The 71,791-nt window shown below is 32.6% G+C and overlaps 2 protein-coding genes and 2 pseudogenes across 3 annotated transcripts; 3 read left to right on the top strand and 1 right to left on the bottom strand.

Moving 5' to 3' along the window:
• The first annotated feature begins 130 nt into the window (after positions 1–130).
• Positions 131–994, top strand: LOC120091964 (dehydration-responsive element-binding protein 1B pseudogene; annotated as a pseudogene). The gene has a single exon (XR_016524769.1). The product of XR_016524769.1 is annotated as a dehydration-responsive element-binding protein 1B pseudogene (transcript).
• Positions 995–6,098: 5,104 nt separating this feature from the next.
• On the top strand, positions 6,099–6,803 carry LOC150032814 (uncharacterized). The gene is made up of 2 exons (XM_090307031.1): positions 6,099–6,380; positions 6,483–6,803. Exons 1-2 carry the CDS (start codon positions 6,099–6,101, stop codon positions 6,801–6,803), a joined length of 603 nt encoding a protein of 200 aa, XP_090163157.1.
• A 27,269-nt stretch (positions 6,804–34,072) lies between these two features.
• Positions 34,073–35,425, bottom strand: HRD (Integrase-type DNA-binding superfamily protein). Its single transcript, XM_039050346.2, has one exon. The coding sequence runs from the start codon at positions 35,249–35,251 to the stop codon at positions 34,703–34,705; it is 549 nt and encodes a 182-aa protein (XP_038906274.1). The 5' UTR covers positions 35,252–35,425; the 3' UTR covers positions 34,073–34,702.
• Positions 35,426–52,972: 17,547 nt separating this feature from the next.
• LOC150032815 (uncharacterized) lies at positions 52,973–60,292 on the top strand (annotated as a pseudogene).
• The last annotated feature ends 11,499 nt before the right edge of the window (positions 60,293–71,791 follow it).

Below are 71,791 nucleotides of genomic sequence, written 5' to 3' on the forward strand. Positions count from 1 at the left end.
AAGATTTTGACCACGTGTTTAACATTATATCTTTCTTTTCCCCTTTAGGAAATAAAATAAAATAATTAAAAGATTGTGTCTAACAATCATGCATATAATATCATACAGCTCCGTTGTTGCAAATGTCATTTAGGGCATCCACATTTATTCTCTATCTAATGTCTTCTTCATCTTCTAGTTCAACCAATGATCATCTTTCGCCACCTGCGGTGGTGAAGCGGAGGGCTGGTCGGCAAAAATTTCAAGAGACCCGCCACCCGATTTTCAAAGGCGTTCGCCAAAGAAATGGTAAATGGGTTAGTGAGCTCCGACGACCTAACAAAAAATCCAGCCTTTGGGTCGGAACTTTTTGCAACCCGAAAACGGCGGCGGTGGCGTATGATGTCGTTGCCTTAGCCATTAAAGGTGAGTCCGCATCACTCAATTTTCCCAATTTGGCTTACTCCTTTCCACGAGTTATGTCGTCGTCAACCATACATGATATTCGGACGATGGCAATTGAGACGGCGAAGGCTTTTACGTCAAGTGATATATTGACATCTTTGTCTCCGTTATCACCTCCATCGTCACAGTCGTTATTGTGTTCTTTAACAGCGGATGAGAAGGTGGTACCAAATTTCTTTTGGGATGAGGATGAGGTGTTTAATATGCCGGCGATAATTGCTGGTATGGCGGAGGGATTGATTCTAACACCACCAAAAATAAAGAGCGAATTTGATTGGGAAGATTGTGAGAACATAATTGAGTTGACATTATGGAGTCATGAGTGAAGATTGTTTGATTTGAAGGATTATTCAACGACTTTAACAAGTTGAACATATGAGCGAATTTTATTACTAGAAATCCAATATATAAGAAGTGGCCCATACTTTAGTAGCCATACTATTCGTATTTCTAGTTTTAGTTCTTATTTTTGGTTTCATTCCGCTCTTGCTTGGCATGTCCAACTTATTGTACTTGATCAAAGGAAAATTGAGTTTTATTGTTTATATAAGTTTTTTTCTTTCTAAAAAACTAGAGAAGAAATAACTATATTTATGACTACTTTAATTAACAAATATTTTATCATTGTTTGGTTCTCTATTGTTGTTAGAAAATTGAACGATAATCATATATGAATAACACGATTCATTTTATATAAACATAATAATATTATATTGAATATATAAAATCTCTCTCGATCTCTTTATATAAACATGAAATATAATAGGTTTAACGTTATAGAATGGAATACTCACTTCACATTAATACATATAAATGAAAATCGTTTCTCATCTTATGCTAAAACATACACAATTGAAGAAAACTCTTTTAGAACATAAATAATAGGGATCAAATGGAGTCCTCTATCTCTCTAATTCCCTACAAATATATTAATTTTGATGTGTGTATTTTACCTTAATTATTTTGTCAAATTAGTTACATCTAATTAATTTAATTAACTTTTGATACAAGTAAATAGATTATGAAGGGTGGGAATTAAACTTATTACACATTTAAAATGACAATTATATAATTTTTTAATATCAAATATTACATTTATCATAATATCAAAATCATGAAAATATCATTAACTCTAAACTTAGAATAAAGATGAATATGAACATAACTCAACTAATTAAGACATTACATATCTTCTATCAAAATATTAAAGAATTCAAATTTCCTTATGTTTTTAACATCTTTCAATTATATGTTCTCTTATTATTAGTGATCGATGTAAAATTTACTGACGAGAAATTTAAATAGTCGATGTTTAGTGAGTTGGTAGAAATTTGTGACCAAAACCTTACTTACTAAAGAAAAATATCAATTTATACTTTTAAATTTACATGTTTCTATCAATTAAAATTTTCAACTAATAATTATGTCAATTTAAACCTCGTTTACCCATTTTTAGGACTTCATTTGGAAAATATCATGTGGAACTTATCATTTGTAACAATTTTACCCTATGTTATAATCACATTTTGAGAATCATCTATGTATCAATTCTCGTATGTTTGTAGATTTCTCTAAATATTAGTTTAAAAAAATAGACAATTAGAATTAATGCATTGTCGGTTTTTAAATAGTTAAATCTTAATTAAGAGGCTAAATTGATAGATTTATGACAGTTCATTGTATTTTTTAAAATAATTTATAAAGATCAAAGTTGGAAGAGAATTGAGTTTTGCTCTCTAAGTGACTAAGAAGATAAACGAGATTAAGCGATCTGTCGAAACTATGAGATGTAAAAATGCGTCAATAGGAGAATGTTCCACTCTAGAGAAAAGCACCTACACGAACAGTGGTAGACGAAGCGAAAGCGAGAATTATTCCGGAAGAATTTTGGTAACTCAGCCCACAACAGTTATGTTGGTGTGGTCGGTATTTTTTTGTTACACCCACTTTCATATTCCCCACTTTTCCAAAAAACCGACACGTCGGTTTCGTTATCTCTTAACGGCAAAAAACAAATCAAGTCATACTCAACGATGTGTCGGCTTCTTGCTGATTATAAACGTGCGCTCTGCATCCTTTTTTTCTCCAACACGTGGAACCGTCTTCGGTCCCCCCGGAGGAGAAAAACAAATAATAATAATTGTTTTGTCTTTCTTATGCACAGCGTTTCTCACATGACCTTCTTTTTTATTGGTATCTCCATTGTTGGATTACTATCTCTTTTCTTTATGTTCTACTCTACAACTCAAAATCTAGCCCGAAAACTTTTTATTGGATTTTCATTTATTTCAATGGTAAATTTATAATTTGAAAAGACAAAATGAACGGTAAAATGAAGAAAAAAAAAAAGACTCTAATACTAAAGTTCAAGAGGGAGAAAATCGTGTAGAATAGAGTGTTATTCCAAATGAAAATTGTTGTATTGTGGATAAACTCACTGCCTTGAAAGTAAGAACAGTGCGACCTTGGTGCTATATCGCAAGAAGTCAGTTGCTACCCAAGGTTCATACAACACTTGGACTCTAACGTCTTCTCGTCGGAGAACGGATTGGAATCAATAGAAATATTAGCTCAGAAACATTAATGGTAGCTGAAAATCGAGAAGATCAGAACATCTGAAAAGCTAGGTTTTTCTGTGTCTCCCCCAAGCTGCTCAAAAAACTTTTTTTAAGAAGAAGAAGAAATGACGTTTTTAAATCTAGAATTAATTTTGATACATTTATTTTGGTAAATAAAAATGTTTATCAGTTATAAACTGTGATCTTTTGATAAAATTAAAAAGAATAGGTAGTAAAAACCTATTTTATTTCGCACAAGTGCAATTACCTGAACCTAAACCACCCATCTAATCGAACAGGTTGCAGCATGTGTGTGGTAACCCAAATAGGGGTCACATGGGTTGAGTTGAGGGTATTTTTTGGACCAACTCAAAATTTTGGGTTGGTTTGATTGGCAACCCAAATAGAGTTTCCAACCCAACCCTTAAAATTCAGGTTGGGTTGGGTTGGGTCATTGGGTTATAACTTTTTTATTTATTTTTTATTTTTAATAAAAATATGTAAATTTATATACAACACATGACTAATAACTAAAATCTCATAAAATTAATATGTTAAATACCAAATATCTATGATATTTATTGTAAACCTTAAATAAAGACAAATATCATAGCAATTTTAAAAGAAAAATATTAAAAATTCACAAATTAATCAATACAAAGTAATCAAACTTTAAACAAGGAGGAATATATATATATATATACATATTCGGGTTGGGTTGGGTCAACCCAATTTTTTTTAACCAACCCACAACCCAACCCGACCCAATAAAAATAGAAAATTCAACCCAACTCAACCCAGGAACAAAACTAACCCAACCCAACCCTTACATGGGTTGGGTAGTCCGGATTGTTCGAGTTGTCGGGTTATTTGAACACCCCTAACCACCACCACACTTTGGAAGCTCCCTTGCAAGCATTTATATATATACCCACTTGCCAAGTCCAAATCTTCAAATGTGAGACAAGTTCTACATTTTTTCTCTTGAAACTACTTTTTCTTTTTGTTATGGGCCAAAAGCCAAAGTCATACCCAACCTAAAGTAGTTAAAACTTAAAGTTTAAGTTCTAGCTACCTCGTGCAGTGTTATTATAACGTATTTAATTTATTGGAAGAATGACCTAGAGTTCTTCTCTTGCACAAGTTAGGGATTAGATATATAATACAAAAATTACTTGGTCCTAAACTTACTTGAGCTTAGCTTCACTTTCATCTTGTACTCTTTTTCTAGTTTTCGACCAATTTCATCATGTCTCCAATTTCACTCACAACATCTATTTCTACTTTCAACTTGTATCTCTCTTGTAGCAAAACAAAATTCACAAAACACTCGAGCAAGATATTAATCGATCTTTCCTTTCTTTAGAGTCTAAGGTATGTTTATGTAAGCATCCTTGATATTTCTTTAAAAGAGCTCTTTCATCAACATATGTTGGATTATTATTAGGCTCATTGCAAAAAGTGCAAAATACATTATAGTAATTAGGCTTATAGCACCAAGTTTTGGTTTTTGCAAAAAAAATGGGGAAAAAATAAGGCTCAAACCACCCCTAATAAAATAAAATTGTCCCAAATGTCCTCATTATTAATATTTGATATATTGTCGACATACTATTGATAAAGTTGAAATTTTTTTGATATATTATATACTGCTAATATAGTGACTGATATATGATATATTGTTGATCATATATTATTAACATCTTGAAAGTGGTTTGATATATGTATAGATATATCATTGATATACTTATAATATTCCAGTGGTTTTATGAGTTCTCTCAACATTTGAAAATTTGAAATGAAGGATAATTTTTTTATTTTATTGACAGTTTTTTTTTTTTTTTTTTTTTTTGGGTGGTACTGTGTGAATCTAGGGCTAATTTGTCAATTTTGAACTAATGAACTTTTTGATGAGTTAAAATATCATATGATTCAATTCGACCATGCTGGGCATATTTGATCAAAAGATTATAAAGAAGTCGTATTATTTGAGCATCAATTTTTGTTTTTTCAAATTCAATATGGACACGTATTTATGTACAATAGATAAAACATGTAATTTTGTCGATAATTTAAAGGGTTATTGCAATTGGTAGCATTTTAAGGATAATAATTAAGTGTACAACATTATTTTTTTAAAAATTGCAAATATAGCAAAGTCTATCAGCAATAGATTTCTACCATTGATACACTCTTACCAGCGGTATAGTCTATCACTGATAAACTTCTACCAACAATATGGTCTATCACCGATAGACTATCTAAATTTTGCCATATTTGTAATTTTTTTACATTATGTTATATTTACTAATACTTTTGATCTTATTGCTATATTTACAACTGTCCCTAATTTAAAAATAATGACAATGGAAGAAAACTTTTGTCCAACAATCTCCTTCAAAGATCATATTTAAAAAATGTAAATTTATAAATATTGCAAATGTGTCTTAAGGATCTTACATATCTATCTACCCATTCAAAGGAAAAGATAGCAAAAAAGAAAGAAATAAATAAACATCGCAATACTAGAAATGGAAGGTGGGTAGAATTAATACAAATTTCATATATACATCTACCCACTTACAAGAAAAATAAATAAATAAAAACGAAAAAAAGTAAAGAAAAGAAAGGAAGACAAATAATGAATGATAACGACAATAATAATAGGAATGGACGGAAGCCAAAAATGCACTTCAATGGAGCAATAAATGGAAATATTCAAAGCCATTCATTCCCAAGTTTAAAATCTCCAATGATAATTGTTGGATATTTTTTAAATATTTGTAAAAATAAAAAGATAAAAGAAGGGCATTTTTATTTTCTTTTTATTGAAAAAAAAACATTGTTGGATATTTTCAAATGATGGTCGTTGGATATTCATAAAGATGCTCGCGATATGCCCAATTTGATTTACCTATGTTACATAAATTTGTGAAAGGAATCTGATAGTATTAGATATATGTGTCAAGGAAGTGACATTGTATCAAGGATGGTCGTTGGAACTTTTTCTCACCTATTTTTTCTAGAGCTACCAGCAGTGGAATCATCACAGGTCCTCCCCTAAATCAACTTCTCAACTAAGTGACATCCATCAAAATGGATAGGTCGAACTTTTTGCTTTGGCAGAATCTTGCATGGCCAATTCTAAGAAGTTACAGATTGGAAGATTATCTAACTGGGAAAACTCCTTGCTCAGATCGTTTTATTCAAGTTCCAACAAGTGGTCAATCCGGTGAAAGCTCTACTGCAGATCCAACCACTGTTTCAGTCCCTGATGTCGAAATGCAATCAAATCCAGCTTATGATGCCTGGATAGCAGTGGATCAGCTCCTTTTGGATTGGCTTTATAACTCAATGAACCAGAAGATAGCAATACAAGTGATGGGTTTTTAAACTTTCAAAGAACTCTGGGAAGCAATCCAAGAGTTGGTTGGAGTCCAATCCAGAGATGAAACAGATTACCTCAAAACAATGTTTCAGCAAACTCGCAAAGGCGCATTGAAAATGAGTGAGTACCTTGCTATGATGAAACGTTTTGCTGATGGTCTTGCCCTTGCAGGTTCCCCCATCTCCTCCTCTGATCTAACTTCACAAGTGCTAGCTGGTCTTGATGAAGAGTATAACCCAGTTGTAGTAGCAATCCAAAGCAAAGGAATAACTCGTTGGTCTGATCTGCAATCTAACCTACTATCATATGAGAAAAAGCTTGAGTATCAACTTACTGTCAAGATAGGAATTACCGGAATAGCTAATGTCTCACTCTCACCCAGCCCACCCTCAGCCAACATTGTGCATAATTAGTCCAATCCTTCAATACACACCCCTCGAAACTCTTCTAGATATACACAACCACTAAATTTTAAGGGCAGAGGAGGTCGCAATAGGGGCCATGGTCGTTGGAATAATGCATCCACAACTAGACCAACCTGCCAAACTTGTGGAAAACTTGGGCATACAACTAATGTTTGCTACTTCAGATACAACAAAGAGTTCAACAACCCCAGATAAACTTACAACCGTATTGAATCTACTCAACTCCCACCAAATCGAAGTTAAGAACAGAACACCTCTGTTCTTCTTACTCATTCAGCTGTAGCTTCACTTGAGTCAGTTGCTGACCCGAACTGGTATGTAGATAGTAGGGCGTCCTCACACATCACCAGCAATCCAAGCTTCCTCCAATCCTCATCTGCCTACACAGGTAATAACAAAGTAGTGGTTAGAAATGGTAAATCCCTTCCTATATCTCGCTATGGACATACAAATATACCTTCTAGTTCTGGTGTTCTGTCATTATTAAATATTCTTTATGTGCCTGCCATAGCTAAAAACCTAGTAAGTGTATCCAAACTTACCAAAGACAACAATATAGTGGTTGAATTTCATTCTGACTTTTGTGTGGTCAAGGACAAGAAGTCGGGAGTACCAATCCTGAAAGGCTAGCTTAAAGATGGGCTATACCAGCTGGAGGATGTCAACCAGTCTATAAATAAAGCACCTCTTACTTCAAGATTGTCAGATGCTCGCTTGGCTACTCCATCCAAAGAGTTCTCACGTCAGTCTGCTTTTCAAACCAGCAGGACAGTAACCACAATGATTCTCCACAGACGACTTGGCCATCCATCCCCTAAAGTTTTGTCAAAAGTAATTAGTGGATGTAACTTACAAATTACTGATAATGAGAAGTCATTTTGTGAAGCTTGTCAGTTTGGAAAGTCTCATGCCTTACCCTTTTCTGACTCTCTTTCCCATGTAAGCACACCTTTTGAACTAGTGCATACTGATCTATGGGGGCCAGCCCCAATGCTTTCTGCAGATGGATATAGATACTATATGTTGTTTGTTGATGATTGTAGTCGATTTACTTGGCTATATCCGTTAAAACAGAAAAGTGACACTGCAATTGCCTTTAGACACTTTCAAGCCTTTGTTCTTAATCAATTCAACAAATCCATTCACATGTTGCAAATGGATGGTGGGGTTGAGTACAAAGCAGTGGCACATTTATGTGATCAGCTTGGAATTCAAATAAGGGTCTCCTGCCCCTACACTTTAGCACAAAATGGTCAAGCTGAACGTAAACATCACCATGTTGTTGAAACCGGTTTTACTCTTTTAGCACAGGCTAAGATGCTATTGCACCTATGGTGGTATGCCTTTCAAACTGTTGTTTATCTTATTAACTCTCTTCCCTCTCATATCCTTCAGGGTCACAATCCCATAGAAGTGGTACATGGAAGCAAATTCGACCTGTTATCTCTAAGAGTTTTTGGGTGTGCGTGCTATCCACACCTTCGTCCATACCAGCACCATAAGTTTACCTTTCACAGCAACAAATGTGTATCTTGGCCCTTCCCCAATACATAAAGGTCACAGATGTCTTACTGAGGATGGGAAGGTCATCATCTCTCGCCATGTCATATTTAATGAAGACGAATTTCCATTCCAAACAGGCTTTGCTAACCTTCAAATTTCTTCTCCCACAAATATAGCTCCATCAATCTCCACATGGTTCTCTTCACCTCCTGTCCATCCATCTTCTCCACAACCCTCACCTGAAACAAATCCCTCTATCCAACCTCAATCTCCTCACACTTTTCCTACACCAGCCACAAGTTCACTTTCCCCACATCCTAGCCCATTACTATCTCCCTTAACTACTTCTCAATCCTCTACAGTATCACCCTTAACAACACCTCTACCCTCCCCTCCACAGCAATCCCTACAACCTACCACTCAACCCCTCATTGGTACTCATCCAATGATCACCAGAGGAAGGCTGGTATTTTCAAACCCAAGGATTGGGTTGCTGAATGTATTAAAGACCTTACTCAGAGTGAACCAACTTCAGTCTCTCAGGCTCTTACAGCTCCACAGTGGCAAGAAGCTATGAATGAAGAACTTGCTGCACTGCAACGTACAAATACCTGGTCACTGGTACCTCCTTCATCTGATCAAACTGTTGTTGGTTGCAAATGGGTCTATCGTATTAAACGTGATATTCAAGGCCTTGTTCAACGGTATAAGGCACGTCTTGTTGCCAAAGGGTTTCATCAACACCCTGGCTTTGACTATTTTGATACATTCAGTCTTGTTGTTAAGATGCCTACTATTAGAATTGTACTTACTTTGGCAGTGTCTCATCACTGGCCACTTCGCCAGATTGACTTCAATAATGCCTTTCTCAATTGCAAGCTGAAGGAGATTGTCTACATGTCTCAACCCCTGGGCTTTGAAGGCAAAACTTACCCACATTACGTTTGCAAGCTTAATGAGCTCTCTATGGTCTCAAGCAGGCTCCTCGTGCGTGGAATGATGACTTCAAAGCATCTCTTTGTCAACTCGATTTCAAAGTAAGCTCCTTAGACACTTCTCTATATTATATGCGTACCTCATCCTCCATCATTCTGCTGCTAGTTTATGTAGATGATTTGATACTCACCGGCAGTGATCTAACTCAAATCGATCATCTTGTTGCCCGATTGCATACACAGTTCTCTCTCAAAGATCTAGGACAGCTCAGCAAATTTCTTGGTGTCCAAATCTCTTATACACCCTCCGGCTTACATCTGCATCAAGCTCAATACATAACTGAGCTTCTCTCTAAACTAAACCTCAACCATATGAAACCTTGTCCAACCCTTGCAGTACCTGGCACCTCTCTGTCCTTGAGCATTGGAACACCCCTCCATGACCCATTTCTATATCGTAGCACAATTAGTGCTCTTCAATACCTCACTAATACAAGACCGAACATTGCCTTTATTGTTAATAAACTTAGCCAATTCCTCAAAGCTTCTACTGATATTCATTGGTCAGTTGTCAAACGTGTGCTTAGATATCCTGCAGGGACTCTCCATTTTGGCCTAACCATCAACTGTGATACTTACCTCAATTTAACAGCCTATTCTGATGCAGATTGGGCCTCAAGTATTGATGATCGAAAATCTACAGCTACTTATTGCCTCTATCTTGGATCGACTCTCATTTCTTGGTCATCTAAGAAACAAATGACAGTGGCTCGTTCCAGTACTAAGTCTGAGTATCGAGCTATTGCTCATGCTGCAATCAAGATCATTTGGGTAAAAAATATGTTAACCGTGATTGGTTTCTCTCCAAAGGGTATACCTGTTCTCTGGTGTGACAACATGGGTGCAGGTGCCTTAGCTGCCAACCCTGTCTTTCACGCACGAACTAAGCATATTGAAATAGATGTGCACTTCATCCGTGACCTTGTCCTTTAAGATCAACTTCATGTTAGATATGTACCCTCAGAAGAACAATTGGTGGATTGCCTAACTAAGCTTTTACCCCTTGATACATTTGTCTACCTTCGAAGCAAGGTCGGATTAAAGGACTTAGCCTCTCGCTTGAAGGGGATGTCAAGGAAGAACAAATTTCCTCGTCAGCAGATGACAAGGAGCCATGTAGAAGCTAATGTGTATGCTCTCACTAGTCTCACTGGTGTGTATGCTATCGTTGGCGTCGCTGGTGTGTATGCTCTCGCTGGTGTCGTTGGTGTGTATGCTCTCGCTGGTATCGCTGGTTTGTATACTCTCACTAGCGTCACTGGTGTGTATACTCTCACTGATGCTGATGTGTATGCTATCCTAACAACCTCTACCATATAATTATTCTCTACCAGCTATACAGAAGATTCATTAGTTATTTTTTGTCCTTATTCTAAAACCTAAATGTATATATCTATACATCACTACCCTGTATTAAGTGTGGGGAAAATATTTAATATACGAAATCAAATATACAGAAAAGGGAAGAGAAATTGCTCTCCCAGATCTTCATCTTCTGCTGCAACTTTTTCTTCTTCAAGCTTAGCTCATATAGCTGCTCGACTATATGGAATATTTTGATAATTAGTTAATATTTGTTATTATTCAGTTTTTCTGTTATGGGCAGTATATATATATTTGAGTGAGAGTAATAAAAAAAGTCAAGAAAAGTATTCTCTCTTTCATCTCTGTTTTCTCATTCTTCTCTGTTTCTAATATGGCATCAAGTGAAAATGTTATTATTTCAAAATAAAGGGAACCAACCTTTAGTTGAGAATCCCACATTGGAGACTTTTGAAAAGAAAGTCTCCCTTTCATACTCCAATCTTGGACTCGGTTTCGTTCCCAAGGGGTACCCATGTTTTGAAAAGAGTGAGAAGATAGACCAATGTGGGCTCGATGGATGTCCCACACGCGTGTGTGTTTCGATCGGTTTTCTTTTCGGGTTGTTTCATCCTAGGGACGACGTGACAATATTCCTAACCTAATTACACACTTGGGCAGAGCCGCGAAACGTCTTAAAGAGAGCGAGGTCCGTGACTCAGCTTATAACGAGCTTCTGTTTTGTAGGTTCCGTTCTTCGCTCGACCATCGTTTGCTGTTGTCCTGTTCTTCGTCTGAGGGTCTTACCGTTGACAAAAATTTTAAGACGTTTCTGCTATATCACTAATGGCCCTCATAAGTAACAACGACGTTATGACATCTGACCTCAACCGTCCATTCTGGTTCAAACGGTGGAAGCAAAAGATGCTATTCTTTCTTATCGTCAAGAAAGTTGCAGGGTGGGAGGAGAAAGATTTTCTATGTAAGAACTTTATTTTACACGGTTTGACTGATGATCTGTATGACTACTATAACATAATGAAAACAACGAAGGAGGTCTGGGATGCCCTGCAAAAGAAGTACGACACCGAGGAGGCCGGGTCGAATAAATATGCTATCGGCCGTTATCTCATGTTTCAGATGACGGATGACAAATCTGTGGAGGCCCAGTACCATGAACTGCAGATGATAACCCATGAGATAATTACTGAAGGTATGCCTTTAGACGAACAATTCTAAGTTGTTGTTATTATTGATAAATTGCCCCCTTTTTTTTAAGGATTTTAAGAACACTTTGAGGCATAAGTGTTGGGGTTGATGCCCTAAAGTCTCGTGTCTTGTAGTTTGTATATAGTTTGTACGAATGCTTGTATTGTATAATATATGATATTTACTTCACATCTTGTTTTTTGCTTAGTTGTATGTTTTATTTGCTTTACCACAAACCAATAAACATAAAATCTCTGGTTATCAGTATGTAAGCATTTATGTGGTGACATACAAGTGGATCATGTCTTGAGTGATAACCAAAATGGTCTGTAGTATATGAATATAGGAGGGAAACCTTATCCTGGTAATGCTACGGATGCGGCCCGCTTTGTGGAATGGTCACAAATGTTGTGAGTTGTCACAGATGATCTGAACCTGATCATTCATGTAGGGGACATGCGAGCCGGGGCGTCTTATACAAAGAGTTTGTATAAGATCTGACCATGACAAAGACTTCATGTCACTATGATGACCATAGGTAACATGACCTCAATCCTGAATGAGTTAGGAACTCCTGCTATTGATGGTGGACCTTTGATTTATATGGGTGCGAGTGGCAAGGTCGCCAATTCAAACTTACCATTTTGGGGATTCGTCTGATTTGGGAGCTGGGAACTCAGCTACACAAGATGGAATTCACTCCTTCCCCGAAGCAGGGGTAAGTAGATAGATAGCTCCCTTAAGAGCTGATTCCAGGGCTTGAACGATACGGCGCCACACACCTTCTCTTGGTCCTAGAGGTGTTCACACATAGTTGGACTATGTTGTATTGTTCATTAGAGGAATCAGTGGTACTTAAGAAGTGAGATGTAACTACATGGGCAAAACGGTAAATTGGTCCAGCTGTACTTACGAGCATTTGTGAAGGGTCATCATACTCATAATTGGTTATATCCGATGGACACAGAAATATATCTGTGGTAAGATGAGTTCAATTGTTGGTCTTTAGTAGAATGCCCGACAATTAACAGATGGTGGATTTCGTGGCTAAAGAGTTTAGTCATCTATTCACATACCATTAGATCTTCGAGCCACAGGTCCATTAGGTCCCCTCGGTAGCTTGGATAAAGTCGAGAATCAGTGTTTGGGTCAGTTTGAAATGTTCAAATTGACAAGAGGGGATTCGGTTATATATGATATAATTGATCTGGTTGATTACATATGATATAATTGACTAAATGTATGAGATACATTATTTTGGAGAAATTTAGATATAAATATCATTTATATCATGTGGAGGAGAAATTACTATAGTAGATATGAGATATCAAACTATAGAGTAAGAATATAATATGATTATATTTATTAATTATTAAATTGGTTAATTATATGATAATTGGCCTAAAACTTCTCTCGGTCATGCGTTAGTGGGAGCAGCTGCATTCAGTTATGGTGACTGATGAATAATATGAAAATTTGTTTCATTTTGTAAAAGTTCAAAAAAATTGGCAATCGGTGTGAAAATGTAACGATCACATAGTTTGAGATCCTATACGATAGTTGCACATCGCCTAAACGATCACACACCAGTGCCTAAACAATCGCATGCTAGTTTCTAAATGATCGCTTAGCTTTTCTAAACGATCACATTGCTTTTCTAAACGATCGCATAGTATGCCGCATTTTCTAAACGATCGCATGCTAGTTCCTAAACGATCGTTTAGCTTTTCTAAACGATCGCATAACTATTTTAAATGATCGCATAGTATGCCGCGTTTTCTAAACGATCGTCTACCATTTACTAAACGATGCTTAGTAAAATATACACGATCGTATAGCTTCTTCTAAACATTAAGCACTTAGGTATACGATAGCTCCTTTTCTCTCCCACTTGCTTATCGTCTACATGATTTATTCTTTCTCTAACCTTTACCAAACTCACCAAAGACCACACTTTGAATTCTCACTCCGAGAATACCAAGGGCTCCATTTTGGTGGTGTCGTCCTTACTGCTGTTCACTTGTTCATGACTGTTAGTGTTGCTGCCGTTCGTGTAGACGATCGTGTTGCTGCAGCTGACTTGTTTGCTAGGCGATATAGTTCACGTTGAGGACTTCCGCTGCATCTGAGTTCAAAGCTTGAAGAAGGTCTTCAACTAGTATGAGAACTCTCTCCCTTGTATTTTAGTGTTCAAAACATGCCTTTAATTAGTGTGAATTTGCATAACTATATGTTAAAATGTATATGTTGTATTTCGGTCACGATGAAATCGAAAAGATCCGAATGCGCTCATGGATGCTCTTCATTAAGAGTTCTTTCAATAAGTCCAAGGAGTTCTCCTTAGAGAGTTTTATCACCCGACTAAGGATTAAGGAGGAAGCTCGTAAGCAGGACCAAAAATAAGAGGTGAACGCCATACCTGAGAGACCTGCCTCCGCTGTGGTAAAACCTGACCAAAAATTAAAGGGAGCAAAGAGGAAAAGTCAGAACCGTGGGTCTAGCAACCAGAACCAATAGAAAAAACAGAAACCCCCTTCAGAAGAAATGATACATTTTCTCTGCTTTAATTGTAATAAACTGGATACATGGCTAGGAACTATAGGAACAAGCATCGTCCTATTGGCTAGGAGTACCTGACAGAAGAACCGTTAGTTGCCATGATCATAGAAGTAAATGTGATCGGTGGTTGTGAAGAGTGGTCGATAGACACTGGCGCTACGCGCCATGTCTGTCACGACCTTAGTCTCTTTAAAACTTATACTAAAACTAAGGATAAGTGTATTCTGTTGGGGGATTAGCACTCCACTAAAGTAGCTGGAACCGGCGAGGTGGAACCAAAGTTTACTTTCAGGAAGACCTTTACGTTGAAGGACATCCTGCACAATCCGGAGATAAGAAAGAAATTGGTCTCAGGCAATCTTCTTAACAAAGTTGGGTTTACTTAAATCATAGGGGTAAACTTATATACCCTTACCAAAAATAATGTATTCGTAGGGAAAAAGTGGACGACGTTATGACATCTGACCTCAACCGTCCATTTCGGTTCGAAGGAGCGAACTTCAGACGGTGGAAACAAAAGATGTTGTTCTTTCTTATCATTAAGAAAGTTGCCGACTGGGAGGAGAAAGATTTTCTATATAAGAACTTTATTTTAAATGGTTTGACTGATGATCTGTATGACTACTACAACACAATGAAAACAACAAAGAAAGTCTGGGATGCCCTAAAAAAGAAGTACGATACCGAGGAGGCCGAGTCGAAGAAATATACTGTCAACTATTATCTCAAGTTCAAGATGACGGATGAAAAATCTATGGAGGCTTAGTCCCATGAACTGTAGAAAATAGACCATGAGATAATTATTGAAGGTATGCCTCTAGACGAACAATTCTAAGTTTCTGTTATTATTGATAAATTGCCCCCCTTTTTTTAAGGATTTTAAGAACACTTTGAGGCATAAGACTAAGGAGTTCTCCTTTGAGAGTCTTATCACCTGGCTAAGGATTTAGGAGGAACCCCGGAAGTAGGACTAGAGGGAGGAGGTGAACAACGTACCTTGGAGATCCGCCTCTATTGTGGTGATACCTAAGAAAAAAATCAAAGGGGGCAAAGGGAAAGGTCAGAACTTTGGCTCCAGCAACTAGAACTAACAGAAAAAATAGAAACCCCCTTCAGGAGAAATGATACAGTTCCTCTGCTTTAATTGTAATAAACCTGGACACATGGCTAGGAACTGTAGGAACAGGCATCGTTCTAATGGATAGGAGAACTTGACAGAAGAAGAATTTGTTGCCATGATCACAGAAGTAAATGTGATCGATGGTTGTGAAGAGTGGTAGATAGACACTGGCGCTACGTGCCATGTTTGTCCCGACCTTAGTCTCTTTAAAACTTATACTAAAACTAAGGATAAGAATATTCCATTTGGGGATCAGCACTCCATGAAAGTAGTTGGAACCGACGAGGTGGAACTGAAGGTTACCTCTGGGAAGACCCTTACGTTGATGGATGTCCTCCACACTCCGGAGATAAGAAAGAATTTGGTCTCAGGCTATCTTCTCAACAAAGTTGGGTTTACTTAAACCATAGGGGTAGACTTATATATCCTTACAAAAAATAATGTATTTATAAGGAAAGGGTGTGCAACTAAGGGGATGTTCAAATTAAATTTAGACCTTAATAAAATAAAATCTTTTGTGTATATGTTGTGTTCTATGAATGTTTGGCATGCTAGACTCTGTCATGTGAATAAGAATTTAATTAGTAACATGATTAGGCTGGAAATGATAGCTAAGTTATCCACAAATGAATTTGATAAATGCGAGTATTATAGTTAGACTAAAATCACTAAAACTTCACATAAATCTGTACATAGGATTTCTGAGCCTTTAGATTTAATTCATACTGATTTATGTGAATTTGATGGCATCTTGACTAGGAACAGTAAAAGATATTCCATTACTTTTATTGATGATTGCTCTGATTTTACTTTTGTATATTTACTGAGAATCAAAAGTGATACTTTTAATGCCTTCAAATTATTTGTTTTTGAAGTAGAGAATCAGTTTAATAGAAAGGTTAAAAGACTTCATAGTGATAGGGGAACTGAGTACGACTCGGACGGTTTTAATGAGTTCTTTAACTCAGATGGAATAATAAATGAAAAGATCGTACCTTACTCTCCTGAAATGAACAGGAAAGACGAAAGAAAAAAATAGAACTTTAGCTGAGCTTGTAGTTTCCATTTTACTTAGTTCAAAAGTTGCGTTTTATTGGTGGGGTGAAATCATCCTTACCGTATGTTATATCCTAAATACAATCCCAAAGCTAAAAACACTTCACATTATGAAATTCTCAAGAATAAAAAATCAAGCTTGTCTTATTTTAGAACATGGGGTTGTCTAGCCTTTGTAAGGATTCAAGACCCAAAAAGGAGAAAGCTAGCTAGTAGAGCCTATGAGTGCGCCTTTATAGGTTATGCCTTAAACAGTAAAGCCTATAAGTTCTATGATCTAGTCAACCAAGTGATCATTGAGTCAAATGATGCCAACTTCTTTGATAATAGATTTCCTTTTAAATCAAGGAATAGTGGGGGGCTTGGGATGTAGTGGTCTAACCTAGTTATAAATCCTACCTCTACAGAGGAAATCGACTAAGAACTTAAAAGAAGCAAAAGAGCTAGAATCGTCAAGGATTTCGGAGATGACATCCTGACCTATAATGTAAAGAAGATCCTAAAGATCTAAAAGCTATCCAGTCCTCAATAGATGCCAACATATGGCAAGAAGCCATAAATGATGAAATGGACTCACTTGAGTCAAATAGAACTTGATACTTAGTATATCTACCCTCAGGTTGTAAGGCAATAGGGTGCAAATGGATCTTAAGGACCTGATGAAATTGTTGACAAGTTTAAAGCTAGGTTAGTGGTAAAGGGCTTTAGACAAAGGGAAACCGTAGATTTCTTTGACACCTTCTCCCCTGTCACTAGAATTACCTCAATCTGTGACCTATTTTCTCTTGTTACTCTTTATAATCTTGTAGTACATCAGATGGATGTAAAGACTGCTTTCCTAAATGGTGAACTTGAAGAAGAGATTTACATGGAACAACCTGAGGGTTTTTATAGTCCAAGATCAAGAAAATAAAGTGTGTAAATTAGACAAATCTCTCTATGGACTAAAACAAGCTTCTAAGCAATAACATGAAAAATTTGTTGTCCTTATCCTATTTAAAGGTTTCAAGGTTAATGAATGTGGCAAATGCATTTACTATAATTTTGAAAATAATCTTTGCACTATCTTGTGTCTATATGTAGATGATTTGTTGATCTTTGGGTCGAACTTGCATGTCATAAATGATGTGAAATCAATATTGAGTTCAAACTTCGATATTAAAGACTTAGGAGAAGCAAGTGTAATCTTAGGCATAAAAGTGAATAGGTCTGAAAAGAGAATTTCTTTGGATCAATCTCACTATATAGAAAAGATTCTAAAGAAATATAATTACTTTGAATGTAAACCAGCCTGTACTCCTTATGACCCTAATGTTAAGTTGTTCAAGAACACTGGTGACAGTGTTAATCAATCTGAGTATGCAAGCATCATAGGCAGTCTTAGATACGCTGCTGACTGCCTTAGGCCTGACATAGCTTATGCTGTAGGATTACTTTGCAGGTTTACAAGTAGACCTAGTAAAGAACATTAGAATGCTCTATAAAGGGTAATGAGGTACTTGAAGAAAACCCAAAACCTAGGATTACATTATCAGAAGTTTCCTACTGTCGTGGAAGGGTTCAATGATGCTGACTGGAACTCTCTTTTGGAGGATTCAAAGGATAAAAATGGTTATATCTTTAATATAGCAGGCGGAGCTGTCTCTTGGAAGTCAAAGAAACAGACTATTTTAGCCCAATCTTCGATGGAGTCAGAAATTGTAGCACTAGCCACAGCTAGTGAAGAAGCAGGTTGGCTTAGACGTCTGTTATTAGAGACTCCTTTATAGGAAAAGCCAGTACCAGCCATATTGATCCATTGTGATAGTACTACAGTAATCGCAAAAGTTCAGAACCGTTACTACAACAGAAAGAGACGAGAAATACATCATAAGCACAGTACCGTTAGAGAGTTTCTCACTACTAGTGCAGTTAGAGTGGATCATATATGGATTGATGAAAATTTGGTAGATCATTTGATGAAAGGACTAGCCAGAGAGAAGGTTTTTAGAACCTCAGAAAGGATGGGACTCATGCCTATAGAAAGATGAATCACTGTGAGGAAAACCCAACCTGTAGATTGAAGATCCCAAGAAGCAGGTTCAACAGGTAATAACTAATCACAAGTAATATGTGGTGAATCATGCTAAACCAAACACATAGTTGAATTCCTATGATTTAGAGTCTGAGCATGATATCCTAAAGTGTAAAAAAGGTTGAACTCAGTTCTTAATGAGATCTATACTTGATGACAAATAGGATATCTAGCTACAGGAGTAATCTTGATAAACTCACCTATGTGAAAGTGGAAGTGGGGGCCGCTTCCTATGGAGTTTTTTAGGCAAACTCTCTAGAGCGTTCAAACTACACCATAATAACACTCTATGTGAGATGCTATTAAAGATAGAGTTCAAAACCAAGGGTTATTATAGTATATTCTGAATCATCTACACTACGTAAAGGTTTAAGTCGTAAGACACCATTGCTTATGCATAGTGTTGTATAGACTAAAATTGCTCGATGAAAAACCTTTTCTCTCTTTTGTTTAAATTTTCAAGTGGGGGATTGTTGGGTGAAAAATTTATTATTTCAAAATAGAGGGAACCAATCTTTGGTTGGAGAATCCCATGTTGGAGAATTTTGAAAAGAAAGTCTTCCTTTTGTACTCCAACCTTGGGCTATGGGTTTGGGCCTCAAGGGGTACCCATGTTTTAGAGGGAGTGAGGAGATAGAGTAATGTGGGTTTGGTGGACGTCCCACATGTGCATCGTCGTCCGTCCGGTCGAGTAGGTGAAGCGTGTGTGTGATTATTTTTCTTCAATAAAAGTATTATTATTATTATTATTTATTTATTATTATCTCTTTTAATAAATAAGAACCAAGAAAAAATTCTCAGTCGTCTTCCGCAAGCGCATCATCCAGTCGCGTCATCCAACCACTTTTTTCGATCATTCTTTTCAACTCACCATTCAGAGGTTGCCTGCTTTTTTCTCATGCGACAGTTTCACTCTGAGGGCTTTAAAAGGTGTGGCCTTCAGTAGTTCAAAAACATAATTCACTATTACATTTGCTTCCATCGTAGGCTCCCCTCTTCTTACTTTCTTTTTCATTTTCTGTTTTTCGAGAATTCAGCCTATAACGAGCTTTTGTTTTGATGGTTTTGTTCTTTGCTCGACTGCCATGACCTGACCATTTCCTGTTGTCCGGTTCGTCGTCTGAGGGTCTTTCCGTTGACAATAGAAGAATAATCCTCCTTCTCTTCCGCCTCTACCTCCACCTCCACCTCCACCACCGATTGTTTTTCCGGCCGTAATTCGGAATCCATCCATGACTAGTCAACCGAATGATTCTTCAAATTTTCATCAAGATTTGTACATAACTTCTTCCAATAATCCATACATTTTTCATCATTCTGATACACCTAATCTTGTTCTTGTTACTGAACCGCTCACAGATGATAACTATGTAACTTGGAGTCGTTCAATGATTCTTGCTTTATCAATTCACAAAAGCTAGGGTTCATTGATGGCTCACTACCTCAACCTATGGTAATTTACTCCCTTTGTGGATTCGTAACAACAATGTTGTAATTACTTGGATTTTAAATTACGTTTCTAAAGGAATTTCATCAAACATTCTTTTCACCAATTTAATTCGAGCAATCTGGCTTGATCTTCAAGATTGATTTCAGAAATGCAATGGACCTTGCATCTTTCACCTAAAGCGTGGATTGCCTAATCTAAAACAAGAACAAGAATCAGTCACATTGTATTTTTCCTAGATTAAGAGTCTGTGGGATAAATATATCTCATATCTCTAGGATGTGGGATAAATATATCTCATATCTCCAGGATGTACTTATGGTGGCATTAAAGCCAGTGAAGATTTGTTCAATTTGAGTCTATGTTTCTTGATGGGATTGAATTATGAGTTTAGTCATGCTCGCTCCCAAATCATTCTTATAGATCCTCCTCCTGCAATTAACAAAGCCTTTTCATTAATTGTTCAACAAGAACAACATCAATCAGTATCTACTCCTGACATTACCTTTGTTGTTAGAAAACCTGATCAATCTTCACAACCTCATTCAACTTCTTCTACCAATCATCATTCTTCACAACCAAGCTCCTTAAGGATGTTTCAATGTTGACCAAGCTCATTGTGAATATTGACATTCAAAGAGGTCTGACTTTAATCATTCTTTAATTTATTCTCTCATTTTGAACTATAGGTTTTATCTTGGATTTTGAACAAAATTTGTCTTTATTTTTCTAAGTTGTGTTTGTTTGAGAGTCTAACGCTCCATCTTGTGAATGGCACAATCTCACATCTTCTTATGTAGTTGAGTTGTTCATATTTCCACTAATATACATTCTAGAGTTGAGCCTTGTCAATTAATATTCTTATGAAATTCTTTCCATATATGTTGAAAGAAAAGCATAATTGGAAGATGTTTATCTTCTGTTGATTTAAAAATTGATCAACGATGTGATCTTGTTATGCTAAATTGTTGTTATATTGTTAACTTGACATATGTAATGGGTGATCATTTTGAGGTTGTTCATGTGGTTTGGTGATTGATGTATATATGTTGCTCATGAAGTCGATGTGATGACTTATTTATTCCTTCATATATATACCTACCATGTGAGTGTAGAAGAACTTTGAGATGTCATAAAATATTGGAAAAGTACTATTAGTATGGTTGGTTGTTTTGAGAGGGGTTCACGTGTAGGATTAAATGTTAAGAAATAATCTCATATTTACTTGTATCTATGTATGCTTTATATGGAATTGATGTTAAAAATTGATGGCATTAATTCTTTAGTGTCCTTTTATGATTTAATTATTGTCTCGTTGTGTGAAAGAAAATGTTTTGTGGATTTGTTTTGAGTTTATGACATTTCTACTTTATTGTTTTTGAGTTAATAACATTCGTTTCATTGTTGTTTAGTGTGTTGTTAGCAACTTAAACCACACATTTGTTTTATGATATATAGGTTAATTTATAAGTTTGCAAATCTCACTACCTTGTTTAGTTTAGTTGGTAGTGGAGTTTGTGTTGCTCCTTTTGTTTTTATAGAATATCATTTATGTTGGGATGGTTGGAGGATTTTGTTGGCTAATAACTGATTTAAAACAAAAAAAGATGTGTTGGGTTAATGAGTCTGGGATGTTCAATTATGTAATTTGTTGTTTTTGTTTGGTGTCAGTCGATTTCTAAATGACTTGTGCTATAAATTCAATAGTTTTTTTTTTGTTATGTTTTTTATTTAATATGTGTCTATGTTTTTTGTTTAATAGGAATTCGTCAAAAGATACAAATCAACCTTCAAAAGAAATGTTAATCGGGAGATCAAGAGATCAATCTTAGGAGTTACAAATGAACAAAATGGCTTGCAAAAGATTTTATTTACTTCGAAAAATAAACATGAAAGATACGTTACTTTATTTTGTACCATTTGTATATTTTGTTCTAGGAAATGACTACACTTTTTTTTGGTAAGGTTAATAGATTTATAAAATTTCAATTATGAATGAAAGCCATGGTATTTAATGTGGATTGAACTTGAGTCACGAATTTATTTTTAACACAAATATACAGAATGATATACAAATTATTATTGTCGAGGAAAAAAAATTGTACCTTTTATAGCCATGAGCAAAGCTATAACAAAATTTATATAGTGAAAAAGAAGCTCTATCAAAAGAATAATTATAGCTATTAGAAAAGACTAAATAACCTTAATATAGCATAAGATTAAAATTATAAATACCATATTATATGCTATTATAAGCTAAAGATAATATATTATTTTAGCTATATAAACATTCTATAGCTTTAATAAAAGACGCTATTAAATTTTTTTATAGCAAAGTAAATAAGCTATACCTTCCTACTTTATTATACAATCCAATATAGCTTTACAGAAACGCTATAAAAAGTCTTAGACTTTTAATAACATATGTTGTTAGGACCTTCAAAAAGGACTATAAAACGTCTTTTATAGTTTTTTTTCATTTGCTATCGTATCAATTATTTCTTGTAATCGTTAGACGGATCCATGAGAGTTTATGCCCAAAATAGACAATATCATCATTTGTGAAGATAGTTGGAGGGACGTTGTCCCTATCAGAAATATGAAAAGGGCGACCTAAGTCAATATGCAATTATAACTTTCTTAAGAGACAACTTAAACCCCACTCTCAAACTCTATACTTATGCATTCTTTTATTTCTTGACTTGAAGTATCGTAGTATGTGTAGCAAGCACCACATCATTTTGATTTACCTAGTATCATTTGAAGGTTAAATATCTTTTTTTCTTGTACATATTTTAACATCAACCATTATTATTTATATGAATATTTTCATCGTAATTTTGTTTCTTTTTTTCTCTATATTATATCAATTTTTTATAGTATAATAAAAATGTCAATTCACTTTTTCATATTGATCTATGTACATAAAAAAAATATTGATAAAAATATCGAAATGTTAACGAAGTTTAATACCCAACGAAATGGATAATGGCCTCCCAAAAGCTTCCCAAACGATGATGAGAGGCCAGCTAGTGAGTTGAGACGATTACAAATAAATTACCAAATTATAATAAAAAGGGGGAAAAAAGAACTTATTACCATGAAAAAAATAGTGTCAACTAAAATATGCAATAATAATCTAATCAGATAAAGATTTAAAACAAAAATTGTAGACTTAGTGAAGGTAAAGTATTGCAAGTCACTGAAAATTTCAAGTAATTTACATTGTCCTTGAGCATGGTCAAGATGATAGATTGATTATTACTTGATAAATTGTATGCGTTCTTTGTCTTTAAACAATACGAACTTATTATAATAATTTTTTTTAGTACAACAATAGAGTGGGGGATTGAACATCCGACCTCTTGGGAGGGAGTGCTTACCAATATCACTGGGTTAAGTTATTCAACTCAATTACTCCGTAATTATAGCTTCCATTTATGATTTTCGATATTTGTCATTTAGTAATTTTTATTTAATATATATTAAAATATTATATTTTTCATTTTTTTTTCCTAAATCAAAAGATGTCTTGTTAATTTTCATAACCAACCATTAAATTTTGTCATTTTTCTGGTAAAAAAAAATGTCATTTATCAAAGTTGACCCTTCACTTAAATTAGTGGGTGCTTGCCCTTTTGGGCTCGTATTTTGGGCCGACTTCATTGACTTGATTTACATATAGGAATTGGGCTTGGGCCAGGCTAAACCACTTTAATTGTACCAGTCCAATAAAGTTCACTTAGATGGTTAGTTGAATTAAAGTTCTTGATAGAACTCTCCACTCATGGTTCACAAATGAATATGTATATAGAGATTTCAGTGTGTTGATTAATGACCAACATTCTTAGAACATTATTTGACACTAATGAAATTATGAAGATCATATCAATACTTCAAAGATATCGAGAAGGTTTCACACATAAATTCCTAAAATTATGAACTTGGAAGGCTTTTAGTATTTGGGGTGAATATGGATTTGATTTGGTTGGGTTGGGTTAAAGGTGTTTTTTGGATCAACCCGAAAATTCGAGTTGGTTGTGTTGGCAAGTCAAAGAACCGAAATAAAGTCTCTAACCCAGCCCAACCCAACCCTTAAAATTTGGGTTGGGTTGGGTTATTGGGTTATAACTTTTTTTTTAAAATTAAAAATATGTAAATTTATATACAATACATGACTAATAACTAAAATCTCATAAAATTCAAATGCTAAATATCAAATATCTAAGATATTTATTGCAAACTTTAAATAAAGACAAATATCATAACAATTTTAAAGGAAAATATTTAAAATTCACAAATTAATCAAAGTATCAAATTTTAAACAAAGAGAAATATATATAATATATTTTATTAATATATATAAAGTTCGGGTTGGGTTGGATAAACTCAAACATTTTTTTAGTCAACCCACGACCCAACCCAACTCAATAGAAATAGAAAAAGTTTAACTAGTCCAACCCAAAAACAAAACTAACTCAACCCAATCCTTACATTTTGGGTTGGGTAGTCCGAGTTATTCGGATTGTCAGGTTATTTGAACACCCATAGTTAGTATATATATATTGTTATTTTCAATATTTATTTTACATAAAAAAATGTAAATGAGTAAATAAAAACTATCATAAAAAGTTTAAAATTTTGGAACTCATTGTTGAATCTATATCCAAAGGTTATTTTGATGCAGTCACATTGTGACAACATCATTAAATAATTATTTCATAGAATGGAATGAGTTAGAACAAGATAGTTGATTAATTCTTCGACCATATCAACCTTGTTCTATAGAGAGAATTAGAGAAAACTACTCCACAAAAAGATTGCACACAATAATTAACTTTAATTGTGACATCCGTGAATTTTATTGAAGAAAAAGGGTAGCAAGAAAAATGAAGAAACTTCAATGAATTCTCTTAAAGGAACAAAAACTTTGAATAAGTAGTTATAGAATTTGGAATATATCTACAAAAGAGAATGCTATATTTGTAGAAAAATTGGGAGAGTTTTTTCATACATAGATGATAAGCATAAGAGCTAGTGTAAACCACCACCACCGTAGCCAAATTCAACAGTTATCTTATGGTTGAATTTGAAATAATCCCACAAGGCTAAAGAGCACCAAAACACACCACTAAAATTCCATTAAGAAAGATATTTAAGAGAGATAGAATAGAGAGGCTAAGGAACAACCATATAAAAAGCACTAAAACTAGAGAGACACTAAAAGGGAAGAACTAAATTTAAAATTAATTCACTACAAATTATTTGAATAGACCGTCACAATATATTTGAAATAGATATCTAAATATTTTGTGTTTGTTTGAAATAAATGTAAGAAAAATCTAGACTAATTGAGATCATGTGTATGAACATTTTAGCCACCTGTTACGAAATCGACAATTAAAGAACACAAAAAGAAACGTAAAGATAGAGAAGATCGACACACAGATATATGTGGTTCATTAACAGTGTGTTAGTTACGTCCACGGGCAGAAGGATAACAGTATTAATATGCTGAAAGCGAGACTCCCGTACTTAGTTGTTCAAAGCGTCAACAAACAAATTCAAAGCATTCCAACACCACAAAAATGATTCTCATGTTGAGGGCATTTTTGCTATTAATCATATTTATCGGGATAATTTAAAGTAGTTTAGAAATTTCTAATTAAGACTAAAAAAAATCACCTAAGATGAAGTATTTAACTAGTTTTTTTTTTTTTAAAAAAAAAGAAAATAAATAAATGAAGCCTAAAAAAATAATTGTTTGCTTTATCAAAGGCATCCAAGTTAAACTCAAGCAGAGAAATAATATAAAATTTGTGCAAGAGTGATGATTAAGCTTTATTTGGTGCTTAAATCATCTTGTATTTAGCAATTATAACCATATTTGACTTTCTTCAATCACAACATTTAATTAGTGATTCCTCTACCTTCTTACCTCAAAATTTCCATTTCCAGTTTTGCAAATATTATTACTATCAAAGTATTAACAGATATATGATAAGGTAAAAAATTTATAAATATAATATAATTTTGATCCAACTTAGTATATACTATTTTACCTATCAATAGAGTCTATCACTAATAAATTTTGCTATATTTGTAATTCTTTAAAAATATTATTATGCACCTAATTATTAACCCTAAAACTGTTGTCCATTGCAATTAATCTGTTCTATCTCACAGACTACCTATTCTGATTCTATCTTAAGTTATTGATTAATCTAACAGGTTAAGTTGATGGATGAAAATAAATTTAATATTAAACCATCTAACACTAATCATATGAAAAAAAAAAGTGACATATTTCTTATATGTTAAAAATATGTAAAAGGAAAACCAAAGTACTAGATATGATGTGGAGTAGGGATTTTGTGGAGGAATGGATTTGTGATATTTTTAAGAAAAGTTTCACCCTTCCATATGGTTGTCTTAGAAGATTTGAATAGTGTAAAAGTCAACCCTTAGATCAAACACAATCTGAGAGGATCTGAATGTAACTTAGATGACCAAACAGAATACAAACAATCAGCAGAAATAAAATAAATCGAAAGCAGTAAAGAATACCAAGATATATATAGTGGTTCGACTTTGGTCTACATCCACTTTGAGAACCAACTTGAATTAATTTATTAATGAGCAATAAAAGAATTTTACAAATTACAGATAATCAACGAAATCACCAATCTGTAATTTTTGTATCCACAAATACCGAGAGATCCGCACATAATATGTAATCAAAGTCTACCTCCACTTTGAGAACCAGCTTGAATTAATTTATTAATGAGCAATAAAGAAATTTTACAAATTACAGATAATCAATGAAATCATCAATCTGTAATTTTTGTATCCATTGATACCGAGAGATCCGCACATAATATCGCCTTTGAATACTGAGAACAACCTACTGCAAAAACAGCCCAAAAACAATGTGTTATCGCCTCTTACCGAGGAATCACGTGCAGATCCACGCGTATCTCTCGCTAACAACTACTGTTCAGACCAAACCTCCCCAGACCGGACGCAACTGTCGGCCTCGCCGGACCGGAAAAAACCCACGCTCGAACCGACGCTGACGGAAAGCCCACACCCACACTCACGTCGTTTCAGCTTCGCCGGAACCAAGACCACTGTCTCTCTAACGAGCACGCCGAATGGAACCAATCGGCCAACTCAGACGGCTTCAATTCCTCCAGTCTTCTTCAGCGGCTCGTGGACTTCAGACCGCCGGCTTCCCTCTGTTTTTTCTTTCTCTCTTGCGGCTGCTCACCTTCAGCAAAAGAAAAAAAAAAAGAAAAAGAAAAAAAGAGACACGATTTTGCTATCCTAGGTGGAGAAGAAAAGATAATTGCAAAAATGTCACTGTTTAATAATTACGATAATGTCATTGGACCTTTAAATTTCCAAAAACTCAATAAAAAACCACTTAAAAACTTGTTATTTTCTACAAATCTCCCTAATAACAAGAATATTTAAATGTCAAGTTGATTCTCCAATCTTCCTATCATCCAGATTTAATATTCAGCCTATCTAATTGGTATTTAAACCTATGGGCTGAAGAACCTTGGTTAACATATCTGACAAATTCTGTATGAACCTTGACTAGTTCAACATCTTTCTGGGCCACAACTTCTCTGATAAAATGAAATTTGACATCGATGTGCTTAGATCGTTCGTGATTAGATGGATTCTTCGCAAGATGAATAGCACTCTGGCTATCACAACGGACGATAGGAATGAACTCCTGCGACAACAACTCACCAACTATTCTTTTCAACCTCTTTCACAGCTTCACCAACTAAAATATACTCAGACTCAGTAGTAGACAAGGCAACAACTGACTGTAGAGCAACCTTCCAACTGACCACATTACCAAACAAACAAAAATTGTGACCTGATAGAGACCTTCTTTTGTCAAGGTCTGCAGCATATTTTGCATCTGTGAAGCCTTCCAATAGTGCTGATTTATCACAATCCCTGCAAAAATACAATGATACATTGGCACTACCTTTCAAATATCGAAGCACCCATTTAACTGCATTCCAATGCTCATTTCCAGGATTTGACATAAACCTACTTATCATATTCATAGCATATCCCAAGTCAGGCCTAGTACAAATCATCAAATACATAATACTTCCAACATTACAATAGGGAATAATAGTCATCTCTAACCTTTCTTGTTCAGTAACAAGACACTGAGACGAAGAAAGTCTAAAGTGAGATGGTAAGGGTGTCGAAACTACCTTACAACTAGACATATTATACTTCTCGAGCAGTTTATGCACATAACTCTCCTACGAAATGGTTAACAAACCTTTCTCCATATCTCTTTTCACATCCATGCCTAAGATCCTTTTTAGTTCACCTAAATCTTTCATCTCAATTTCACTACTCAATTGTTTCTTGAGATCACAGATTTTAGAATAATCCTTAGACACCAGAATCATATCACCTACATACAGAAGTAGATAAGTATATGTACCTTTCTGAGATAGTTTCCAGTACACGCAAGAATCATATAAGCTCCTGTGAAACCCTTGCTTCAGAATAAAGGTGTCAAACCTATATACCATTGTCTCGGCGATTTCTTCAGTCCATAGATGGACCTGTGAGGACAAAAAAACATGTCTTCTTTTCCTTTCACATCATAGCCCTTAGGTTGAGCCATGTAGATCACTTCCTCCAATTCACCATAAAGGAAAGTTGTCGTGACGTCCATCTGTTCAAAAAACATATCAAAGTGAACAGCAATAGATAAAATTAATCGAGTGGACGAATGCCTCACCATCGGAGAGAAAATCTCATGAAAGTCAACTCCTTCCTTTTGAGTGTAGCACTTGGCTACCAGTCTAGCCTTATACCTGGGCTTGCTGTCACCTCCTGTACCTGGCTTGATTTTATAAATCCACTTTGACTAAATGAGTTTCTGATTAAGAGGCCTTGGAACCAATGACCATGTCTGATTCTTCTGCAATGAGAACAACTCTGCTTCCATTGCATCCTTCCACTGTTCTTTCGAATCAGATACAATAGCCTCCTCAAAAGTAAGAGGCTCTGCTTCAATACTATCAGCTGCACAAGTAAGAGCATAAACAACTAAATCAGCATAACCATACCTCGTAGGAGCTTGCCTCACCCGCTGAGGCCTGTCACGTGTAAACTAATAGTTGTAGGTAAATGTTACTTGAGCTTTCTTCACAAAAAGCTCCCTCATCAATCAAAATCCTCTGCAGTTAAGGCTGTCAAGCATCAGAACTGGATGACTGATCACTGGAATCACCTGAACTAACTGATGGTTGTGCTTTAGAATCAATTCTAACCTCTGCCTCAACCTAATCAACTGTCTGCTATTTCTGCTGCTCTTTGACACGAAATGGCATCTCTGTTTCATTAAAGGTAACATCTCTGCTGATAATACATTTATTTCTACCCTCTTCCAAGCACCAAAGTTTATATCCTTTAACACCCTGAGGATAGCCAATAAACATACATTTGAGTGCCCTCTTATTCAGCTTCCCTTCCTTAACATGAGCATAAGCTGAACATCCAAACACTCTGAGATGATCCAAGCTTGGAGCTTTTCCTGTCCATATCTTCTAAGGTGTCTTCAGGCCTAAAGTGGAAGACGAACTCCTATTAATAAGATAACAGGCTATTTGGGCAGCTTCCCCCAAAACTTCAAGGGTAATGAAGCATTGTCAAGAGACATCTTGTACGCTCTATAATTGTTCTGTTGAACCTCTCAGTTAAACCATTCGACTGTGGAGTATACATAACAGTGAAATGCCTCGTAATTCCCTCAGATTTGAAAAATTTATCAATTTTCGATTCACAAATTCCAAACCATTGTCTGTCCTCAGATATTTTACCTTCCTGCCTGTTTGGTTCTCAACCTGTTTTTTCCATTCAAGAAATTTTCCAAAAGCTTCATCCTTCTGTTTTAGTGGATACATCCACACTTTTCTTGAAAAATCATAAATGATTGACATAAAGTATCTCGAACCTCCCATAAAAGGTACCTTTGTAGGACCCCACAAATCTGAATGAATATAATCCAAAATTCCTTTGGTAGAATGCTTCTCTTTTCCAAACTTCACTCTAGTAGACTTTCCTATTATGCAATGTTCACAAAATGGGAGTTCAATATCTTTAACTCCTCCAAGCAAACCTTGTTGTGAAATAGCTTGCAGACCGAACCAATCTGTTATGTCATAACATAGATTTATCTGTTTCTTTCCCAGATGCAACAGCAGCACTACCTAAAACTGCAGTACCCTCCAACACATAAAGGTCATTCTTCAAGGTCCCCTTCAGCTTAACCAAAGAGCCCTTGATAACCTTCAGAACTCCATTCTCAGATTTATAAGAATAACCTGATCTATCTAATTCGCCCAGAGAAATTAGATTTCATTTGAGTTCTGGAACATACCTTACATTTGTAAGAATTCTGATCATACCATCATGTGTTACAATTCGAACTGACTCAATTCCTTTTACATCACAAGCACCATTATCACCAAGCAGAACTGATCCCCCATCATTTTCTTGAAAGTCAATCAAGAAATCCCGATTAGGAGTCATGTGAAACATGCATTCTGAATCCATGATCCAAGCATTCTGAATGTCCCTACTAAGATTATTTTGAAAATTGGATCATAGTAGTTCCAGGGTTAAAATGACAAATGTAAAATAAATTACAAATAAATAGGTCAAACCCTATTCGATTAGGTGTTATAATTTATAAATAGGAAGTTATTGTTATCCAAGAGATACCATCTAAGATTATTTTTTGAACTTTGAAATATGTGTCTATTAAGTCTCTAAATTTTTAACATTACAAATTTTATTCATAAACTTTACAATTTAACGACAATGTTATGAGTTGATTCCATAGTTTTGACGAATTGAGGTTGTACACGCTTTTACATAATTTTAGTAGTGATATTGAAATATTCATATAATTTTGTTTGCTTTTGAATCCTAGATTGGATGTTGGAGAGGATTAAATTAAATGGAGATTATCAACTGATGGAATTTTTAATGTTAAAGCCATGGAAAGGTCCATCACTGAAGCTCTCCCAATTGCATATGGTCTACTCATCTGCCCAAAAATACTTTCGATGATATGTTGTTCGTGCTAACTCATACCAAACTGAGCAATATAAAGAAGGTCCTTTGGAGCAATTTGATCGGAGCTCGTCTTTGGTGTCTTTGGCTGGAACGAAATGGTAGAACTTTCAATGAGATAGAAAAACTTTCTCGACAATTATGGGAAGGTTTGCTCAATCTTGCTGCACAGTGGAGTACCAAATCTAATTTATTTTGTAATTATGATGCTTCTTGTATTGCACTCAATTGGAAGACTTTCCTTTAGTCTCTTCCTCTTTTTGTATAGACGTGACTTTACACTTTCTTGTCCTTGTATATTCTCCTTTATCAATTATATCCTTTTGGACTAGGGTGTGATGAGGATGCTATGAATGTGCTAACTTAGTTGAAATATCTCGATACGTCTACTAATCGCTCGACCTCTCGTACTCCATTCAATTCTCTTTTTTTTTAATATAATATTTAACTACTATTGGTTTTGCTCTTTGTAAAGGATTTAGGTGTTTTCATGATGTTCTCGTCCCACCAAGAATATTGAAGAATCACTTTAAAAATAAATGTTCCAAAATACTTATAACCAGTTGCAAATACCTTATCTATAATAAAGATTCGTTTAGAACTTCCATCTTAGAAAGATGATATGAGACCTCACAATCTTTATAAGATATATGACTTACTCCTCTCATTATCAACTAGTTCTAAAATTGAATCTTATGTTACTAATATATGATATGTATCATATCCCATGAAATCTAAATGGGCATTTGATTATAAAAAAATGATCCAATAACCCAAAGAGACATCGTCTTATAATGAGAGAGCCACATAATTACGAATCTCACATTGGAAAGATGAGTAATATAAAACCAACATGATTTTGAGATGAAACCAATGTTTCTTTAATAAAAGGACCCTCTATCGTATCTATTATTCAACATGGTTGTTCGTTGTACACTTGTTTAATACAAGTTAAAAATTTGTCTCTAAGTTTTAACGGCCCAATTATAAATTTGTTTTTCTTGTCAAAATACATGAGCTATTAGGTACAAAATTGAAGGTCGTGATTCTATTAGAGATGAAACTTAACCTTACACTTTTAGGTCGGTAACTTTTAAAAATTGTAGAATGGATCAATTATTTATAGGCGAAAAAAAAAATGAATGTTCAAAAAATTATTAAATACAAAATAAAAAGGAACAATTTTTTTTTAGATATTCTTTTTAAAAAACTTATTATACTCCGTTGAAAAATTTTAGGGACTAAACTCGTATTTTTCTTGTAAAAGTTAAAAAAAAAACCATAATAGTAAATAAATAGTAAAACTAACTTTGGTGAAATAATTATAGTGATGCATGAGTTTGAGACTCATAAAGAGGAAGGTGAGGGGTCGGTGTTACGTTTCTTCTGCAGACATTCCATTGTTCACTCACTAACTTCATAGCTCTTGAGACTATGAGTGTGACATGTCAACAAATTATTATTATATTTTTTTTGCCAAAAAAATTCTATAAATATATTGCAAAAAGTTGATGCAAACATAGACTAGAATGAAAAATGTGTATATTAGTTGAATTTTTTCATTGATAAAAATAAATAAATAAATAAAAAGTGACTTTTGTCTACAAATTATTTTTAGGATTGGTGTCGAATCTATAGGTTAAGAATCGTTTCTTACTCAATACTAACAATAAGAATGCATCAAAATAAACATAACTCAATTGGTATATATAATACGCTATATTGAGTAAAATAAAGAGTAGTAAAAATATATGGGATAAGGGAAATAATTTAACTAATATTATTAAAATATTGTCATAAATATATTTTTTTAAAAAAAAAAAAACAAAGAAGTTGTTAGCACACAAACTTCATTTTTAGAAATAGGAAATAAGTAAAATGGTGGTTAAAGAAGATTAGTTTAACACCAATGAAATGAGCTTTTATACTAAATCCCTAATTTGTCTTACTTTGATTAAATAAGTTCTTATGTCGAGTTTAGTTTCATCTATTTCTATGATTTGAACTCGGTTTGAATTGAGTCTCTATGGACTTTAAGATTTATAATTTGGTTCATCTTTTCTAAATCTGATTGAAACCATTTCGTTTGGTTGGCTCGTACACAATAAAAAAAATTGAGATGAGATGACTTATAAAAAAAACTTGCACAAATATATAGTATGGTGCTTGGTCACAATAACTTCAATACTTAAGTTAATCATAAAATGAAGTTAAGAGATAGAACAAGTTTAGCGTTTGAGAATGTGTGAGTTTGACTTTAAGTCCATGAGAGTTATAATCTTCTCTTTATTCAAGTATTCACCAAGAATTTCGAGTTTTCACTCCTTATTTGACCAAAAGATGTTAAACCAAATCCTTAAGGTCTTCTCGAGTTAGGAATTGCTTGAAACACACCTAGAGAAATTTAAGCATCACCCCTCACCAACGTGGGCACGTGAGATGTTAGCCACTTGGCATATAGCCTCCCCTAGGCCCAAGGGGAGGGGTTAATTGGGCTCGAATGCTGGTTAAGACCCTTTCCCTTTTTAGTTTGTTCTCTTTGGTCTTTAATTTCTAGTCTTTTATTATATTCCATTACATCTTATTTTATCCATAAATTTCGTTATGTCATAAATTATTTATTAATCACTTAATAAAATTCATCATAATTTTATTTATATCTTTTTTTTTTCTTCGATCCTAGATTCTTATATAATTGAAATTAAAATGACTTACCAAATTTAATTATAGTGGTACGAAATTGAAATTAAATCCAAAATTTACACAAACATAAATTAATAATAGAAAGAGAGACAAACAAAAAGAAATGAGTAGATTGTTATAATTATTATCCAATATCAAATCTGAATAGCCATAAAAATAAAATAAAATAAAAAGATAAAATAGCAACCACACACATACTTAGAAAATAAAAAGTTCCCCCCTTGAATTAAAGTTGTCATTGTATTCAAACTGACTTAACCTCCCAACTTCCCTTCGTTTTGTGCTTTTGCTTTTGCTTTTTTCTTCACCAAACAACTTCTCTCCTTTTCAATGGAAACCGCAGCCAAAGCTGAACCAACTCTCAAATCAAACCTCAAACATCCCTCCTTTTCTCGCCCATGCCGGCGTTTCGAGTTCTAATATCAGAAGAACAGCAAGAAAAAACCCTCCTTTTTCATCTCATGGGGTTTCAATTTCTTTCTAAATTTCTCTAAAAAGAAAGAAGAAGAAAAAGTGGGTTTCTATATCTTTTAAAAAAAAACCATACTTGATTCCATTGTTGGAGAAGAGTTCAAGGAATAAAAAGTATAATTCAAGAAACTTATATGAAGGGTACCATATAACAGCACCTCTCTTTATATATATAATATATATATGGATATACAAAGTCTATAATTTTATACATAATATTTATGTATTGATATATATATATATATATATATGTGTGTGTGTGTGTTTGTGTTGTTATATAGTTCTATATATATATAATGGAGTATATATTATAGCTGCTTAGGGAAAATTCCAAAGATTTTGGTCAGCGCCGTCATCGTGGTCGTCGTCTCCGCCATGGATGTTGAAACGAGGAGGGCTAAGAAGCATTCCTTCCGCCATATTCATTAGAACATTAGGCATATCAAATATCAAGTCCTCATCCATGAACTGATTTCCCAATCCATCTTGACCATATCTTCCTCCATACACGATGTCGCTCGAATTAGTTCCACGATAAGAACCGCTATTATTCCGTGCCTCAATGGCTGCCGCAGCGGCTCCAAGAGCAGCGGCAGCAGATGCAGCCGCTGCCTGAATATCAGACGGTGACCGAGATGCAGGGACGGGGAGAGACGAGGCAGAATTAGGGAAATTAAGCTCGGCGTCTTGGCCCTTGAGAGCAAGGGCGGCAACGTCATAAGCGACAGCAGCCATTTCGGCGGTCGGGAAAGTTCCCAACCAAATACGGTTGGGCTTCCTCGGCTCGCGAATTTCGGAGACCCATTTGCCGGTGTTGCGACGGCGAACGCCTCGGTAGACGGGGTGGCGGCCGGAAGAAGAAGCCATAAGTGGGATTGAAGATGGTGGTGGAGGGAAGGGAAGCCATTTATGGAGAAGGGAAAATGGGGAAAGGGAGGAGGAAGAGAGTGCAGACCAGTTGGAGATGAACGGAGTTCTGAAGAGGGTTTGGGTGGAAGTCACAGGCAAAGCCAGCTTGGAGATTTTGGGGACGAAAGAGAGAAGAAAATGGATTTTAAATAGCATTATTATTATTATTATTATTATTATTATTATGATAATGATGATGGATATATTGGAGTTTGAGTTGACAAGAGATTTGGGGGACTTAATCTAAATTATATATAATATGTGGCCAAGACTTTCACAAATCCAATTGGTTCAAACATTGTGGGAAATTACATTGGCTTTCAACATGAGGTCTTTGGCCGTACTTAGAGAGAGAGAGACAGACAGAACCCTAATTTTCAAATACCTATTTATACCTTTTTAGACAGCCCTAATTTTGAATTTCCTAAACTAATAGAGTGAGAGAAAAGTAATATCTCTCCTAGAGGTCTTATTTGTATGTAAACAAAGTTTGGTTGGAGAAGGAATTCATCATAGAGTTATATAAGCATGGACGAATATCTTCATTGGTATGAAATTTTTTGGATGGTTCTAAAAGCAAAATCTTGAGCTTTTTTGGAGAATATTATACTATTGTGGTGATGGGTGGAGGTTTTGTTATCCTTATCATTATAAAGACAAAAACTAGGATTATTTTTGGACAAACAGAGGCAGATCTAGATAATATAATTTGGTGGAACTATATTTCGATAATATTTTTAGCAACCCACCATCCTGCATTATATCAACTAATAGTTAACTTTACTTGAAAAAAATACCAATTAGAATCTTAAAATAATAAAAATTGAAAATTGGAATTTAGGTAGGACGACTTAGCTAATTGGAAATTGAGAGACTAAATTTGTAATAATGTAACTTTCATATGAATATAATTAAACTAGAATAATCCCCAAAAACTATAAAGGGCAACTATTTGGAGCGTTGAATTAAGATATGATGTCTAGGGTTCATATGTCAGCGAAGTTTATATGTCTCTAAGTTCATATGTCTATGTTTAGGGTGTAGAGTTATTTTGTTTGAGTTCATATGTTTGTGTTTGGAATATAGAGTTGAGTTCATATATATGGGATATCTAATGCAATATTTTGAACTCTAAATAATCTGTTTTTATGATTATTATTTTTGTTTTGAAACTTTTTTATTTAACAATTCTACCAATTTCTTTAAATATGATATGGATTTTGCAATTTTTCTTTTACTTTTTTAAAGTTTTTTTTCTTTCTTTCTTTATTTTATTATTATTATTTTTTTTTTATTTTTGTAATAAACAACAATTAACCCATTACATTTCTGCCTAAAATATAATCAAATAAAATGGAAAACCAAAGAAAAATCAAAGCTTTTGCTTCCTAATTTTTCTCCATGAATTCCATCATCATCTTTTTCTCACTTTTAGTCTTGTTGTTGTTGTTGCTCTGTAATCTTTTTTAATCGAATCTCCCCATTTAAAGTTGGTGGTCCAACATTGAGTTGATATGTTTTACCAACTCATGGTGGTGAGCCAAACACCCCCTTACCAATATATAATACCCTTTCTCACCAACACAAAATAATTTGCCCTTCACTTAAAAGTAATAGATGAAAAAGCTCTTTATTCTTGTATGCTTCTTGAAAACATATGAAAATAAATAAATAAATAAAAAGTGTAATTAGGAAAGAGCTTTGATTGAAGTCCAATGAATAAGACATCACAACACTATATATATTTTCAAATAACATATGAGCAAGGTTTCTAGATTTGCAGTTTTTTTTTTTTTTTTAATTTTATTTTTACAACACAATAGTAGGATTGGAGATTGAACCTCTAACTATTAGGAAGGTAGCACATACCAATACTACTAAGTAAGTTCACTTTGGCATTTACACTTGGAAAGATAATAATTTCTTTCAAGCTACAACTCTATCGTACATATGTACTAAGCCAAAGGATGTGACGTTGAAAATCTCTTTAGAGAATGAAACCACTCATTATTGAAAAGGAAAAATTTTAGGTCGTATTTGATAATTATTTTATTTATGAAAAAATAGTTTTTTTTTTTTTTAAAAAAAAAAAGTCCCATTTTTAAAAAGTAATAAGAAGAAGAGAAATAGAAAAGTTGGTTTCTGTTTTTGAAAATTAAATCCACAATCACTATATCTATATATAGCTTTCTTACTTTATCATTTACTTCTAAAACAAGTTTTCAAAAATCAAACCACGCGTGAAAGAACATTGAAATTTTGATTTTGTTTTTAAAATTTTACTTAGAATTAAAAGGCGTGTGGTTAAAAATGGGAAGAAGTCACAATGAATTTTATGGAAAGAATCATATATAATTTTCAATAACAGAAAAAAAAAATAACAAAATAGTTATAAACGAGGTCTTAAAATTTGATTTTACATCTCTTTTTTTCTTAAATAAAATACCAGTAAATGAGATTAGGAGGTGCACCAAGACATCTCAACATCTCCAGCACCCTCATCATATCCCAAATCAAAAGAAGCATTATAAAAAAATAATAATAATAATAATAATAACAACAAAGGAGGTTAGAGAAAAACCTTAAGTTGAATAGAGATTGAAGATAGTTCATAGTTACATCTGTTTAGTCCTCCTTATACCGTTGTAAAATAGAGATGAAATGAAATAATAAAAAAAAAAAAAAATCTCCTTCAAATGTCTACGTGTTTTGAATGACTTTATTTTTAATAGCATCATATAGCAACATGATAGGAATTAATTTATGTTAAAAAAAAAAAAAAAAAAAAAAAAAAAAAAAAAAAAAAAAAAAAAAAAAAAACCTAATAAGATTTAACTTTTCATATAGGAGGATTTTCAAAATAATAAGGGAAATTATTTTAATAAAATAATAAAATTTAATCATTTTAGACTTCTATCAATTTTTATCACGGATAAACGTTGATAGATTTCTTTCTGTTCCTATCAATTATAGACTTCTACTAATTTCTATCACTAATAGACACTAATAAAAGTCTATCATTTTGTTATTTCTATGAATAGTTTTATATTTTTTGTATATGTGAAAATTTCTCTTTCATATATATGGGTATGATTGATAAAACATACAAACAACAGATATCAAATATTTAATTTAAAGAATTGAAATTAACATTAAATATCATTACAGGTATCTCTTGAGGAAGTCATTGGAAAATCATGAAATAATATTAATATCATTTGGGGAGACAAATGTAGGTCTCAATAAAGTAAAAAGGGGGGCTTAAATTGATCATTTAATAGGTTTAATCAATTAGTCACATTAGTAAGTAATTTGCATAAGAATTAATGTTTCTTCAAATTTAGGAAAGTGATTGATTTTAAACAAATCAGATGTAGTGATTAAACATTAAATCAAAGCAAATTTATAGTGTAACCTACATCACAACTATAAACTTAATTATATCAAATATTGCATTAAATATCATGACATCAGGCTTGGCAGTGGGCATATAATTATGAAACAATCTAACAATGTAACTAATTAATAAAAAAGTTAATTGTATTAATTAGCCAACCTTTTAATAACATCATTTTCTTATTATATTCAAGGCACTAATTGAAACATATATAGCTTTATATATATCTCTGTGAAGTTAAAATTTCAAAATTTTAAACTCTATTTATTTGTTTATTGAAAAAAAAAAGGAAAAGAAAAGAGATACTTTATTGAATATTTCATGAGGGAAATATACAAGGGATAGAAGTTATTACTTGAATAAAGAATGTAATATTAAAAGTATGTCATGGTTATAATAATTTGATGCAGCGGGAGACGGTGAAGATGGAGCGAAAGGAGAAGCCGATGATAGAGCTTCTTAGGTGCCAATGATATTTGTCTCGATATCTTTAGTGGTTTAGTTGTTCAACCACCAATGTTGAATCAATTGAAACAATCAATTTCTTCTTAACCTCTTTAACCCCTGTAACAAAAAGAAAAAAAAAATCAAATCAATTTTCAACTGATTTTATTACCATTGTAATTTGAGTCTATAAAAAGAGAGTAAAATCTTTGTAGAATCACTACAAGAAATCTGACTTCTCCTGACGTCACATTTCGACAGGAAAGTGTGGAAAAATCATCGGGAGAGGCTCTCCCGACGCATAAACAGTCGTTGGGAGTTTGGTCGGGAGAAACCTGTAAAATATATTATACCAAATAAAGATTCACATAATTGAAAAACGAAAATGAAGTCCATATTATAACAAGTAAATAAAAAATTACAATATCCAAACGAAGTCGATACTAGAAATTACAATATCCAAACGAAGTCGATAAACATTCATATCACAAATACATAAAAGAAGTAAAATCAAAACAACATCTAGAACACTTCTCGAACACAGCATCTTCAACAATTGTCCCAACTCATCTCCGAACAGCATTCTACAATAAAACAAAAACATTGAAATGTTATATTGATAAACATCCACAACACGTTTAAACTTCAATACGGGTGGTAATGAAACTCTACCCACCCCCCATGACAAACATGGAACCTCCCGAACATCAAAAACACACAATATGCCTCAAGAATGATCAACACACATAAAACTTCCTAAACATTCATAAATACACAAGATAGCCAATTTCAAAGACAAGACGGGTGTAATGAAACTCTACCCACCCCCCACGACAAACATGGAACCTCCCGAACATCAAAAACACACAAAACGAGTAAATAATGACCAACACACATAAAACACAAATTTGTCCCTTCCCCACCCCTCTTTCAAGCTCTCATCTATGATCACAAACTTCAGCCTTGAGGTAGAAGCTCAGATGCCTCAAAATGAAGGTCTCAATGGCCATTTATAGAATTTGGATGTCGACAGCTGTAATGATGAAGGTATGGCTCATTGCTGCCTTTGTCGCGGTATGGGCATTGTCACATCACCTTATCTTGTTGATACTCCCAAGGTATGCATCAGAGCTGAATTTAGCTGAAGTTATCAATGCATTCTACCCATCTTGCGATCTTCTATTATGGCTGTCAATCCGTGGCCACAATCTCTATTTGTTCACCGCATTCTCCATGCCTTGGACGCATGCGATTACTGCAACTTCCATGCGTTGGACGCATGGGGTTGCCGTCTGCGTTCGTCTTTTGCAGTCGCCTGGCTTCAGCGCATGCGTTTGTCTATGATTGCTTATTACAAACGCATGTGTTTGATTCCTGCGATAGCTACAAAAATAGACACTTTGGCACGGAATAACACATAATATTGGGTCAGTGAGGTTTAATTTTTCACAAATTCTAAGTATTATCACTGCGTTTTCTACCTGTTAGCCCTCATAATTCTAAATAAAAGGCTTATAATAACTGACATTTCTGCTAGTTATCACTTACCTTGTTCTTCTTTTGTTTATTTGGGGTGGTATTTTCAGTGGTTTCCCCTTTTCTTTTTCTGTCATAAATTTTTCTTTTGCTTTTCCTTTGGTGAGTCCAACTTCTTAGCAGATTCCCCCTCGTGCATTGTTTTATTTGTCTCCTATGGTATACATGCAAAAGTTCAATAGGTTAGTTGTCCAAGTGGTACGTTTACGGTAGTATACATACCTCGTCGTCACTGTTCAATATTATATTCTTTATGGTTTTTATTTTTTTCTCGGTTATGTCCGTTGTCTGTAGTCTGTCAATTGATCGTGGTCTTATAGTTGGTCACCTTCATATTCTATAAGGTAGATTTGTCGAAATTTATTATGTTCTGGTTTAAAAAGGTAAATAATATGTAGTCAAGGGCAGAATAAACGACTATTTCAAGATTTGCGTTGTTTCAAATAGTATATGTTAAACAAAACCATATATATATATATATGTATGTCGATTTCGAGGTAGTCATATGCTAATATGTTAAAATTTCAAGAGAGTAGATGTTGGGAGTTTTGTCTATGGAAATCTGTACCTGGGTTTTTGGTTATTTTTTTTGTAAACCGCTTGTGTCAAAGATTTGATCTACGAAGGAGGTGTTTCGAAAGATCGAATGAGTTGGTTCCAAAGACAAGGTAGAGAAATCTGTTTGACTATTGGAAGATTATGGCCATTTTTTTTAGTACAAAGTTGTTTGACTATTTTTAAAAAAGCTAATTACTTTTTCGCCATATGTACAAAGAATCCAAAAACGAACCTAACTTAACTCAACCATAAAACATTTGAGTTGAATTGGTTCAGGTTACTCGAGTCATTTGTTTAAAATTTTATTTTAAAAGGAAGTAAAATGTTAATTTGTAAAAAATTGATTTAATTATTTTCATATATTGAATTAAGATAAACAACTCAATTTCAATTTGTATAATAAAAAATATCTTTCCAAAGTGCTAAAAAAACTATTTTCAGGAGTTGTTGGACAATAAATTATCAAAAAAACTAAAAAAATTAAATAAAACTAAAATAAATATATGTATATCTAATTGTATCATAAGTAATATACACGCTCGTGAACACACAAGCACACATGCATGCATATGCATACATACATGCACACGCACGTGCACATCCACGCACACGTGCACACACACAAGCACCAACCATGCACGCACATAAACTAAAATTTTTTTAAAATGTTATACATTTAGTCCTTATATTTTGAGTTTTGTTTCAATTTAGTCCTTAAGTTTGCCCTTGAGATTCGAGTTTTGATATTCATTAAATTTTGAGTTTTGTTTCAATTTAGTCCCTAAGTTTACCATTGAGATTTGAGTTTTGTTATTCCTTAAATTTTGATTTTTGTTTCAGTTTAATCCCTTATTTTATCCTTGAGATTTGAGTTTTATTTCAATTTGGTCTCTCGACTTAAAAATTTTATATTATTAACCTCAATTTTTCATTAGATACTCATTTTCAATCATTGAGGTCAAATTCTATTAATTAATTAAAAAAATTATGAATTAAATTTAATTTTAATTTTAAAAGTGATAAAAGTAGTGAAACTTAATTAATTATAGTTCTTTAATGATTTTTAATTTATTATCATAAATTGACTTTAAAAACAAAAAGTGAGTATTTAGTGAAAAATCGAATTTAAAAGTGTAAATCTTGAAACATAGGAACCAAATTGAAACTAAATTCAAATGTCAATGGTAAAATTGTAACATTTTAAAACCAACGGACTAACTCAAAACTTAAGGACTAAATGTATAACCTTAGAAAATGTAGGGACTAAATGGAAACCAAACCCAAAACCTAAGGACTAGAAAGGTATTTTTCAATAATAAGTTCGGGTTGATTTGAGTTATTTTAAGTGAACCCATAAACCAACCCAACCCATAAAATTTTCATTTATTTGAACGCAACCCAACTCAACTCAAAAAAGTTGATAACCCAACCCAAACCGTACGAGTTGGATTGGGTTGATCTATTTTTTCAAATCATCGGATTTTCTTAACACCCTTACTATTAGACCCAATAAAATCAAATTTATATCTAATAGATCAATTAATTTTTATCTTTCAAATTTGTTAGTGACCCTATTAAATAAAAACTTGAAAAATCATAAATTTATGAGATACTTTTAAAATTTAGAAAATACAAACCACAAAAATTCAAGACTAAATGTAATTTTAATTAAAATGGAAAAGAATTCACTTATATGTCCTAATTTTTATTTAATATTTAATATATAGCACAACTACAATTTTTTAATATAGCTTGCATGTGAAGTAAAATTCAACAGTAGATTAATGAGAGACTAATCACCTAATTAAAGTAGTGGTTTCTAACTTCACCATCATTCTGCTTCATAGAATATTTTAGTGTATACAAATTGAAAAAGGAGTGCTAAAAGAAATTCGTATATATTATATGTACCTTTCAAGTTTCAATGAATATAAAAAAAAACTTTAAAATAGATTTTTCAATTAATAAAATATAGTTGGTTAAATATATGTTTTTAGTCGTAATGTTTGAATATTTTTTCAATTTGGTCTCTACTGTTTAATTTTATTTTTTTTAATTTATTAAACAGACTCTCTTATATTTTAACAATTTTTAATTATACCTTCGATTCATTGTTATCAATGTTATGATCAACTCAGGTAAACGAGGAGTAAATTTGTTAAAAAAAATCAAAAAATTAAAAATTTTGGATGAACTTAAGTCTCACAAGTCAATTTTATTATTCAGCAAGCTGAAGGTATAATTAAAAAGTAGGACAAATATCAATTTATACTCCTAAACTTTAGAATTGTATCAATTTAAACCCTAAAACTAAAAATTATATCTATTTAAATCCTAAATTTTAGAAGTTGTATCAATTTTAACCTTGAACTTCGGGAGTTATATCGATTTTATCCCTAAATTAATAATTGTATCAATTTAGACTTTGAACTTTCATAAATATATCAATTTAGACCATGAACTTCATAAGTGTATCCAAATAAAACATAATGGAGGGTTTAAGTTGATACAATTATGAAAGTTCATGGTTTAAATCGTTACATTTATAAAACTTCAAGGTCTGAATTGATACAATTATCAGTTTGAGGTTTAAAGCGATACGATCCCGAAGTTTAGGGTTTAATTGATACAATTATAAATTTAGGATTTAAATTAATACAATACCTAAAGTTCAAGGGTATAAATTGACATTTACCCTAAAAAAAATATAGGTTAAAATATGAGGAAATAAATTAAAACTTTTAGACTTTTTTTTGGTAACCATTTTTTTTAAAAAAATTAAGTCTATAGACACAACTTTCATCTTCAAATTTTTTTATCTGTCACCTACCTTTTACTAATAGTTTAAAAATCAAGTCAAAATTTGAAAACTAAAAAAAGTTGTTTTGTTTTTGGAATTTATCTAAGAATTCAACCATTGTACTAAATAAAGATGGAAATCATGGGAAGAAAAGAGAAAAAGTAGGCTTAATTTTTTAAAAAAAATACAAAAACTAAAAATAAAATAGTTACCAAACAAAACCTTAAAATATTACCTTCCGAATTGAAAACAAAATAAAACATCATCACGGAGAAAAAATTACATTAAGAAAAAGGATCACTCTTAACTAATCCTTAATTTAAATATAATTTTCATTTTTTTGAGATAGATATAATTTTCATATTTAAAAGTTGGGTCTGGTTAAGTTTTGTAATAAATTTATACAGCTTAATCTTTTTTTTATACTAAAAAATCAATTTACCTATTATTTATAGTAAAATTTAGGGATTTGATTCCATGTAAATGGAGTAGCATATATGAACAATATTCAACATTTAGGTTTGGAGAATGATGAGGTTGTTATGAATGCGTCAATCTAATTGAGATTTTCGAGTACACTTAGTCATCCGGTTAAATATATATATATATATTATCAAATGAATATCAAATTTGTTTAATATAAAATTTCAAATGTGTGTATTCTCATTGAATGTGATAGGAATTTTATTTTTTATTATCTTTTTAGTTTTAGTAATAAAAATATTGAAACTCTTTTTTAATTAAAAAAAAGATGGCTAAGTAGTTTTCTTAATTAATTAGTTTTTGAAATTTGTCAATCTAGTTGATGGCTCAGTATTGACATATGCTCCATTCTTAGAAGTCGAAGATTTATTTCCTCACTTCGTAATTGTTGTTCTAAAAAAATCAGGTAATATATTTTAAAATAGAAAGAACATTATAATAAAATGGATCCTACAAATGAAATTTAATGTTTTTGGTTTTGCCACATAAATAAAATTAAGGAAGATTAGGTCTTGAGGTTTTGCCTCAAATAAAAATGGTGCATGCATTTCACTAAACCTACCTTCATCATGATTATGTTTATTTTGAAATTAGATCATAGTATTCAATCCTTCTTAAATTTAGGAAGCTTCCCATATTTTCCAGATGAATTTGGATTGATTTAGTATGATGTGACAAATAAAGACTAGAGTCATCATTATGTATGGATCATTCCTTAAAATTGGAGGTTCTGACATATGGACGTAGGTTGATGTTGGATAGTGCTTTAAATACCTACAGATTTGTATAGGTTGATTAAATTACTTATAATTTTGGTTCTCGATCGTCATCTTCGATATATATATTTTTAATGAGTATATTCCCCACCCGACTAGTGACGATGTTGGAAGAAATTAAGTTTATCCATCTTCTATTAGATTAGTCTTAATCGAAGAAAAGATGAAGAGAGACATAGAAGCGTGTGGAATTTTTAAAGAAAAAAGGTGCCGTCTTTGTGATGAACTGTTGAGATCTTTTTGTGGGACGCGTTTATTTGGAGCTATTTCAAAATTTATGATGTGGATTCAATGAACTTTAAAAAACAATTAATAAAAATAGAAAAGAAAAGAGAAATCCCTTTTCATTTGTTTGTAATTTTGAGACATCAATGACTATTTTTTAGCACCTTGATTTTGAGTTTTTCAGATGTGTAGTTTCAACTAATTCGTCCTCAAGAAAGGAGACGGAATTTTCCTTTTGACATCGATATATATATATATATGAAAAATATATCTTTTTTATTCTCAAATTTTGAATTTAATTTCTATTTTGTTCCTACATTTTAAAATTTCATAATTTCTTTTAATCTTTAAATTTCAAAATGTTACAATTTAACCTCAATATACTTACTTTTAATATTTTTAAATTAATTTAAAAGAATTATAATTAATTAAGTCTCACTATTTTTACCACTATTAAAATTAATTCTAAATTTTTACTTCATTATTATTTAAAATTAATTATTAATATACATTAATGCAAAAACTAAAAAGTGAGTAATTTGTGTAAAAATCCAAATTAAAAGTGTAAATCTTGAAAACTAATAACCAAATTGAAATTAAACTCGACTAAAAATGTAACATTTTGAAACTTAGAAACTAAATTGAAATCAAACTCAAAATTTAAGTATTAAAATTACAACGTTTTAAAAATTAAAGATCAAACAAAAAGTATATTTAAAATTTATGGTCCAAAAGGTTTTTTTTTTCATATATATTTATTCAGTTATATATTGTTTGAACTATTCTAATGAAGAAAGTATGGCCAGAAATAATTATGACGTATATGTAAAATCCTGTTTAATTATTTGAGCTTTTTTTAGTGGATAAAATTACCTTTTACCTTTTTTTTTTTGGGTTGATAATTGAATTCTCCATCTTCAATATATATATATATATATATATATATCTATATATATATATATATATATATATATATATATTATTATTAATTATAATTAAACAATATTTTTGTACAGATTTGTGAATTTGAGAAACAAAATGCAAGGACAAAGAAGTGTTGCTTAAAGCTGTAGCATTGAGATGTTGTGTCACTGCAGATGGATTTTTTTTTGTATAATAATTGTAGCAAATGGGGTTCAACCTTAATCATGTCAATTACCCTCACACACTAAGAATTTTGGTTATTTTCAACGAAACTTTTTCCGACGCCAAAAAAAGAGTCGGGCAATCTCATTTCCTCCGACGATAAATGGAGGCATCGAGAGAAAACCCAATCCCAATAGAAAGTTTACCAACGTCGGGATAACCAATCTATCCTGACGATTGATGAACCTACCGTGGAGCTTGTTGAACTATCTCGACGGTCCCAGAATTGTCGAGAATTATTTAGTTTTTAAAAAAAAAAACGAGAAAATTGCAGTTTAATGTTCTCTCGAAGGTCGGAGCAACACCATCAAGGGAAAGTCCCTTCGCCCTACGATTTTGATCCATCATGTGGTAACAAAATAGAAAATTAATAGAAAATTAAAAAACCTTATGAAAAATTCTAAAACTATCCCGATAGTCCTCGAGCGACCGTTGGGAGTCTCTACTTCCATCGACGATGATGCAATTGTCAGGCGATTCTTAATTTAAAAAAGAAATTTTTTAGATTTTTTGTTCGCCTATCTCGACAGTTTGGGGAACGTCGTCGGACGAGGTTTAAATTTTTAAAAATAAGAAATATAAATAAAAATATTTATGAAAAATTGTCAAGTTTTGTCCAACGGTATGCAAGCACATTGTCGAAATATAGTTGAGTTCGCCCATGGTATTCGAGCGACCATTGAGAGTTCGTATTTCAGCCAACGGTATTCAAGCGATTGTCGGGATATGGGTATTTAAATAAAAAAAACTTATGAGTAATTCTAAAGTTATGCCGACGGTGTGTAAGAACACAGTCGAGATAAGGTTGAGTTCGTACAATGGTACTCGAGCGACCGCCAGGAGTTTGTAATTAGGCCGATGGTGTTTGATTAATCGTCGAAAGATGGGTATTTATCCTGACGGTTGACCAAACGACCATCGGAAAAAGTTCATTTAAAAACCCTCCCCACCGCCAACAGTTTCTTCTTTTCCTTCTTCTTCCATTTTTTTCTTCTCCTTCATTCTTTCTTCTCTGAAACCCACAGTTGAGATTCTCTGTCCGCTCACGGTCCGCTCATTGTCCACTCACTATTTGTTCACAGTCCGCTCGTCGTCTGATTTTGGTACCATGATTTTTTTTTCCTTTTTTTCTTTTTCGTTTTTCATTTTCCTTCTTTACAGAGGGATGTTTACATTTTATTTTATTTCTTTTTCGTTTTTTTTCTTTTTGCATTTTTTTCTTTTTCTTTTTCTTTTTCTTTTTACGTACTATAAAACTTATTAAGTAGATCATTTGAGTACATTTTTTTTCCTTCAAGTTGTTTGATTTTTTTTTGGTACCATTTGTGTACATTTTCAAGTTGTGTACATTTGCGTAAATTTAGCACAATTTGCAAAATTGCCCTTGTGGTTGTTAGAATTTCACTTTTGAATTTTTAATGTAAAGATTAAACATTCAAAGTTTGACGAGTGGAAAAATTAGACCTTTAATGATCCTCTTAAATATATTAAGATTGATGAGGTTTGATTTTTATTGTTGAAATGTTTTTTACTTGGTGTTAGATTGTATTTGGATTCTTGAGTTTTTAAATTCAATAATTTTCTCTTGAAGTTTGCATATGGTTCTACTTTACATTACGGATAAAATTATTAAATTTGAAAAAGTCACTGATGTAAATGCAATTTAACTCAAATTTTATAGACATATAGTCTGATTTTTCTTAATTATTACGGTAGAAAGTTCAAAGGTCCAATAATAACAATCATGATACTTTTTAAGTAGTTTGTGTAATCTGTCTAAGTATTTAGGAGTCGTTTATTTTTTAGGAATGTAGATAATAAGAATCTTTAGATGCCCAAACTTCTCGATGTTTGATATTGTAGATGTGCAACATGTTTAAATATTCATGTTGGTTTCATAGAAATGCTTCTGCAAATAGTTGGAAATACGTGAATGATTGTGTTTGTTTGGTAGAACTTCTATCTGGAAATTTCTTAAATTTACATCATGTTGTCCTTGAGGCAATTTATTAATTTAATATAATTTTAACTTATATAACATATTTATTTTTATTAATTTGAATTTCTTTTTAAATTGATATAGTTTATATTATTTTTAGAAGTTATTTTTTTCAACAAAATAACATATATTAATTTAAGATTTATTATAAAATAAATTATAGTTCCTGTGCTTGTGTGAAGTTCTCTATCTCAACTCTTTCATTCACCAAAGATTAGTCTGTATGTTGGTTATTGAAGCCAACACTTTACATGTATATTTATCGTTAGTTTCTATTTCAACATTTTTTTTTTTTTTTGTATGGATGACTCATTTACATATATCTTTATGGTTAATGACCCGTTCCCACAAATGCAACAAATCTAACATTTTGCTTACGTCTAAATACATTACCTCATTTTATAACATATCGATTAAATGATGACCATGTCTATCATAGTCTAATGTGATAACCATCTCTAAAAAAATTGTGTTATGTTTTTTCCATTTTCATTGTTTGGGGTGTTTTTGGGTGAGAAAAATGAAGATCACAATAGAGATGGCCATTACATTGACCAATAGTGTTGACCACCTTTTCTCATTATGATCATTTTCTATAATGAGTTTGGTAGAGGCTTTTCAAATTTCCTTCGATGGGATTGAAAGACATAAAATAAGAAGCTTTTAGGTTTCATAGACCATTTTTATTATATTATTAAAATTACAGCTTATTGTCTAAATCATATAGGTTCAACTTATCGCATATATTATTAAGAATGGATAAAGAGTGGATTAAGATTAGGAACAAGTTATCAACTGAGTATGTAGAAGGAGTATATCGATTCCTTGAAGTTGCAAAACTTCATGTTAATAACTCGAGAAAAACGAGATGTCCATGTAGAAAATATATGAATGCAATGTGGGGGCCGATAAATGGAGTTGAACGACATTTATTCATTAATGTAATTTCTCCATCATATCATCAATGAATATATCATGGAGACCCAGTCAACTTATCTAGGGGATACGAGAGTCATACATCTCAATCGACCCATGATGATGGATTAAGTACGATAGAGATGAATGTTATAGATGAAAAAAATGAAATTTTGAATATTATAAATGATCTACAGTGTCCAATTGTCGATGTAAATGAAAAAGAAAACAAGAATGAGATACACACCAATGCCCAAGAAAGAGATAACAATTCAAGCTTATTTGAAGACTTAATAAATGAAGCACAAAACCAGTTGTACCCTAGTTGTACAAATTTCTCTTCACTGTTGTTCTTGGTGAAGTTGATGCATATTAAGGTTCTTAGCAATTAGACTAACAAGTCTTTTGATTTGTTACTTGAATTGTTAAAAGAAGCATTTCCCATTGGAGCATCTATACCTAATTCATTTTATGAAGCTAAAAGAGAATTACGTGACTTAAGACTAGGTTATGAGTCTATTCATGCTTGCAAATACGATTGAATCCTATATTGGAAAGAATTTGTCGATTTGCAACAGTATCCAGTATGTGGTAAATCTCGGTACAAAGTTGATTATGGAAAAAGTAAAAAGATTTCACATAAAATTTTACAACATTTTCCTTTAATATCAAGATTGAAGTGAGTATCTAAACATATTGTACCTGAAATGAGGTGGCATAAAGATAAACGTGTTGAAACTAATGAAGTGTTGCAACATCAAGATGATGCTGAAGGGTGGAAGCATTTTTATCGTGAGTTTCCTCAGTTTTCTTTAGACCCACAAAATGTTCGTTTAGGACTAGCTTCAGATGGCTTCAACCCATTCGGGAATATGAGTACTTTGTATAGTATGTGGCCAGTGGTACTCATTCCTTATAATTTATCACCTTGAAAATTCATTAAAAAGATAAATTTCATTGTCTCCCTTCTTATACCTAGGCCAAAATCTTCTGGAAAAGAAATTAATATTTACTTACAAACCATTGATTGAAGAGTTAAAAGATTTATGGAATGATGGTGTGCACACTTATGATTATGTTAGCAACGAATACTTTCAACTATGTGCGAGCTTATTGTGGACTATTAATGACTTTCCTGCATATGATGACCTATCTGGATGGAGTACCAAAGGTTATCAAGCATGTCCTATTTGTAAAGAAGATACATTATCATTAAGGCTAAGAAGAAAACAATGTTTTATGGGGCATTGACATTATCTTCCAGATAATCACAGTTGACGAAAGAGCAAACAATATGATGAAAAAGTGGAACGTAGACCTCCTCTAGTTTTCATGGATAGAGAAGATATCTTACGAGAGGTGAACTTGTTAAATTTCTCTGTGCTTAGCAAACATCCAGAGAAACATGATAAAAAAACAGAACCGAAGTTTAAATTGGAATAAAAAAAGTATATTTTTCCAATTTTCATATTGGTCGAAACTTTTATTGAGACATAAGTTGGATGTTATGCATATTGAAAAGAATATTTGTGATAGTTTGGTAGGCACATTGTTAAATATTGAAGGAAAGAATAAGGATATAACTAATGCTCGTTTGGATTTAGAAGATCTAAATATACAAAAAGAACTACACCTACAAAAGGTAGGAGATAAAGTTATAAAGCCACACGTTGCATACATATTGACATCTAATGACAAGGTTGCATTTATAAGTGGATGAAATCAGTCAAATTTCCTTATGGGTTTGTATCAAATATATCACGCTGCATACACATTGACTACTAATGACATGTTCTGCTTCAGAGACTTCTTCCAATTGGTGTTCGAAGACGTGTCCATTGTTTTCGTTGAGTTATACAAATTTTTATTTGATCTATGTGCAAAAACAATATCTATATGGGATTTGGATCGATTACAAAGAGACAATATAATCATACTTTGTAAGTTAGAAAAAAATATTTCTACCGACATTTTTTTTATGTAATGGTGTACCTAGTAGTCCATTTTCCCTATGAAACAAAAGTTGCAGGTCCAGTTAGTTATAGTTAGATGTACCCTATCGAAAGAAGAAGCATATATAATGAATGAATTATTGGTATTTTGTTCTTTGTACATAATTGAAATTGAGATGAGATTCAATAAAGATGAAAGAAATGATGATAGACTTCCAGAAAATGAGATATGTGGAGAATTTTCAATGTTCAGACAAAATGTGCGACCATTAAGAGCACCAAGAGTAAGGACATTATTGAGAAAAGAGAAATGCAGTTCACATTGGTACATCTTGAACAATTGTATGGAAATAAAATCTTATCAAAAGTATGTTTTAAACATTCTATTGTAGTTGATGATTTTGATGCAAAGTGTGAAATAAAAAATTGAGACACGTCTCTTTCTTATAGGCAATATTTGAAACTAATTCGGCATGAAGCTTAAAATCAAGATGATTTATACATAAGGCACCAATGAGGCTTTCCCATTGGTTCAAATCTCATGTAAGTATGAGTTTAAAGACAAGTAAAAATTAAAATGAATTAGTTCATGTGACATTAGTTTTTAAGATCTATTGTGTTGTACTGAATTAACAAGTTCTTTCATTGCATGAAAATGGAGATATGTTTGATGATATATATTCACTAGTGATGGGGCCAATTTCAGAAGTTCGTTCATATAGTGGATGTATTGTTAATGGAATATGCTATCATATTATTGAGTGTGATAATTGTCGGAGTACACAAAATAGCGGGATCATGGTGCCTTTAAAAAGTGAAGGTGGAGGAGATCTCCATAATTTCTATGGTGTTGTCAATGAAGTATTAGACTTCCAGTATTCTAAGAGAAGACGTGTAATTATGTTTAATTGTATCTGATTTGATACAGACCCTAAAAAGACCAATAGAGTAAACATAGATTTGGGGTATATTTCAATTAATACAGCTCGTCACTTGGTTTGTTAACGAGCCTTTTGTATTTGTCAGTCAAGCTAAACAAGTGTTTTACATCAACGATCCCAAATATGATAATAATTGGAAAGTAGTACAAGTAGTCCAAAACAAGCGTATGTGGGATATGCCAAAAGTAGAAGAACGTGATAATGACCAACATGAGTTATTAGAAGTTGTGAATAGTATTACTTGTATAATCGATGAATCAATAAATGATATCAGTTTATGTAGAGTTGATGTTGATTCAATAGTCGTAGAAGAACAATTAATTCAACGAGTTGATGATGACTTCATAAATGACAAGGAAGAGAATGTATAATCATCTTCTAATAGGAGTTTTAGTTTCGATGAACATCTTAATGATATGAAATAACCCTGTAAATATGTATCATCTTTTTCATTTAATAACTTACATATTATTGTATAACATATATATTGTTGTTTGCATAGGAACAATGGTAGGTCATACTGATGAGAAGACAGTAGTGGAGTATTTAGAGTCCGAGCATATCAGCGCATTATCCACTGTAGGAGATAATTCAGGTTATTTTATATCCACATTTTATTTTAGATCCATAATCGATAATTTATATATAAACTAATGTTTAATTAAACTAACGACGTATAATTTCTTTAGAGGCTAGTTGTACGACTAATAGGATTGGACGCGGATACTCTCGAAATGTTGATTTGGATAAATATGTCCAACAATTTGAGAGAATTCCTATCGAGATCGACCCTGTATAGGAGAAACCAATTTGCAATAATGCAACAAAATTTAGCAATATCATTGGTAACAACATTCGGGAATCTTTTTCTGCTCGTTATGGAACATGGAGAGAGGTACCGATAGAAACTAGAGAACTAGTTTAAAGTCAATTATTGGTAAGATGGTTATTCGATATTTTACAAATTATATATATGCATCTGCAGAGATACAAATTAGCTTTTTTTTTCGTTCAGAATCATTTTGTATTTGACTTGTCCAACCAACTGGTCCATGATTTCATCGATGAATAGACGAAAAAATCGTTCAAAGAGTATAGGGGGAACTACACAAACACTATAAAAAATATACAAGTCCTGAAGAGGCACGAGTACACCCACCTGATCGACTTAAAGACGCCATCGAAGATTGGCACTTTTTATGCACCAAGTTTGAATCCATCGAATAGAAAGTAAGAACTTTTGTGTCTTTTTTTTTTTACTTACATTTCAATTACTAATTTCCTCTTAATTTCTCATTTTCTTAGAAAGTGGCAAAGACTAATCAAAGGAATCGGTCAGCTCTAAAGTTCACTCATATAGCTGGTTCTAAGACTTTCATACGCATACGAGAAACCACGATAAAAATAAAAGTATTTCTATATTTGATTTCTAAGAAAGTATTATTAATATCTTCTATGTGAATTATTTTATATAAAGGACCCAACGGTCAAAGAATGGACCTAGTAGACTTATTTAAGCATATACACTCAAAGAGTGATAACTAGTTTGTTATTCAAGCCACTAATGATGCATATGTAAGTTTTTATTATGCAATATAACTTTATTTATATACAACTTTCATATAATAATTAGTCTCAATTATTGATGTAGAGTCATATGGTCGAGCTGAGAGAAGCCTCCACTCAAGAAGGGTTTGAACCAATATTGGAAGAAGAAATATGCGAGCAGGTGTTGAGCATAAGAGTGCGCCTTGGTAGGACATAAAGGGTAAAAAAACAAAAAATAAATAAAGCATTGTCCAGTGCATCCTCGTTGAAAATTATAGAGGAGCAACAACAAGAGATAGAATCCTTAAAGGCTAGATTGGTTAGATTGGACGAACTGGAAGCAAGAAGACAATCTGAGATGATTGATATATGATATTTTATTCACTTCAGTCTATGAAATATGAGATATATTACTTGCATTAACCACAAACCAATAAACTAAGATCCATGGTTATCGTTGTAACTTAAGCATGTATGTGGAGACATACAAGTGGATCGTGCTTTAAGTGATAATCTAAATGGTCTATAGTATATGGATAAAGGAGGGATACCTTATCCTGGTGACACTACTAGTGTGGCCCACTTTGAAGGTGTTACAAATGTTGTAAAGTGCTACAAATGATGATCATTCATGTATTAGACATGTGAGTGGGGATACTCTATACAAAGGAGTTTGTATAAGACTGGAACACGAAATGTTTAGTCTTGTTATATAACGTCGTTCATAATTAATACTTTCATTTAACTAGGATGACTATAGGTAACATGACCTTAATCCTGAATGAGTTATGAACTCTTGCCTATGAGGGTGGTCCTTCGATTTATATAGGTGAGAGTGGCCAGATCGCCAACTCAATAAGCCTATCATTTTGGGGATTCGTCTTATTAGAGAGCTAGAAACTCAGCTACACGAGATAGAATTCACTCATTCCCCGAAACAGAAGTAAGTAGATAAATTGCTCCCATAAGGGCTGATTCCGGGTCTTGAACAATGTGGCGCCACACCCTCTCTTAGTCCAAGAGGGTTTTAGTCATAGTGGGACTATGATCTATTGTTCATTAGAGGAATCAGTGGTACTTAAGGAGTTATATGTAACTACAGGGGCAAAATGATAATTTGGTCCAACTGTACTTACGAACGATTTGTGAAGGGTCATCATACTATTGATTGGTTATATCTAGTGGACACAGAAATATATCTATAGTGCGAAGAGGACATCTATCGGTCTTTAGTGGAGTGCCCGACAGTTAACAGATGGTGGATAATATGATTAAAGAGTTTAGTCAGTTATTCACTTACCATTGATGCTTCAAGCTACAAGTTCATAAGGTCCCCTTGGTAGCTCAATGGATTCTATATTGGGAATGAGAATAATTTTGCCATGGGGTATATGCTATAGTGAGTTTGTGCTAAAAATAAGTAATCGGGAGGGAGGATTCAATAAACTTCATTTGAATTTGTTCATATTCTTATGTTGGGTCTAAAGTTGGTAAAGGGTGTTTCAATTCTTATGTGTTGGTTTGTTTCAATTCTTAATTATGTTGTTTTGTATATTGGGATTGAGAATAATTTGGAGGGGAGGGGGGAGGTAAGTTGGCTTGTTTAAGTAAATGTAGATATAAGTTTAAGTAAATATAGATATGTGTTGGTTTGTTTCGATTCTTAATTATGTTTGTTTGTATATTAGGATTGAGAATAATTTTGAGATGGGTATATGCTATAAGTGGTGGAGGGGCTAATTATGTTGACATTGTTATTTGTATATTGAAATTTGAGTTTAAAATGTGTAAATACGGATTGATTTGAATATTAAGTTATTTGTATATTGAGATTGACAATACTTTTGAGATGGGTTCATGTTACATTGAGTTTGTGGTTAAAATATAAGTGGGGGAAGGAGTTTGAATAAACTTAGGTTTAAGATTGAAATATGTAGATATGAGTTGGTTGGGTTTAAGTTGGGTTTTAAGTTTTATATTAGGTTTGAGATTGAAATATGTAGATATGAGTTCGATAGCTCTTAAAAGAGCTATTATTCCTAGCTTAATTTGAGGTCGTTATCGGATTTTACGTTTTTATTTTCCTATTTTGTAGGTACTGAGCAACTAAGGTGTAGAATCGCCAATTTGAAGCTGATCGGGGTTAATTTGAAGTAATTTAGAGGTGATTTGAGCATCTAGGCTTCAAAAAAGTCAAAAAGACCAAAATGCCCCTATTTCAGCATCGCAACGCTTATGGATTGGCTTAGCCTGATACTCGCCCAACGTTGTAAGAGAAAATGGGTAGCATTGCAATGTTATCCATCAGTGTTACAATGCTACATGCTTTGACGAACGAGAAGCATCGCGCCCGTGCAAGTGAGCGTTAGACTTCTTCACCCTGACGTTCTTGATCAGCCACCTCAGCGTTGGAACGTTAGCTCTAGCGTTGCAACGTTGTCCTGTTTTCGTAAATATTCTCCTTCAATTTTAGGTTAAAGGAGGCTGAATTCTAATGGAGGTCGAGGAGAGGTCGAACTTTCTTCTTCCCTCTTTATGTTTTCAATTTCATTAGGCTAGTTTTTAGTTTAATTTTAGATTATAAGCACAGATTGGATTGTATGGGTTTGCCTATGAGTCAATAAGGTAATTTTCTATCTAGTTCTTAGAATAAGGAATTAATTTAACTCTTGATTTTTCTGCCTAATTTGATGTTTAAAATTCAAAATTATGCTTTCTTTAAATCTCAGTTGAATTAGATTTGCATTTTTGTGTTGTTGACGCCTCTATCATAATTACAATTCTTTGCTAGTTAATTTCAAGTTTGCACGTTTTCTAGTAGTTCGTCTATGCTTGAATTTACCCCTGTAACAACAATTGAACATGTATGTTTAGCTTTACAGGCTAACCTTGAATCCTTATAAGCATGTTTAATTTAGATTTGAAGAATACTTAGTTATTTGACCATGGCTTTTCTTAACACTTAATCAACATAGTTGAATCCTAAAACTTAATACATGTGTTTCTAGTTCTTTATGGTCGCTAAGAACCCAATTGAATCCAGGAGCATGCAGATTAGTTAGGGCACGGTCTTTCCAGCCTTAATTATTAATTAAGATGCTTGATTGATTTTGATTTAATTGATTATTGGCCTCTGTAAAGATTAATTAAATCACATCAATTTAGTAGCTATGCACGCATAATTCGTTAGCATAGTCAATTGGTAGAAAACGATGATTGAAATTACATTGAATGTTTACTTGATATGAAAATTAGATGAATCAATTACGACTTACATTTATCCCTAGCAATTTATTTTGTTGCATGTTATTCAAATTTCAACCAAAAATGTAAACCTCGTTTTTACTATTTTTTAAAAGTCAATTTTAATTTAAAATGAACTAATTCAACACATCTCTATGGTTCGACCACACACTTACCACTCTTGCTACACTTTAGTAGTAATAGAAGTAGTTCGGTATATACAAATTTTTTTTTTTTTTGATCAAGTCTGGAGTTTATTAACGACGTAAGTTTCGAGTCTGTTAAAGTTGGTTGGGCTTAAGTTGGGTTTTAAGTTCTATATTAGGTTTGAGATTGAAATATGTAGATATGATTTGGTTTGTTTCAATTCGTTATATTCTCAGTTGAGTTTTAAGTTCTATATTGTTGAGAATAAATTTGAGATGGATATATGCTTTTTTGAGTATGTGGTTAAAATAGGTTGGGAGGAGGGAACAGAGTGATTGTCTAATTATGTTGAGATTGTTATTTTTATATTGAATTTGAGTTTAAAATATGTAAATACTGGTTGATGTGAAGTTAAAGTGGTCTTATATTGGTTTTGAAGTTGATATAGAGGTAAACGTATAATTATGATTAAATTTAAGTTGGGTTTTAAGTTCTATATTGAGTTTGAGATTGAAATATGCAAGTTTGAGTTGGTTTGTTTCAATTCATTAATGTTCTTAGTTGAGTTTTAAATTCTATATTCATTTTGAGAATGGTGGTATAGTGAGCATTAAACTTATTTAAATTTGTATTTTGCAAGTATCTCGAGATTTATATTGAAGATGCCGACAAGCGTAGTTAGAATGTAGAATTGTGTTTTATAGGTAGTTTGTTATGTAATCTTAATTTGGAGTTAAGAAATTCTAGATGTTATGGCATATTTAAAATGAATAGTATTAGTAAGTTGTTTACTTGACAATTTCTTGATTCAAACATATTTTCTATATATTATTTACTATTGTGGATATTACTTAATTTTGACAATTTTATTTTAGTTTGACTGATATTTGTAAGATTCAAACAGGTATGACATTTAAAAAAAAAAACAGATTTAGATATAGAAAATTTAAAAAAAAAAAAAAGTTAAATTCGATAGTTAAATATATAATCCCAACAATTCAAGAGGTCAAGAAAAAGCATAATTTGATGGGTTTTCAGTTTTTTCCGACTCTAAGAAACCATTCGACGATCCAGGGTCGGGAAAAGCCACTAAATCCCAACGATAGAAACACTCCGTCTGGGCAAGGTCGCTTATCCCAACAATCCTAACTTATAAAGACCGTCAGGAGATAAAACTTCAGCCGACGGTGCAAAGACACCATCAGATTAAATGAATATAGCCTGACGGTAACACTAATTTGTCACCATTGGGAGATATTTAGCTAAAAGGAGAAGAGCTTGCATGTTGAGCTTAAGGTGGAGATTTGAAATAAAATAAGCTCAAGCATACAATCGTTTATTCAACAGCCTTTTACATTTTCTATACAGTTTGTTATATAACTACTTATATCAGACAAAATGTATAAATATGCATCATTTACAATTTGTAGAAACAAACTTACAGAAGCTTACAAGAAAGCTACAAGATCTGTAAAGAAAAGTGTGACTTAGCTCTTGAATAAAATTCTTCTCCTTCCCGTGGATGTAGGCATTGTATTGCCGAACCACGTATATCATCGTGTAGATTTCTTTCTATTCTTTCTCATTACAAAATTGCATGTTCTTCTTCTTCTTCATTCTTTCGGCAATCACACGAAAATAATCAGAGAGAAAAGGGTTAGCAAAAGTTTTTCTGCAAACAGTAGAGAGAACGTGAGAGAGAAAGAAAGTAATTAGTCTAAAATTAATTTCCCATCAGAGCATAAAGCATTTCCTCCATCAGGCAGAAGATAGTGGATTATTCCACCTGTTGCACATCAGTTGGAATATCGTGGAACAAACAGAACCAAGTTTTCTACCAACCAAAATTGATTTGGGGCAAAATAACTTGGGTGATCACGGTTGGATCAGCAAAAACGGACCAGTTTCATCATTTGGGCTTTTATTATTAAAAAATATCAAGTGTGCAGGCCTAACAAGATCCTTAGAAGTTGAGTAACCATCAAGCAAAAAAAGATGAAAAAAGAGAAGGTATTTACTATATATTTACTATATATCTATTTCTAAGTTATTCTGTAGAATATTTATAAGATATATTTTCTTTTTTGTTTAAATAGGCAAAAAAATCACTAAAGAAAGTTGGAACTCCACTCTGAAAGTCACAATTTATGTCAAGTTGGAAGTGATAGACCATAAGGGGGTTTAGATTCTACATGTCTATCTTTATTTAAGGAATGACCATTTAGGCATTTGTTAGGTTTAAAAATGTCCAAAGTACCTTTACAACTTTTAGCACATTTGATTAGAAAACAATGTGTCTCTACTGATAACAATGTTATTCTTTTCATCATTGAAGGTAACATGGTAGAGTTTGGGTTGAGAAGTTTTTGTTTGATTATTGGATTAATTGTGATGAATACCCTGTTGAAGATGTTTTAGATGAAACTGAAGAAAAAGATTCATAAATTAGACAAGAATATTTTAGAAATTATACAAGCATCACTAGGGAAAATGTGAATAGTGCATTTGACTATTTTTCTAGTCACTACAGTGATGAAAGAAAAATAGAAAAACTTGTTAATATTTATTTGCTAGAAAAATTGTTGATTCCAAAACAATGTCATAACTGTATGGATTGGAAGCATGTCTAAGATGTTGAATGATAAGGAGAAGTTTAGGAATTATCCATGGGGAAGACTATCTTATACTCTTACTGTTGAGTTTATTAAGAAATCTATTAAGAGTAAAAACAAACCAGCTGTCTATCTGCAAGGAGTCCCCATAGTTTTAGCTTATTGGGCATATGAAATACTTCCTAAACTTTCTGAAGGGTTCACAAAAAGAATAGGAAACGATTCCAAGAATCTTGAATTGGGGAACAACAAAGCAACCAGATTGGCAAGATCTTAATGATAACATCTTCTCGAAACGAAATGTAAGTTTCTAAGTTTTCCATTATTAATTGTGATACAAGTCTATCAATGATATTGGTATGTCAATGATAGACAAATATCAATGATAGAAGTATTATATCTATTGAAACACACAAATAAATGTAGGGAAGGAATCTATCAACAACATAGTTTATCAATATCTGTGATATTGGTCTATCAGTAACGGAGTCTATCAGTGATAAGCCCATATCACTTATATGATCTCATTAAACTATGTCAATGATAACTCCTAACTAGGATTATCTGAGTATTTCAAATCTCATAAAAAGAAAGTATTTTGTATACAATACTAATTAAATATTATGTTTTTCAAAAGCTCCATTTAGTTACTATTGCCGCATCAAAAAAAGAAATGGTATCAGAATACTTCAAAAAAAATACATGGAGATGGAGGAAAAAAGTTAGGAAGAAGGAGAAAATGTTCTAGAAAAAGATAAACAGATATTGAAGAGAGAATATCTTCTTTACAAAAAGATATTGAAGGTCTTGAAAGATAACACAAAAAAGATGTTAAAGATCTTAAAAAAGGACAAATGGAGATTCTCACTTTGTTACATTCTCTAGTGGAAATTGTAAAGAAAAGTGAAACACAAACTCAAGAGTACTTTGACAAGAATTATCCTCCATCTGTGAATCAAAAAATGATAGATGTCGATGTTGATGTTACTATTGACAAAGTAGTTGAATATGCAACTACTTATGTCAAGGAGAAAGAGGTAAAATTAATAAAGCCTTGTAGTTCTTTTACTTTTTTGTTTTTTCTGATGATAGACTATATAGAGTACATATAGTTTACTGACGATATACAAATATCTACAGATGCATGAACAAAATCGTGAGAAAGAGAAGGAAATGGAAGAAGCCACTATTCCTAAAGGGAAAAAAGGTACCCATCTAGTTAAATAGTATGTTATTGCTATTTTGTTTTATACTTCAAGTGTTCTACTCATTAAAGGCTATCAGTTATAGGTTTCTGTCACTGATAGAATGTTGTAATCCTTTTATTGGATTCCAAAAGTAACATAAAAAATGTATATTGTCATCTACAATTTTGTGCATTGCTACACTTATATAATATTTTATAGAAGATTGAAGACAAGGAGTAAGAAGTGAATGTATATGAAAAAAGGTCAAATATGGTGTATGAAAAAAAAAAGTGAAGGTATAACAATTGTCACATTCCCTATATTGCTTTATGACTATTAGATTCAATATATGTTTATAAAATTATAATTAAGTATTGACATTTCATGTTATAGAACAAAAGAAAACTACAACAACAAATGTTGAAAGTGTTAGACCGAAAAGACAACCGAAATCATCAAAGAAGATATTGGAGAATGCAAATGGAAAGAAGATTGCAAAAGAGAAAAAGGATACAAAGGACCAAAAGAATGCAAAGGACAAAAAGAAAGCTTCTCCAAGACAAACAAGAGATTCCCCTAGAATCAAGGACATTGCCCTTAATTTTGACCTAAAAATCTCTCAAATGTAATAATGTAGTTGTGACTTAGTTTAATGTTGTGGTTATTAGACCTTAGTTTTTGAAGATCTGGGATATTAGTGGGATATGGGATATGGCTATGAGTACTTTCATATTGTGGGATGTGGGATATTATACCCTAGTTTTGGTGGATAATTTGTAGTATCAGTGATAGAAACATATCTGCGATAGAAACGATCCGTGATAGACTTCATATGTAGTTCATTTTGTCATATAAATATTGGAAATTGTTGGATCGTTAGTTGAATAAATGCAAATTATATCCATTTGTGCTTCTATTTACAAAGTTGTAAGGACCAAAATTTTGTAATTATGTAATGGGTGATAAGTGATATATCAATGTCAATGACAAACCAATATTAGTGATAGAAATCACAATGACATTACTTGAAATTACTCATAAAAGCTTCATTTGTAGTTCTATTTGTCATATAAATATAGGAAATTATGTCCCTTTCTTCTTTCTATTTTAAAGTTCTAAGAACTAAACTCTTGGTATTATGTAATGGATGGTCAGTGATAGATCAATGTCAATGATAGACCAATATCAGTGATAGAAAGCACAATGACAATACTTGAAATTGATGTTACTTTCTTTCGTATGTACTTGATTTTGCGTTTTTATTCCATAGGAAATTCTATACTTTGTATTGAGAAAAAGTTTTTAGGACTCAATTTTGTACTTTAAGTGAAATTACTTCACATTGAATAGGAAGCAAAGAGAATATATATACTATTGACAAAAAATGGACAAAAAAAATTTATATTTCTCAAGCAGAATGTTATGTTCGTATGAACAATATAACAATCAAACCAGTTATAAAAATGGCAAACCCTACAACATTCTAAAAAAGTTCACAACCTACATGTTCACATCTATAAAGATCACATTGATAGTAAATGTTCCATCATTGTATAAATGGAGGAAATATACACATTCTACGATTATGATCAATACGACGACAACGACTGCACTTTATCTGATTTTTTTTCTCACCAATTGATAGTATTCTTTGTTTTCGAGGTCAGCCTGTTGGATGCTTAACAATTGGAGGTAATATACTCATGCCAATCCCTATAGGCTTCGCATTAGCATGGTTCTCAACTAGACGGACAAAACCAACATAACATGAAATCAAGGTGCTTGTCAAAAAATACTTATGAACAAATGAGTAACTATCCATGTTTCATCCACAAATAACAGCAAGTGCATGGGCACATAGAATTTCATCAAGATCCCAAACACGACAAGTACATGATTTAGAATCTAAATGTACCATAAAATGATTGCTTCCATCAATTACTTGAAATTCGATAGCATTAATTGCATTAACCTGACAAAAATGACACAGACAATAAGTTAATTAAGATCCAACTATCTGAGTCTATCATTGATAGAAGTCTATCACTGATAGAACTTAATCACTGACAAATTGTGCTATATTACCCATGAAAACAAATAACTCTTACCGTGAAGCTTCTTGATATCTGATGTTGTGTTCGTAATTTCCCTTCAGCCCAGCTAGTCAAAACATATTTCATACATTATTCAGCTTTACTTTTATCATAAAACCATTTTTGAAGTAATTGTCTTATTGAATCAAGTAGTAATGCCATGGGTAAATCTTTAAGCTCTTTTAGATTTGCATTTAAACATTTTGAAATGTTTGTAGTCATCATCTGATATCTTCTCCTTCTATAATATGCACTAGCCAACTTCTCGAAACCAACATCACTAAGATAGTCTCGTATACGAGGATATATAGCCTCTAATTCATATTCAACTCAAAATTAGCAATAGTATATGCTTTTCCACATCTAAAAAATATATTATCGATAGAAGAGTCTTTATGTAACACCCCGCACATTTTTTTAGTAATAATGTAATTTCGGTAACTTTAATATTTGGAACTTTAGTAATTGTTATTAGTTAGAGGACATTTTTGGAATTTTGGACTTCAAGTGTAAGTGCGGGAATTTAATTGTTGGCGTGAAATTATTCAAATTGGAAATTAATGGCAGGAATTAATTTTCTTTTGAAACGGAAAGGAATTTAATAGTATAAAACGGAAAGGAATTGAATGTAATTATATTTATTTTCTTTTTTTTTTGTATTATTATTATTATTATTATTGTTTTTTTTTAATAAAAAGTCAAACCCCACCCCCTTTTCTTCCTCACGTTCGTGGGCCCGTCCGATGCCGCCCAAAGCCGCCGCGTCAGTTTCTTCTTCATGACCTCCGTCCACCACTACTCAAGCGTCGTTCGCTTTTGTCATCACTGGATCTATCGATTTGGGTAAGATTTATGCCGTTTGGGTTTGTTTTCGGTTGATTCTTGAATACTCATTTACTTTTGGCATCAATTGGTTGATACCCATTGTGTTTCAACTTTGGATTCAAGTTGTGAAGGTATTGAGGTGTTGTTCAGTGAAGTTCGAGTTTGTTTTAGCGAGTTTTGGTAAGTTTTATGCTTTGATTACCTCCTGTGGATTAATTTTGGTTGTTGAGAAATTTTGGTAAAGTCATTTGGAAGTGATTTTTTTGACGAAGCTATATATGGATAATTTATTTGAGACATTCGTAGTGAAGTATGTATTTGATTCAAGCTTTAATCATGTAAGCCCAATTTCAAATTATGATTAAGGGGATGATTCAAGAATTTCATTCAAGATGAAGAAGAGTTTGGTTTGCTAATTATTTGGGCTTAAAATTGGAGGTTTGGAAGGTGAATTTGAATTGGACCACATCTTAGGTAAGGTTATCTGGAAATATTTTGTAATATTTGGGTGTTTGGAATTTGGCCTTAACTATTAATTTTAAAGCTTGGTTTATGTTTAAGCTTGATTAAGGATTCAAGAATTTCACAAAGATTCAATTACTTTTTGGTTCGACCTAATATCAAGGTAAGTAATCTTACTACTAGAACTGCCCATGGCCAGGCATTAGATGTATGCTAGCATGTTAAATGAAGGTTATGGCAGAATGACAACATGAATGATTGATAGTATAACATGATTAAAGTATGTTCTGTTACGAGATCCGAATTATTTATTTATGCACATAGACACTTGAATGCTGGTATGAGATGGTATGTGCTTCCATGATTGTATTTGATCTGATGATGTTGAGGTATACATGTATGTTGTAGAACCATGATGTTGAGGTATATGCGTATGTTGTAGAGCCATGATGTTGAGGTTCACATGTATATCATAGATTCGTACAGTGATGATTATGATGTTGAGACTGTACAAATGTCCTTAGACATGTGAGCGGAGGTATTCTATACGAAGAGTTTGTATAAGACCATACTACAAAATGATTGATCTCTTTATATAATGTCATTAATAATAGAGACTTACATTTCACTAAGATGACCATAGATGACATTAGTTGAATCCTGAGTGAGTTGTGAACTCCTGCTCATGAAGGCAGTCTTTTGATTTGTATAGTTGAGAGTGACCAGATTGCCAACTCAATAAGCCTACTATTTTGGGGATTCGTCTAACTGAAGAGCTGGGAACACAGCTACACGAGACGGAATTCACTGCTTCCTCGATGCAGAGACAAGCAGATAAATTGCTCTCTTAAGGGCTGATTTTGAGGCTTAAACATAGTGGCCACGCCCTCTCTTGGCCCGAGAGGGAATTGGTCATAGTTGGACTATGACTTATTGTTAATTAGAAGGATCAGTGGTACTTAAGGAGTTAGATGTAACTACATGTGCAAAATGGTAATTTTGGCCCCGTTGTACTTACGAGCAATTTGTGAAGGGTCATCACCCTGCTGATTAGTTATATCCAATGGACACAGAAATTTATCTGTAATGCGAAAAGTGCAGTTGTCGATCTTTAGTGGAATGACCGCCAGTTAACGAATGTTGGGAAATTTAATTAAAAAGTTTAATTGGAGCTTCAATCTACAAGTCCATAAAGTCCCCTCTGTAGCTCAACAGGGATTTAATTGAAAATTATTTTTGGATTAATTTGAAGTGTTCAAATTAATTGAGGGAATTAATTATATATGTGATATAATTAATATAATATATTTTATACATTATCATATAAGGTAATGTGAGAAGAATTTGAATATGATTCAAATATTAATTATATGAATGAGATTCATGAAATTATATTTAATATAAATATGATTTATATTAAATACCATAAATAAATTGAGAGTAAATCCAAATATCAACTATATGAATGAGATTCATATAAGTGAGTTTACCATAAATGTGATTTATATTAAATGTCATGTATGGTTGAGAGAAAATACAACTATAGGTTATATTTTATTTGATACAATATGTAACTATAGATTATGTGTTATATGAGATATAACATATAGTTTATATATATATATAAGGTTGTTATCATATGTATAATATTATTAATTTTATTTTATTAAATTAATATTAATTAAATAAAGAGAGGGAGTTACAACTCCCTTCCCCTAATTTCTCTCAGCCAAATATGTGATGAGGGGGTCAGAGAGAGAATGATGGTGCATCATTCATCTTCCTCCTTGAAACAATGAGAGAATAGTTCTCTCTGGAAAAGACGAAAAGAGAAAGAAAGTTCTTCTCCTCCCTCTCCCCCTCTCCATCTCCTTCCCTCTTCCAAAACCCTAAGGCAGAGCCCACACCTCCTGTCATTCACAATCCCTAAGGAGAATACAGGAGGCTCCGTTTGGTGGTATCCCATTTGGAGAAGAAGATCTGTTCATGACTTGTTCGAGGGATTCTTGAAGAATAATCTTTCAAGGTAAGGGTTTCTGAAACACTAAGTTTTCTTTATTGATGCATGCTATAATTTATGTAAATGCATATCTCATTCTTGATTTACTGTAAAACTTTCATTCAATGAAAAATGGATTTGGGACGATCTTGCTTCCGCTCAAGGTTCTCTCCTCATAGAGTTCCTTCAGATGCATCATTGTCGGTGTCTACAATACTAAAGGCAAGAGAAAAAATTTGATTGTTACTATCAATTGTTGACGTCGTTAAAAGAGTTCCACCATATTTACATTTCAAAAAGGTGTCATCAACTGATATGTTTGGCTTATAATATTTCCACCCCTCAATACACGATCCAATTACCATGAAACAATACTTAAAATGTCCCTCAGAATCAATTTCATATGTAATGAATGAACCAGCGGTAAGATTAAAAAAAGATATATAAAAGAATAATTATATTCTGTTTTAGATTAGATCTATCACTTATAGACCAAATATCGGTGATAGACCAATGATATACTCATTTACTATAAGACCTATCACTGATAGACCATATCGGTTAAACAAATCTATCAAATATTGATTACATACTCATTGAAAGTTTAATTGATGATATATAAAGGATAGCAGGAAAAAACAAACCTGGATTCATTTCTTTTAGCTTCGTAAAAAATTATGGGATCAAGGCATAAGATTCCTTTGCATCACCATTCAATGACTTCATAACATATTCGTTCGCCCTCCAAGCTTTATAGTAGCTAATCTTTACCCCAAATTTAGTATGCATATGAATCATAATATCATCTGGAGTCAAACGGTCACAACGACTAAAATTTCTTATCATACAGTCACCAATCAATGATAAAGATTCTTGTCTATGATAAGTTTGAATAGCATTTATAGAACAACTATGATTAGCAATATACTTCCTAAGTTTCCATAGCTCCCTAACCTTATAACGAGATGCACGAACATACCATTCACAATCCTCTTGGGAGTACTTCAACACAATTACTTTAGAATTTGATCTCACAGTCTTGAATTCAAAGTTGTTCTTTATAGCTATGTAGTAAAAAGACTTTGATACTATTTCCTTACTAGCAAACATATCCTTCTCTTTCAAATCAAATGTAGAAGACAAGCTACTAATATCAACATCAGTTAGGATGTTAAAATCATCACTGATGGGAGAAGAAGAAGACACAGCACATAAAAAATTATCAAATCCACTATTGGAAACTCCTTCTAAAAGAATATCAGTAGCATGAACAACTAATGGATGTCTTGTACTTTGTTCTTTAATTAAATTCAAAGATCAAGCAACATCATTATCTTCATGAATTTCAACCATAGTTTGAATGTCATTGATATCAAAATCCAATAAGATCGATAATTGTATTGAAGAAGTAAATGCAACCAATTGAATTTCCTTTAATATCAAACTCACAAAACTCTCATAACACATAATCTCATCAACCAATACACCTTTAGTCTTGTAATTCAAGTAATTATGTTTATCATCCCACTGTCCACTATGAAACACCATTATTGCAAGCTTAATCATATTTCCAAATCACTGCAAGAACTACAATTAAAATCATGACATTCTGGAATAGTAGAATAAATAGAAAATCTATAAGTGATGGACTAATATCATTGATACACTATGATATATATCTATCAACAGTAGACTAATATCAGTGATAGGTTCATTATTACTAATATTAGTGATAGAAAGTTCATGACTACTAATATCAGCGATAGGAAATTCATGACTGATTGGAAAAAAACCCTACATATAAACTAAACATAAATTAAGTTATGAACACTCAAAAAAAAAAAAATTAAAGTAGATCAAACAAGAAATCTGAGGAAATCGAATAAAAAAACAGAAGGAACTCTTTAGGGAGAGAACCTTGAGCAGAAGCAAGATCGACCAAAAACCATTTTTTCATTGAATATAAATTTTACAGTAAACAAGAAACAAAATATGCATTAATTTATAAATTACAGCATGCTAATGAAAGGGTTTTAGAAACCTCACCTTTGAAAACCTTTCTTCAAAATTTTCCTTGAACAGAACACGAACCACTTGACAACTTTTTCCAAGAAATAACTCGAGCAAGTTTGAACATGACCACAAAGGTTTTCTCAATATTCTCTGAGAACCCAAAAGTGGTGGGTTCTGGTTATTTTGGATTTGTGGGATCTTTGAGGAGAAGAAGAAGGAATTGAAAAATGTTCACCAACAAAATTCAATTTACACTCACAGAACAATTTTATCTTTTCTAACACCCTCCCTTATTACTAAAATAATAATAATATAAATATAAATATGATAACTAACTTATCATATATATATATATATTAAATTATATGTTATATCAAATATAACATATAACTTATAATTTTAATATTGTATCATATACAATATAAATTATAGTTTTTTTTCTCTCTTATATGGTATTTAATATAAATCATATTTATATTAAATTTAACAATTATGAATCCAATTCATAGAAACTATATTTAAATCTCATTCAAATATTTATTTTCTCTCTTTAAACTATAATATATCAAATACATTATAATAATTATATCACATATAATTGAAATAACTTAATTATATCATATATAATTAAATTTCACTATTAACTTGAACAATTCAAATTAATCCAAAAACTGATTCTCAATTAATCCTATTGAGCTACCAAGAGAACCTCATTGACATGTAACTTGAAGCTCCAACAGTACATGAATAATTAATTGAACTCTTTAATTAAATTATTCATCATCTGTTGACTGTAGCACTCCATTAAAAACCGACAGCTGCACTTTTCACACTACATATATATTTCTATATCCATTAGATATAACCAATCAACAGTACGATGACCCTTCACAAATTACTCGTAAGTACAGTTAGGCCAAATTACCGTTTTGCCCCTATAGTTACATTTAACTCTTTTTCCACTAATCCCTCTAATAAACAATAGATCATAGTCTAACTATGACTAAACCCCTCTCGGGTCAGGAGAGGGTGTGGCGCCATATTGTTCAAGACAAATCAGCCCTTAAGGGAGTAATTATCTACTTACCCCTGCCTTGGGGAAGAAGTGAATTCCATCTTGTATAGTTGTGTTCCTAGCTCCCCAATCAGACGAATCCCCAAAATGGTAGGCTTGTTGAGTCGGCGATCTAGCCATTCTCACCCATACAAATTAAATGACGACCTCCATAGGCAGGAATTTACAACTCACTCAGGATTCAAGTCATATTATCTATGATCATCCTGGTGAAATGTGAGTCTCTATTATGAACGGCGTTATATAATGAGACTAAACATTTTGTGGTCTGATCTTATACAAACTCCTTTGTATAGAATATCCCCGCTTACATGTCTATACATGAATGATCAGGATTTGATCATTTGTAGCAGTTTACAACAACTGTAACACCTACAAAGTGGGTCATACTCATAGTGTCACCAAGATAAGGTATCCAGCTTTATCCATCTACTACAGGCCATTTAGGTTATCACTTAAACATGATCTACCCGTATGTCTTTACATATATGTTAAAGTTACAAAAATAACCTTAGATGTTTGTTTATTGGTTTGTGGTTAATGCTACTAAAATATCATATATTTTATAGACATTGAATAAAATATAATATATTTTATTAACTACACTATGAGTTTGTTCAATAATGTTTACAAACTATAGGACCCTACGAGATTTAGGGCATCAACCCCAACAAAAACAGAGCATACTTCAAGTAAAATCAATGAAACCTAAAAACGAAGAAATCGAATACCTAGACATAGGAGAAAGAATCGCACAAGAGGAGGATGAAACCATAAAAATCGTGAGTCAGAAATACAAAATCGAACATAGAAAGAAGAAATCGCGAGTAAAAAACTCAGAATTGAGCGGCGTAGAATGGAGAAGACGTACATGAAAAACACACATTAGCTCGACCAAAAAGAAGATGAAACCTTATAAGAAGAAGTGGCACTGTGGAAAAATACAAAAAGAAAACAAAAACGATGAAAAAGAAGGGGACAATGAAGCCCTACTGTGGAAAAAGACAGAAAGAAAAAAAAACAGATTTAACGTAAAGACAGAAGTCGGACGATAAGGAAGAAAGGGCAGAATAGGATTATTTTAGGAATTAAAAAAAAAAAAAAAAGAGAAGGTAAACGTATTTAAGATAATTCAGAAAATAATTTATATTTGCAAAAAAGGGATATATATTTATTTTTTTTAATAAAAAAAACACGAGCTACAAATTTCCTATAAATTCGTACAAACAATATGAATAAATAAACAAAGCACTGTAAATATAAAGATTGCATTCACTTAAGATAAATACCGAATAAATTTCTCATGTCCAATATCATCTTCCTTTCCAATGCAGCGGTTAGAATGGGAAAGAAAAAGAGAGAAAATAAAATCTTTCAGATCTCCATTACACTAAAAAAAAACCTTCTCACCTTCTTTCCCCAACATAATGTAAAATTAAAGACAAGATAGAGAAGAAGAGATTTGACAATAACGTAAAATTTATTGGATTTTGACAAAATATTAGAAGTGCAATTTGCTCTACACCAGTTAAATTGAAGAATGAGAATGGACTCCAAGCCTACAAAAGGAGTTTATACCTCTAGTTTTAAGTTGTCCCACTTAGAAACATTTTAAGCTTAGTGTGCTAACTCTAATTAAATTTCTTTTGTATTCTTTACTGAGTAGTTAAAAATTTTGAGAGAGTACTCTTATAATTAGGATCTGGAGAGAGAATTGTTCGGTGTGATTGTAACATTTTTTCACATAGTGGATTTCTTTCTGATGGGTTGTGGTTTTTCTTCGAGTTTGGAGTTTTCCACATAAATTCTTGTGTTTTCAGTTTTACTGTTTTCTTTTAATTTTTGTGTTTTTTTTTTTTTTTTTTTTTTTTTTTTTTTTTTGCTGAGAAAGGAAGAGATTTAATTCTATAATCTCTAATACAGTATAACTAAACTCAAGAGAGAAAAATAGTGAAAAGGGGGGGGCATAATGTTTGTATTCCCTTTTGAGAAAGAATCAGAAAAATTAAGAGATCTTTAGTAAAATCAATATTTGTTATTTCTTTTGCAAATCAACTTCAAATCAAATTCATACTTTGTTCTTCTTTTTTTTTCCGTTTTACGAAGTTTTAACAAAAATAGA

Source organism: Benincasa hispida, chromosome 11 (genome assembly GCF_027475165.1).
Source record: "Benincasa hispida cultivar pf3 chromosome 11, pf3_genome.v1.1, whole genome shotgun sequence".
Lineage (NCBI taxonomy): Eukaryota > Viridiplantae > Streptophyta > Magnoliopsida > Cucurbitales > Cucurbitaceae > Benincasa > Benincasa hispida.

Coding starts and splice junctions, on each gene's coding strand:
- LOC150032814 (XM_090307031.1), top strand. CDS start 6,099: ATGGATAGGTCGAACTTTTTGCTTTGGCAGAATCTTGCATGGCCAATT. Junction 6,381..6,482: donor ACCAGAAGATAGCAATACAA/GTGATGGGTTTT, acceptor ACAATGTTTCAG/CAAACTCGCAAAGGCGCATT.
- HRD (XM_039050346.2), bottom strand. CDS start 35,251: ATGGCTTCTTCTTCCGGCCGCCACCCCGTCTACCGAGGCGTTCGCCGT.